This window comes from Magnolia sinica, chromosome 2, assembly GCF_029962835.1.
Source record: "Magnolia sinica isolate HGM2019 chromosome 2, MsV1, whole genome shotgun sequence".
Taxonomy (NCBI): domain Eukaryota; kingdom Viridiplantae; phylum Streptophyta; class Magnoliopsida; order Magnoliales; family Magnoliaceae; genus Magnolia; species Magnolia sinica.
This window is the reverse complement of record NC_080574.1, coordinates 137937509-138009597: the sequence shown is the minus strand read 5'-3', so window position 1 is coordinate 138009597 and position 72089 is coordinate 137937509. Positions and strand designations below refer to the sequence as shown.

Here is a 72089-nt window from a genome sequence, read left to right as displayed (position 1 = left end):
TGAATGAGTTCTGTGAATCTCAGCGTTCTGATCTGAATTCTCTTTGATTTTGATGCCCGGCACTTATTCCGGTGTTTTCTGGATGAATTTTCCTTGTCTTTTAAGCTTTTTGGACCGATTTTTCTGCAGCTTGTGGTGTGAACCTGGCGCATTTAGGCAGCATGTTATCTTGAATCTGTTTCATTTCGAATGGTGGCATTTGATCCGGCGTTTTCTTGATGATTTTTTCCTCATTTTGGTTTTTTTTTTTTTTTTTTTTTTTTTTGAGATTTTCGATACTGTATCTCCACGGTTCCAGTTTGGATCTGGTGATTTTTGGTGTGATTTCTTTTGATTTCTGTATATTTCAACACGCAGCATTTTATTTTAGGTGCTTTATGCGTGAAAATTTTATCTTGATGCTTGAAGTTTTGGTATTGAATCTAGGCCTTGTCATCTTTTAAATAAAATTGTGATCTGATCCAGTGCAATTTTGTCAGTTTTTATTTATTTATTGTGGCTTCAGGTATCGAATTTTGGTCTATTTCGAGTTTTGTCTGCTTCATTCGGTGTTTTCAGAACAAGATCTTGTTTATTTCGTCATTTTCTGCTTATTTTTCTCAACATTTCTTTTTCCACAAGTTTGAATCTGTTTCCTCCATCATTTAGATGAAATTTTCGGTCTGATACAGTACAATTTTGGCAGATCTATGTTTCAAAACATATTATTATTATTGTTGTTGTTATTATTAGTTAAGAAACTTTTGCAAGCTTTGGTTTGACTGGTTACATTCAGGTTGCTGTAAATATAAAGAGGAAAATGTAATATCTTTTAATCTGTGGCAGGGCGATCCAGAGTCTCAGGATCCGGTGGTGTATGATAATGGCATCACCTACATGTTCATACAACACAATAATGTGTACTTGATGATTGCATCACGGCAGAACTGCAACGCTGCAAGCCTTCTTCTCTTTCTGCATCGAGTTGTTGATGTGAGTTTTCTTTGTTGCTTGAGGTCTTTGCTCTCAATGTAGCTTCCAGATGAAAGATTCTTCAAATTGAGAGAAATATGGAAAGAAAAATATTTAAATGGGTTTTCTTTGGTCTGATGGATAATTCTATTGGTAGGTCTTTAAGCATTATTTTGAAGAGCTAGAGGAGGAATCTCTAAGAGACAATTTTGTTGTTGTGGTAAGGGGAATTATTGAACTTTGTTTTCACCTGCTCTTAATTTATGCAGATATTAATAACATCTCTAAGTGGTGTTACTAAAATCACTTGATTTTTTATCTAATTTATGAGGATGGCAATGCCAAAGCAGAAACACCATTTACAGAATGAAAATGTTGGTGATATTTTTGTTCGTTGTAGTTTTTGGATGAGGCCATTCTTATGCCACGTGGTTTTGGCAGTATGAGTTACTTGATGAAATGATGGACTTTGGTTACCCTCAATATACCGAAGCAAAGATTCTTAGCGAGTTTATCAAGACGGATGCGTACAGGATGGAAGTTACCCAGCGACCACCTATGGCTGTAACTAATGCAGTGTCGTGGCGCAGTGAAGGGATACGGTACAAGAAAAATGAAGTAGGTTATATCTAATCTGTTTTCTAATTTGGATTTTTCCACTACATGATATCTTTTGGGATGTTCTTTCTTGTTTTCTTAGGTGTTCTTGGACGTGGTAGAAAGTGTAAATATGCTTGTCAACAGCAATGGGCAAATTATTCGGTCAGATGTTGTTGGGGCATTAAAGATGAGAACCTATTTGAGGTGCATTGTTCTTTCTATGTGCAGTTTTTTGCTCAAACTCATTCAGATCTTTTCACTATTTTGCCGGATTTTTTTTTTGAGGCGATTCTTTTTATGGATTGTTAAAAATATTATTTCCAGACATTATTATGACAAAGAATTTATAGGGAATGTTTTCACAACTTGGAAGAAAACATAAATAAATGTGGATATGCAAATAAACACAGCATATAATTATTTCATTTGTTTGCTTATCCATTGGATTGTATCTTACATACAAAAATGCTCCTCCCCGTCCCATATCTCATGCATAATTTCAACTTTGGTTCTGAATATTAGTAACAGGGGGTGTATCGGCACTGCATATTGGTATCAGACCGTATCAGCCCATATCGGTCAATTATTTTTATAAGTGAAAGAGTTAAGAAAAATACCATGAAGAAAGAGATAAATGATATATTCAAGAATCTATCTTCTTCATTTTTCTTTTTTCTTTTGTCTTTTGGACATGCATATAATGGTGTATCGGACCATTCTTTGATAAGAATGTTTTCTGTTGGTTTGACCTGTTGATTGTTGAAATTTAGCCAAGTGGGCCTTAGTTGAACACAAATCAAAACATAAAAAAGAAAGTGAAGGTGGCTTGGCACAACTTGGTCAATCTCCCCTTAGGGGGTGCAAAATACACATGGTCCAACTGTCAAGAAGATGCCATTCTCTCATTGCCCAATAGATTTGTGGCATCTGTGATCAGGCTTGAGAAATTACGATGGTAAGTTAGCATGGCCCGTTGAGGCCCACTTTCGATCATCGCTCAATCGTGCTGGAGGTGGCTGAAGAGAATTGGAGCCCAAAGCCTTTTAGGTTCAGGTTAGCTTGTATGGAAATTGATGGTTTTGAGCAGCTTGTAGTTGATTGGTGGGCCTCCTATGTAGTAGAGGGATTTGTCGGGTTTAGAATAACTTGAAAACTCAAGTTTATGAAAGATTAGATTAAAGCTTGGAAGAAGGATGTGCTCGGTGCTCGGGAGGTAGAATTTGATAAAATGTCGAAGGAGATTCATGATTTGGACTTGTTAGAGGAGGCCAACTCTTTATCGGCGAAAGAAAGAGATAAGAGAGCAGCCTTATTTGTGAGTTATGCTAATCACTCAAAAGAAGAGGAAATCAGGTGGCCTCAGAGATCATGTGTAATGTGGCTTAAAGAAGGATAAAAATACTCTCTTTTTTTTTTCACAAAGTACCTAGTGCTCAGGCCTATGGAAATAGGATTAGCATCTTGCTTGTGGATGGGTTGAGGACTTCAAATAAGGGGCAGATATGTGCTTCTATCGTTTAACTCTACAAGAAGTTAACTCGTGATTAGTGGAAGAGCGAGGACGCAACTTCTCTCGAAGAGTGGATATTAGAGGAAGAAGTTAAAGCCATCCTAGATTCAATGTGTGGAGACGAGGCCCTAGAACTTGATGGTTTTTCAATGTTTTTGTTGCACAAATTTTGTCAATCGATCAAAAGAGATCTAATGGGATTTATTTTAGAGTTCTTCTAGCGAAGTTGTCTACCAAATGATCTCGTGGCATCATTTATAGCTCTAATTCTTAAAATCTAGGGGGCGGAACAATTAAAAGACTCCAGGCCCATTTGTCTAATCGGAGGCCCTTATAAAATTCTTACCAAAGTCGAGCCTCAAGATTTTGAAGGGTTCTCTTGAAGATTTTTCTCAAGAATCAGGTAGCCTTTTTTGCAAGTAAGATTTTGGATAGTGTCCGTACCGCTCACGAATGCATCGATTCCAGAAATAGGGAGTAAAAAAGTGAGATAGTTTGCAAGCTTGACTTTGAAAAGGCTTACAATAATGTGGATTGGGAATTCTTAAGAGTATAGGCTTGAAAGATTGGGGTGTGGTCGAAAGTGGAAGAGTTGGATTTGGTCATGCATGCAATCCACCTCCTTTTCTATCTTGGTAAATGGGTTGCCAGAAGGTTTCTTCAAGGCGTCCAGGGATCGTAGATAGGGGGATCCTCTAGCTCCTTATCTCTTTGTTGTAATTGGGGAGGGAATTGGTAAGATGCTTCATAAAGGGGAGGAGAATGGTTTAATTAGTGGTTTCAAGGTGTCCAATGATGGGATTTAATTAGTGGTTTTAGTATGCAGATGATAATCTTCTGTTTTATTATGCGGATGTGGTTTCAATGGATCACTTTTGGAAAATCATTATATGCTTTGAAGTAGTTTCAAGGTTAAGGATTTTTTTATATATATAAAAGCAACGAACTGAAATTCATTAAACAGAAAACAGGAGAAAAACAGGAAAACAAAGAAAAACAGAAAACAGGAAAGAGGGACAGATCTGCTGAGATAGCAGAAAGCCCCTAACAACCTAGAAAACTAAGATCATAATTTTTTACATCCTTTACATTGTATGCCCACTCGAACAACATTCTTTTAGCCCTGGACCCCACTGCCCTAACTAAAGAAGAAATATCGTTGAAGCATCTTTCGTTCATTTCTTCCCAAACAGACCACCGGATTGCTAGAATTGCCATTCGCCAGATGATGGATCTATTTTTTCCTAGGTTGAGACCATGCCAGGACAAAAGAAGATTGGAAGCCGTATCTAGAATGCACCAACTGATCGAGAACCACTGACAAAAATCTGTCCAGATTTGAGAAATAAAAGAGCAATGAACCAAAAGGTGATTCACTGACTCGGCCTCTTGCATGCAACAAAGACAAACGTTAACGATCTGCATTCCCCTCTTTCGTAGATTTTCTATGGTAAGGATTCTATTTCGGCCCACCAGCAACCAAAACAGATGAATTTGGGGGAAGCTGGGTATTTCCATATGAATGGGGAAACTGCGAAGGATGAGGGCAATGCTGGGTAGATCTAGGAATAGAGGGATTTGATAGAGAAGGAGCCTGATTTGTCTATCTTCCAAACGAGACTGTCGGACAGGTTTTGTTGGGGCATGGTCTTGGATATGCAGTCTTGTAGGTCCATAAATTCCGTGATTTCGCTATCATAGAGGTTCCTTGTACATCTGATGTCCCAGACAATTTGGGCAAGCGTGACTAAGTAGCAGCTGTTGATGAAGATTAAGGATTAATGTGGGGAAAAATGAAATGTTGGGAGTTCATGCGATTGATGAGGATTTATCGCGGATGTTCCCCTCGACATATCTAGGACCGCCCCTATGGATTGGGTAGCCAACAAAACACCTTTAGGAAAAGGTAATTGAAAGAATCGAGGGAAAGTTATTGAGTTGGAAGTGTCAATATCTATCCTTGGAATGTCGGTTGACTCTCATTAAAGTGGCTTTCTTTAATATGGCCGTGTATTTTGTCTCTTGTCAAATGCCCTAAATTGATGTTGGATGGATGACAAAAGCTGAGAAGATTTTTTATTTTTTATTTTTTTTGGAAAGGGCCCAAGGATGAAAGGAAGTTTCATCTCCTCAGATGGGAAGAGGTGTGTAAACCGATTGCTGCAAGTGGAGCTGGCTTAAGAAACTTGGGATCCATGAACTTAGCTCCTTGGGAAATAGCATTGGAGATTTAAAACCGAATCGAGAAGATTATGGAGGGAGCTAATTGCAAGCAAGTATGGAATGCAAGTGTGAGGTTGGTATATGAAGAGCTCTCTCTACTAAGCCTCTACTCTTTGGAAAGTGATAGTGTGGATAGGACATGTTCCGTAGAGGTCTTTTTTCACTTGGGAATGGGCATTGTATCCGTTTCTGGGTGGATGTTTGGTGTAAAGATTGGAAGCTTTAGGATCTTTTTCCAAGTGTGGCTCACCTCATTTCAAATTTAGTTCATAACTGTAGTATGCTATTATTCTTTTTCCAGTGGTTCCATTGTGTAGAATCCTCCTTGCTGGAGAAATGATGCGGATGAGGAGATTGTAAAGTTCGTTGGATTACTGGATTGCTAGAAGAGTATAGCTCCTTATCTCAAGAAGAGGACTCAATGATTTGGATTGCGCTTCTCTCGGGCAGTTTTTGTTCGGTCAAATTTCAATTGATTGGCGAGTCACTTTATAACCCTTGTCCTCATCATTTCATCGTTGGTTTTACAATGGCCCCCCCGAAGTTGCAATCTTCATTTGGCTAGTGGGAAGAAAGAGTTTTTAATGCAGGGGCACACTCGAGGTGGGCGGTCCCCGTGTGAGGTGGGTGGCCCGTGTGAGGCGAAACTCATGTGATGTAGGGCCCACAAGGGGGGTTCGGCCGAGGACCTAACCCATGGGATGTGGGGCCTGGACTATGAGATAAAGGGATTGATTTGCCGCACTCTAGCAGTTTGAGCTTTTAGAGAAAGTGGTTAGTTGTCATGTATCAAAGTGGTATCAAAGTGGGAGGTCTCGTTTTCGAGACTCCTCATCGGGGGTGATTAATGCAGGGGTACACTCGGGGGTGGTCGGACTGTGTGAGGCGAAACCCATGTAATGCGGGGCCCACGCCGGGGACCTAACCCATGGGATGTGGGGTCTGGGCTATGAAATAAAGGGATTAATTCACCATGCTCTAGTAGTTTGAGCTTTTAGAGAAAGTGGTTAGTAATCCTGCATCAACTTTTATTATTGACAATCTTCAATGGAGATCCTTAGCCTCCTTCCTAATACTTGTCTAACGTGTATGGAGAACACGGAGATGATTGATCACCTCTTCATTCATTGCCCCTTTGCTATTAAAGTATAGGAGCACTTGTATTTTTCATACTGATTGGGTGATGCCAAAATCTCGAAGTCCTATGGGCTTGGCATGGGGGTCTGGTAAGGAAATCTAGTATAGCTTTGTTTTGGTCTATCTGAGGGGATCGGAATGGCTGCTCTTGAAACGAGAGCTCTTCGGTGCAAGAGATATTAGAAAAGTCAAGGGTCCTGTTTTGGGTTTGGCTCCTGATGTTAATGCAGCAAAGGCTGCTAATCTTTTAAGGGAAGTTCTTAATCTCCTTTCCCTTCTTATTAAACCATACAAATAGTTAGGTGGTGAAAGAAGGATTTGAGGGAAATATCATTTTTTGCTTTCCAGATTCGTGCATGTGCTTTTTGCCTAGGCATAAACTGGAAAGAAGGGGCTAATCATTCATTTTTTGTTCCAGTGGTATGCCTGAGTGTAAACTTGGTCTAAATGACAGAGTACTTTTGGAGGCTCAAGGACGATCAACAAAGGGAAAAGCCATTGATCTAGATGATATCAAGTTTCATCAGTACGTGGCTAAAGCTTTTCCAGTCGTCATCTTCTGGTTGCTCATGAAGTTTATATTTACCAATGATGGGACCTGCTATTACTTTCTTCTGAATCAGTATCTGTTATACTATTAGTACTTGGCATTCTGACAGCTACTTCTGGTCTAGGTGTGTGCGATTGGCCCGTTTTGAAAATGATAGGACAATATCCTTCATACCACCCGATGGGTCTTTTGATCTGATGACATACAGACTCAGTACCCAGGTTTGCCTCTTCCTTTATTCATTGTCTATCGGTTAATGCTTCTATCTGTTAATCTGTTGCCAGAACTTCAGTCACTATCAGAAACTCATTGCATGTGCATTTTTCAGGTAAAGCCTCTTGTCTGGGTAGAAGCTCAAGTTGAAAGGCATTCGAGAAGTCGGATAGAGCTCATGGTAAAAGCAAGGAGTCAATTCAAGGAGCGCAGGTGCTTTTTTTTTTTTCAACAGTTCTTTGTTTTGTAGTTGGTCAGTGACTTTCTAAGCTGAGTTCGTGCTTCTTACTGTGATACGGGAGAGTTGATTGTGAGTGTTCACTCATTAGTTGCTCTCTCAATGCAGCACCGCAACAAATGTTGAAATTCAGGTGCCTGTACCTTCAGATGCTACTAACCCCAATATTCGGACTTCAATGGGCTCTGCTTCATATGCACCTGAAAATGATGCATTGCTTTGGAAAATAAAATCTTTTCCTGGTGGAAAGGTGTGAGCTTCAGTACAAAATCCTTCTCTCTTTCCGGTTCGCATTGTGTAGTATAGCTATAAATTGTGCAGATTGATCGTGGTCTTGACATATTTTTCAAATTGATATAGGAGTATATGCTGAGGGCGGAATTTAGTCTACCAAGTATAACTGCTGAGGAAGGGATGCCTGAGAAGAAGGCTCCAATCAGAGTGAAGTTTGAAATTCCGTATTTTACCGTCTCTGGAATACAGGTATGCTGTCACTAACACAAGTGTTTGTCTCTGAAAGGAATTTATAGATGTTCTTGTGTGAGACGTGGTCTCCATCTGTGCAAGGTATGTGCATGGATTTTCAGTTCTGACAAGTGGGTCAGACATTCTTCCTGTCCATTGGTCTGTTTGTGTACCACCTCAGATAGACTATGCCTCAAAAATATCCTTGGTAGTACAATGTTAACCTTCTGATTTTGCAGCCTAAAGATAGAAGGTTAATAAGGTAAGAACCAGGGTGTCCCAAAACGGTTACGTATCGGCCGTAACGGCCGATACGTAACGGTAACGGTGGTACCCGTTACGCGATACGGGGCTGTATCGGCCGAGTCGTTTTTTTGTACACGTAACGGCCGTTACGGGCACGTTACGGGCGTAACGGCCGTTACTGACCCGTAACGGCTGTTACGGGCCTTCGAAAAAATAAAATAAAATAAAAAAATAAAAAAACCCTAACATTTTCCTTTCTTTTCCTCTTCTTCTTCTTCTTCTTCTTCTTCTTCCTCTTCTCGGCCTGCTACGACGCTGCGACTGCAGCTGCGGCTGCGGCTGCGGCTGCGGTCCTGCTGCGACTGCGGCTGCGGCTGCGGCCTCCTCCTCCTCCTCCTTCTTCTTCTTCTCTCTCTCTCTCTCTCCCTCTCTGTTCTTTCCCTCTTTCCCTCTTTTTTCTTCTCTTCTTTCCCTCTTTTTTCTTTTCGGTTTCCCTCTCTCCTTCCCTCTGTTTTTTTTTTTTTTTTTGGGCAGCGAAGCTGCTGTCGTTACGTGTCACGCTGAGACGAGCGCTGACACTCCTCGAGCTCCGAGTTGTACGAACGGCTCAAAGGAGATCAAAGTTTTATAGGCTCCACCGTGATGTATTTATTATATCCACACCGTTCATCTATTTTTAAATATTATTTTATAGCATTACTTAAAAAATGAATCGTATCCAAAGATCGTCCGGACCACACCAAAAATAGCAGCGGAGGTGATGATTTTCACCGTTAAACAATTTGTAGGCCCACCGTAACATTTATTTTCCATCCAATCTGCTCATAAGGTCAAAAAGACCCGAGTGAAGAGGAAAAACAAATTTTATATTGATCTAAAAGTCATGTGAGCCCAAAAAAGTTTTCAATGGTAGACGTTCAATCCCCCATTGCTTTTTGCAGTGTGGTCCACTTGATAATTAGATCTGTATTATTTTTCGTGTCAGGTCTTAAGACAATCTCGTCAAATGAATGGACGGTTTAGATATAACACATTCATCATGCATGGGGCCCAAAAAAATTTGACATGTGTGCTACACTTCACCATCCAAGTCTCACCTAATTTGAGGCCATAAAAAATTGTACCAAAGACATATTAACTTAAAATTTACTAATTAAATTATAAACTGCAATTGCTAACTCACAATGCCAAAATCAAATTATTTGAATAGTTTTTAATTGTTATTCGGTGTACTCTTATTTTTTAAAATAGGGCCTTTTGGTTTTTTTCATGATTCACTATCCAATAAATGTCCACTAATACACAAGTGGGATAATGACAATAAATTGCATGAATTTGAGGCTAATTTGGGGCATTGATTGGTCCTCCAAGTCAGACCGAAATTGGCAACGCCATCTACCTAAATTTAATTTCATTTTTTTAAAGAACTACTAGGAGAAAGATATTAAATTGGTAAGTATATAAATTAGATATTTAGAAAATTAAATATATACATTTTGTAGTCAAAATTCAGGTTACTTGGTTTAAAAATTAATCAGACAGTCCGATACAGCTTCTCACCAAAGAGTGGACCGTTACACCACCATAAACATGTTCCAATTTATAAATGAATGCATATTTGGAATGCTTAGAATATTCCGGATTTAATACATATTTTTTTATATTTTTTTGGCAAAAAAAAAATTTTACGCCGTTACGGGCCGTTACGCCCCCGTATCGCCGTTACGACCCCGTATCCGTATCGGTTTTGGAGATCACCGTTACGCCAACCGATACCGATACGGGACACCTTGGTAAGAACAATGCTCCACGTTCAACTGAAAAAGGTCTTAATATCGGTCACTAATTTGGTATTTCTTCTCGGGGCATTCCCCATCCCTTAACAATGGTCCACGTTCAACTGAAAAAGGTCTTAATATTGATCACTAATCTGGTATTTCTTCTCGGGTCATTCCCCATCCCTTATCAATGGTCCACGTTCAACTGAAAAAGGTCTTAATATTGATCACTAATCTGGTATTTCTTCTCGGGGTATTCCCCATCCATGGTGGGATTCAACGGAGCAATGTTCTGGATTACCGAACCATAGGCCCCACTGCCCCACTTATCAGAATTTGAAGCCCATGTATGCTGTGGGAAGATGTAAGATGTGAGTGTATCATATGGTTCCTCCAATGTAAATACAATCGTAAATGCCTGGGTTGCACGCTCTGGGATCATCGACTGTAATTAGTAAATCTTTGTTGAGGATGAATCCAATGCTAAACACCATTAGATAAGTTATGAAGCAGTAAGTGGCCGTCCACTATGAATACAAATATTAGATCCAGACTGTTCATCCTATGCCCCACTGTGGACAAGCCAAATGCAAAAACCACATTGTTTAGATGATCCTTACCATGATTGGAGGATTTTTGCCCATTGAATCTCAACCTTTGCGTGGAATTTTCTCAAGCTCGCCATTTGTAACCTTCAAGATTTCTCCAACCTGTGGCTAGGATTACCCAACAAGTGTAACTTTCAATGTATGCTGCACTAATAGCAAAGGCCAAGAGACGAGGTCCAACTAACCACTTGCTCTAAAAGCTCAAACTAATATAGCATGACAAATCAATCCCCTTGTCTCATAGCCCAGGCTCCACTTCCCATGGGTTAGATCATTGGCCAAACCTCTCTCGTGGGCCCCACATCACATGGGTCTCACCTCCCATGCGCCACCTCCCTCCAACGGGCCGCCCACCCTGAGTGTGCGCCCTCATCCCACAAGACACCCCACTCAAGACCGGTGTGAGAATGCCCCTACATTAATCACCCCCGGTGAGGAGTCTCGTAGCCTAGGTCAGGCCCTCGGCTGGAACACCCACCCCCGGTGGGCCCCACTTCACATGAGTCTCACCTCACACGGGCCATCCACCCCCGAGTGTGCTCTTACATCCCACAGGCCACCCCACTCGAGCCCATTGTCAAAATGTCCCTGCATTATCCAGAGACCCAAATACTGTGTGTATGTGTATTGAATCCTTGACAACCTACGTAATGTAAATGATGCTGATCCTCTCTCTTCATTGTATTTAAACATGTTAGAGGAGTTCATTCACTTACCAATGTTCTGCATTTCATATTATTGCATTTTGCATGTTGTATTTTATTGTGTTTCTGTTTTATACTGATAAATTAGAGTTCAGTTATGCTATTGGTTTCCTGGATATCAATTAAGGAATATAAGAGGCACGCCATCGAAGATTTCTTTTCGAGAACATAGCGTGTTGTTAAAGCATCTTTCTTCGTATACGTGTGGGTTTTGAAGATTCGGGTGTTCAATGGTAAATGGTGGATTTTTTGCAATCATGTCCAACATTTATTGCTGCTGTACACCCTCAGAGCATTTGGCATTCCCATGGAAAGCCTATTCTAATTGCAGACTGATTGCCTAATCAGGGAATCTATGATGTGGTGTCTTCTGCTTGGGTGTCCTTTTTCGGCCTCCTTTTCAAATTCTCCCAATCAACCAAAACAGAAAGAGACCAAAACAGAAAAAAGATTCTGCTGCTCCAGACATGTCTGCATTCGTATTTCGATTGGAACTCGAGTTCTTAGAGTTATGAGATTCCCTAAAGAACTTGAGTTTGTTCAAAAGAGCTTTGGATCTTTCGTCCATGTAAGAGACTTGCATGGAGTTTGGGCTGTAGTCTGTAGATGATGCATGGCGTGCATCTACATAGGTCTTTCCTCAAGCTAACTGCCTTGCATTTCTCTAGCATTTTACGATGAGCTCCCAGAACTTGTCATCCGAATACCATAGCTCTAGGTTTATGGAACTCCAGAATGTGCCAGACGAATGGTGAACTCTTCTTCCATTTCTCTAGCATTTTACGATGAGATCCCAGAACTTGTCATCTGAATACCATAGCTCTAGGTTTATGGAACTCCAGAATGTGCCAGACTAATAGTGAACTCTTCTTCCATTAAATGAAGTTCTGTGAGAGTATATCTTTCCTAGAACTCAAAGTTCCATGCATCTGAACAGAACTACTTGAAAAACAAATTCTGTTGGGACTCGGGAGTGACAAAGGAGAAGTTTGATGAAACTTCCGCCAAATCACTTTGACAAATCTATCTTAAGACTTAAGCTTCTGATAAGTAGCTGGGTTTTAGAGAATGATAAACATCATTTGTTAACAATCATCATGTTTACATTTGTAGGTGAGATATCTGAAAATCATTGAGAAGAGTGGATATCAGGCTCTTCCTTGGGTAAGGTACATTACAATGGCCGGTGAATATGAACTGAGGCTCATCTGATTCACACTTCCATCTCTCCCTTCTCGTCACCTGTCTACCTATGCACGTTGCCCCAAAGTTTCAAAACAACGCCGATTATCATCCTTGTCATTGGTATGTTCAGCCAAAAGCTCTCCTGAGGTACATTTGCTTAATTCTTCTTTTTGTTTTGCTTGTCTTTGTTAATGTGATAGTGGTTTGTAAGGGTTTTTGCATATACCCAGAAAGATTATTTACCCCTCTTTTGTCGAGAATTAAAAATCATTTTTTGAAAATATCAAATGGCAGTTTTGGATATTAGATCCAGTAGTAAACTGCTGATTGTAATGGAACAATAAAATATGGTGCGTTGTTGCATTCTGCCTTTTTTTTTTTGGATTTCACCTGTTGAAGCTTGAGATTCTGGTATTTGATTGTTTTATTATTAATTTTTTAAATCTTTTGAATAAATAGGGTAAGCTTCTATATGTATCATTCTTTTTCTGAGAACCCAAGAAAAATGACAACACAATAGATTTATATGTATTGCATCATGTAGGACACTGGTTGTCAAAGCTCACCGATCTGCCATTTTTGTGCTGCTTTCGTGTGCCTTCATTGACCACTGGGTGTTTTGAGTCTGTCACGATCTAATGGACAGGATGTTTAGGATGAAGTTATGCTAATAGGTGGTCTGTTCGTCTCATTTTGGATCATGGGTTGGGCTCAGGCCTTGATCATGGATTGGACTGACCTGAGACCCGCTGCGGCCCCTAAAAAGAAATATTTTGTCGGAGGCTTAAGGTCTGTTTTTGGGTCAGGCTTGGCAATGAATTTGGTGAGTTGAGTTGGTGGATCAGGCTGACCCAACCCCAATCCCTTGCCATTGCCATCCCTATAAAGAAATATTTACCTTCCATGCAGTTTTTCTTGACACTGGTGGATGTGTCGACTTAGCAAGTGTGTGAGATATCAGAGCCGTGAATGGCATGAATAGGGGCTATACATGGGCTAGCTTGTCCTGTCGATTTAGGGCTTTGACTGTTATTGGGGGCTTGATTTACATTATCAGACCTCCCCAAGGCTAGCTGGAGACCAAGAAACTGGGCCTCAAAGCCTCCGGACTTGTTCCTTCAAAACTTCAACTAAGTACAATTTATGGATCGATCATCTTTTCATTCTCTCCTTCTCATGTGCCTAGATAATTTGGCTTTTATTTTAGGGCCTGTTTGTTTCTCCAATTATCCAGTAATGTAAACACAAAGTGTCCTCGTTATGATTTTACCTCAACCTAACCAAACATGGGAATTGTTGATCAAATGCAAATGTATTCAGGAGATTGGTAAAGGAATTTGTAATCAATGTACTTTTTTATGGCATTGGTGTAAAAATCTTGAATCCAAATAGGGACATCAATATTTTTTGTTACGATTTGACATTAATGTGAAAATGTCATCATCGTTATGATTTTACTGCGTACAAACCAAACATGGAATCAGCAGTTAAATGAAAACGTTGCTAGCAGACTGAAGGTAAAGTAATTGGTAATTATCGCACATTTCTTTTACATTCATGGTAATTGGTGAAACAGACAAAAGTATCCTTCGTCTCTTTAAGACACCCAGAGCACTTAGCTTCTGATTCAGGTTGTGTTCAAACCGCAGCATCCACAATTCCAACTGACAGTATTATGTAAAGCATGGGGCGGCACACCCTCCACGCACATGGAATGGGTAAACCATGTATACCATGCAAAAGGTACAACCTCCCTACTACAATACATTTGTCATTCCATTTCGCACATGTAGGGCCTATGTCTAAGTGATCCACAAGACATTGACATATGTTTGCATGCACAAAAAAGAAGAGAAAGGGACAAAATCCACGTGAAGGTATTTACTGGCTAGAGGAAGTTTCTCGTGTTTCAATGTAATGCAGTCCGTTTACCATCCTATCCTCAGGCCACAAAGTGAAGGGCTGGGATCCGTCCAATCTAGAAGATTTGTGGTGCATTAGCTATTTGATAGTGGCGATCCCTGGCGTTCAAGTTTTTATTGACAGAATTCCAGCAATTATTATTGATTTGCATTTTCGGTATTTTTGTCTGCAATTAAAGCAATTTTCCCTACCTTTAAAAATCTACAATTTTCTGGTGAGTGCTTACAAATTTCCGTTAATTTTCTTTTTCCCCGAGTTGGATTACATTGCGATTTTGGCATGATTCGGTAAGATATGGTAACCAATCAACCGCACAAACTCCATGAATGTATACCCATACGGTTCACATCATGACACCGTTCGCCATGGAACATATTTAAGTTGCACTGACTGCATCAGATAGAAGACATGACTTGATACAAATTGGACTGGTCGCTAGGGGAGAAATGGGATGGGGTTGGTCCTGTGCCTAAAGAAGGCTGGGCTGGCTCTTAATGAAATTAATGATCAATGGTTTGCAATAGTCCACATTCCAATTATTTATTTATTTTGAGAATCCATCTACGATGAATCCCATTCCCATTCAATAAAATGAAAGAAAAGTTTACATTGTTGAAATATGACCCCGATTCAACAGGTGTCACTTGTGTAGTGAGTGGGAATCTCTCGCAAGTGTCTTTAAACCGTCCATGCTTGGTCCTTGGGTCAAGTTTAGTGGCCCAAGCCGCCCAAGCGCATGGCTACCCTTGCCAGTGACACCGGTTTTCACTTTTGCCATATCATATATTTTCTACCTAAACTGAAAACAAATGGAAAAAAGAAAAGGTGTTGCAGAATGCAATTGATTGCTGATGATCGGTGCAGCTATTACATACCATTGGAAGTCCGTGGGGATAGGGGGGTGGTCAGCTAGTGGGACATCCAGTCATGGTTATGCCCAGGTTGGGCCACCCCTTGGAAGTTGACCACCTTTTGTTGCTACTGCGAGACATAATTCCTACAGCAAACCTACTAGTAAAGACACGGATCTAATTAGGAGCAGCAGCACAAGCAAGAGGAAAAGCTTGAACAGTCAGGATCTCGCCCACCCCACAGACAGTAAACCAAGCCTTTGGGAAGCTCCCAGAAACCAAGCAACGTCTCTTGAAGGAACATCTCAATCACCTAAAAAACAGTCTTGTCTAAAACGTGTTCTAAAACAGGACGTGTAAGCAGGTGAACTAGGCTGTGGTACCACCACCATTGGTCTATATCAACAGAAAAATAAGAGATTACGTCAAAATTCTGTCAGATCAAATACTCAGATCTGGGGGACGCAACCAATACCAAGCCCATGGTTTTGAAGATTCAGAACTTAAATAGACTCAGTAGCACCTGATCCAGTTCAATACCACGAGTGAACCCCAGAGACTCCTAGATCTGGTTGGTCAGGCCGATTCAGTCCCAGCTCAGGCAAGTCCCTGCTCCACACAGAACAAAACAAGTTGGCCTGTCTTTCAGCCACGGCTACACCAGGCGACCACTTCTCTTTTTCTTTCTTTTAGTTTGTAATCAACACTATAAAAGGGTCTTTATTATGTTTTGGGAGAGTTGGAGGTGAACATGCACCCTCAATTCAGTTTATCAATCCAAGTGGCTTTACCTTAAGCAATTTGTAACGCACCAAATAAAAGGGCCATCCTTCTTTTTTGTATTTTTTTGTATTTTTTGCTTTCACATTACATTCGGCATTGCAGTTTATCCAGCACACAATGGCAAAAAACACGGACATCAATCCAATCCAGACTATCCAAATCGGAGAATCAAGTTGGGGATGGAGAATAACCCAAATGACTTGATGAGGAGATAATCCTAACTGGTCAATTCGCGAATCTCAAACATATGGTCATAAAATGGATGGCAAACAAATTCAACAAGAAAAATCATAGTCTAATCAGTTTTTTTCTTCCAGCTTATGGTGCATCAATAATGGGGTCTATGACTTGGATGGCCTGGATTGATTGGCATGCATACAATGGACGTGTTGCGGCATACCAGCCATGAAAAGCAAGCAAACCCAACAGACATATACCTCAAAAAACGGTAGTTCAAAAACCTGAAAACTAATGCAGCTGGGGTAGGGTGGACTCTGAGACTCAAGACTCAAATTTTGATAATTAAGTTGAGAAGTGTTTAAACTAATGGGTTTTTACCATAAAATTCCTGAAGGAAAATTGGATTTAACCAAACAATGCCTCCAGTAACTGATATTCCTGGGCCGTGCTTTTACGAGGAGCAATTACATCACTGCCCTCCTTTGCTTTTTCTTTATAACAAAGTAGAAAATCGAAAGTTGTGGGACCCGCATGGTATGTGTCTCACATCCAACCCGTCCAATAGATGCACACTAACATTATTATTAGATGAACCAAAAAATATGGCGGATCCAATTGTAAGGTGGGCCAATCCATTAAAAAAAATGTACACCATTCAAAATATCCCATTTCAAGTGTAGCTCATCTGATGATCTGATTGACCTGATGTTTTGTTCATGTTATCACCATGGTGTGGTGCATAAGTTTAATGGGATTGGATGTTATACACATTTAATGGGTTGGATGTTATACCATGTGGGCCCCACAAGTTTGAGTTTCACTACTGTTTTTTTAACGTAAACTTTAGTTTCACTACTTTTTCAAGATAAAAAAAAAAATTAATGATGGCATTTTTGTAGTTTCATCCCTCAAAAAGCACCTCCATGTAATTTCTAGCTGTGAAGGCATTATTTGGTAAAATGTAGATTCCTTGGGAATTTTGCCATAAAATTCCCTAAACCAATAATAGAGATTTGAAATTAATATAGGTAAAGAAATGGCCAAACTAATAAAAAGCGCAACACGTGAAGTTAGTAACCGTGTTTGCACTCATACTTGGAGGTCATGTTTTCAAATTTTGTTCCCAGCATTGACATTTTTTTTTGTTGATTTTTTTTTTTTTTTTTTAATAAAAAAAACATCAATCAGCTAGTGACTCGGGTGGAGTCGAGTCAAGTTGACTCGATGAATCCTGCCAAGTTGGGCTCATCAGTGAGTTTCGTATCAACTCAGCTCAAAATCTCGTCAAGTCAAGTTGACTTGGCAGAGTTTCGAGTTGAGTCCTTGAGTTTCAGAACTATGCTACAAATTCTTTTGGAAACTAACCTCTTGATTTCGTGGACAGAGACAAATAGATGATGCCGGGTTGAAGGAACTCGAAACGTAGATCATGACACCATCAACTGCACAATGGATGTGAGGACCTGCAGTTTAACACTAGAGAGAAGAAAGTTCCAAGTCCACCAAATTCCCCAATATGGTACTCAGGAGATGGAAAAATTGGCCAAAGAAGTGGAGTGAAACCCAGCAAATAAGCATGTGACCATTCAAATTTTTGAGTGAGAATTACATCTACAGAAGAAAAATTACACCGGAAAACGAAAGCAGGCCGGTCACCAGTTCATTTAATCATGAAGAGCCAAAAGCTATTCAAGAGAAAATCATTATCCTACTACATGAAGGGGGGAGATCAGTTTTTTCTCTTTTTCTCAATTTTCTTCCAAATGAATATTTTCTATTTAGACGGGATATAGAAACCATCCTCAAAAAGCTAGATACAAAATCTGCAGGTCAGAGATATCGTGAATAAACGCAGATATTACATTGAAGGAATTCTGTTCCCTCTTGAAGAACAGAAACTGCAATGATTAGGTACCGGACCTCTTTCGGGAAAACGGGCAGCCATTCTTGTGTTGGAGCTTCATCACCCATCAGAATTTGATCCCTTACTATTAGATATCCTGCACATGTGAAGTTAGGAGAAGAAATGACTGTGCTGTTTCAATGTAACCGACATTATCTGATTTAAAAATTAAAAATTAAAAAAATCTATGCAGAACATGCAATACCTGCCATTTCAAGTTTTCATCATATAGTAGGGACCAATTCCAACCAGAGTGAGAGTTTGGCTTGCAGTTTTTTTTTTTTTTTTGGAGAGTCACGAAAATTATATTAAAAGAAGAGAAAATTAAATAGAAGAGCGAGGTCGTTGAGGAAGCGAACCGCCTAAGCTCCAAGGAAAAAAAGGTTACAGCCCTTTAGGATATCTACATTTTGATGTAGGACGACCTAATACAACCTTAAATGAGCATGGTATATGAAAGGGGTAGATTTATGCAATGTATAAAATAAAATAAAAAATATCATCCTTATACATCATAAAACAAGAACGAAATAAGGTTAATATAGTATTGATTATGGCCATCCATCACAAACATGAAGTATTGAATCTTAAAATCTGAGTTTAGTTGGATTCGGCGAAAGATAGAACTTTCATCTTGCAATAGGTCTGTCTAACGATCCAAATGGATTTTCTAATCCAGAAAAATAGGAATTTCCTGGATTGGGAAATCTGGAAAATTCAGAAAAGAATTGGTGGTTCTTCAGATTTAGATTTGGGTGATGAGTTTTATGTGGGGGATGAAAATATTTTGAGATCTAATGATTTAGATAAAAAAGAAACAAGATTTGGCTTCTAAATCTTAAGGTTTTAGGAGAAAAAGAAGAGAACGAGGTTAAAAAAAAGATTACCTTGAGAAAAGAGAGAAGGAGAAAGAAGTAGAGATAAAACTCTTGTGCTTTTCTAACAAATCTGGATCTAGTCGCTGCAACTCTGCTTCCGTCAATTATGTATAGTCGGATGATGGTCTGTTCTTCCACTTCACTAACTACCTCTGAAATCCACCATCTCGAGTGGAAACAATTTGCTTATCCACAATTCCTTCAATTTCTTCTCTTATCTCAGGTATAGTAGGCATAGGTGGTGTAGGTTGGGAAGAAAATTCAGAAATTGGCCAATGGTTTGGAACAAAATTAGGGTCTATGGGATGGCTTGAACAAGGCATTAGATCCTCCACATTGAATGTTGAACTAATCCCCATGCAAGGTGGAAGATCTATCACATACGTATTAGACCAAATCTTTTTCAGACTCTTAAATGGTCCAGCACTGCGTGCTTGTAAATTCTTAACGGTACCTTGTGGGAACCGTTCTGGCCTCATCCTAACCATTACATAATCACCCTCATTAAATTCTTGAATTCTACGATGTAAGTCAGCTGAAATTTTGTATTGTTCATTACTAGCATTTATCCGCCTCCTAATCTCTGCATGCAACTCATGAATGTGATGGGAAAATGCATCGGCTGACTCTGAGGTCCTCTGGGTGACTGACATAGGTAACAAATCTATGGGTAGTCTAGGTTTATAACCACTAACAATCTCGAATGGACTCATACCCGTAGACCTATTAATTGAACTGTTATATGCAAACTCAGCGACTGGCAGGACTAAATCCCAAGTTTTAATGTGTTCACCCACCAAACATCGTAGTAGATTTTCGATACTTCAATTCACAACCTCAGTTTGGCCATCAGTTTGAGGATGGTAGGCAGACGAGAACTGGAGTCTCGTATCCATCATATGTCATAATGTCTTCCAAAAATAACTAGTAAACCGAACATCCCTGTCAGACACTATGGTCTTAGGCAAACCATGTAATCGAATTATCCCCTCAAAGAAAATCTTGGCGATGTTAGACGCATCTGAGGTTTTAGAACAAGGGAGAAAGTGAGCCATTTTTGAGAAACGGTCCACGTCCACAAAAATGGAATCGTGCTTTTTAATTGTCTTGGGAAGTCCAAGCATGAAATCCATACTGATGTCTTGCCACAGTACGTGTGGCACTGGCAATGGCGTGTACAATCCAATATTCTGCTTCTTCTGTTTTGCCAGTTGACATGTTCGACATTGCCCTAAAATTTTGGCTACGTCTCGCTTGAGACTTGGCCAATAAAATTGATCCTCCACTAGGGCAATGGTCTTATCTCGACCAAAATGGCCAACAATACCTCCAACATGAAGCTCCCAAACAAGGAAATCCCGAAGGAAAGTGCGGGGAATACAAAGTCGGTTTCCTTTGAAAAGGAAACCATCTTTTAGCACGAACTCACCCGAACTATACTGGGCACCTAAGAGTGACATGTATGTTCCCCCAAAATCTGGACACATGGGATACTCGTCTTTCAATTGCTCAAACCCGACAACTTCTACACTTAAGGAGTTGAGCAATGTCACTCTCCTACTAAGGGCATCGGTTGGTTTGTTCTCGATCCCGGCTTTATGTTTCAGGACAAATGAATATTTCTAAAGAAACGCAACCCACTTGGCATGCCTTGGGTTAAGCTTCTTTTGGGAATTCAAATACCTCAAAGCCTCGTGATCAGAAAACAAGATAAATTCTTGCGGTAGAAGATAATGACGCCAATGACGTAGCGATTGCACTACCGCATAAAATTCTTTGTCATAGATGGAATACTTTTGTTTTGCCTCATTCAGTTTCTCACTGAAATAGTTAACTGGATGACCCTCTTGGCTTAGTACTCCTCCTATATCTACGCCTGAAGCATCACACGCTACTTTAAAGATTTTAGAAAAATCTGGAAGACGCATGACGGGAGCCTCTATCATCTTACCCTTAATATCTTTGAATGCCTTAGCTGCGACCTTAGACCATATGAACTCTCCCTTTTTAATGGGATCAGTAATGGGAGCCATAATAGTGTTAAACCCTCGAATGAACCGACGATAAAATGTGGCTAAGTCATGAAAGCCTCTCACTTCATGTATGTTCCGCGGTTCAGGCCAGTCAACTATGGCCTTGACTCTTTCTGGATCTGCTCGCATCCCACAGACGAGACTATGAACCCTAAGAAGACAACTCTATCAGACAAGAACGAACATTTCTTAAGGTTCGCACATAACCTCCGCCCTCAGGACACTACGGACCTGCCTCAAGTGGTTGAGATGCAGCTCTTTAGTGGTACTATATATGAGTGTCATCAAAATAAACCACTAAGAACTTCCCCATAAAGGGTCTCAAAACCTGGGTCATCACACGCATAAAAGTAATGGGTGCATTAGTCAAGCCAAAGGGCATGACCAACCACTCGTACAACCCATCCTTCGTCTTGAAGGCTGTCTTCCACTCATCTCCTGGGCGTATGCGTATCTGGTGATACCCGCTCTTGAGGTCGATCTTAGAAAAAATGGTGGATCTGGCCATCATGTCTAACATATCATCAAGCCTCAGTATCGGAAACCGATACTTGATCGTGATCTTATTAATGGCCCTACTATCCACACACATCCGCCACCACGTACCATCTTTCTTTGGCGTTAATAACGCTGGTACGGCATGCGGACTCATGCTCTCACGAATGAAACCTTTTTGCAGGAGCTCATTTACCTGTCTATGCAACTCTGCATGCTCTGCAGGATTCATCCTGTAATGAGGAAGGTTCGGTAAAGTAGACCCTGGGACGAAATCAATGGCATGCTGGATGTCCCGCATTGGTGGAAGCGCATCTGGTAAATCCTCAGGGAATACATCACTGTACTCCTCAATAACCGAAGTCACCTCAAGGGGCAACTCTACATGAACCTCGAGTGTAACTTCCCTAGCCATTAGGGCGTACACTGTCGAATCATCCTCTGTCTCTTTCTCAAACTCTTTTGCATTTATGATATGTAGAGACTTCAGAATAGATTTCCTCACATCCTTCCTTGACTCACTCGTTTTCACATCCCTAGCCTTGTCCATGTGGCTCTTGGGTGGCAACGGATTAATCTTGATTTTCTTGCCCTTATGCATGAATGTATACACGTTCGAGCGACCAAAAATCGTGACATCTCTATCGTATAACCACGGCCTCCCTAGAATGATGTGACCTACATCCATATGTAAAACATCACACCACAACATGTCTTTATATGAACCGATTTGGATGGGGACTAAACACTACTGGGACACAGGCATAGAAGACGTGTCAACCCAATAAACCTTGTACGGTTGAGGGTGAGGAATGGGCTTCAAACCCAAACGAGTGACTATGCTAGCTGAGACCACGTTGGTGCAACTACCACTATCCACGATGACTATGCAATTTTTGTCACCGCTCTTGATAAACGTGTAGAAAATTATGCTTCTGCACCAATCATCACTCTTTGGCCTACGCTAAAGCACATCTAACTATAGTTAGTGGTGCAGTTTCTGGTTCTTCTTCATAATCACTAGCACCTATCTTTGGATGATATTCCTCAACTTCATAATCACCCATGTCATCCGCATTTTCATTTGACTCGTCTATGATTAAGGCTTTCCCGCAAGTATTTGCCGTGCACTGGTATGCGAAATGACCAATACCTCCGCACTCGTAGCATCTCAAATGACTACCACTGCCAGGATTGGCACCAAGGACACCTTTTCCCTTATCATCCTTAGGCTTAGGCGGTGCACTAGCCTGTGCCCTAGGCTGACTTCCAACGTTAGGTTTGGTTCCCTGAAAACCAGATCTAACAGTAGAGTCTCGGGACTCAAAGCGCCTCATGACAGGAGACTTTAGGTAAAGCTCTAACTCCTGTACAACTTGGTAAGCCTGATCCAAGTCACTCACTACATGGGTCATAAGCTCACGCCGCAGATCCATGCGAAGACCCACTTTGAAACGCGCCAGCGTCACTAAGGGATCCTCCTGAATATCACACCGCATCATATACTCCTCAAATTTTGCGATGTAATCTGCAACCAACATAGATCCTTGGCGTAATGCTTGCCATTGATCTAGGAGCTTTTGACGGTAAGAGAGGGGAAAATATTTTTCCTTTAATAACTCCATCTCTACCCAATGTGCGACTAGGACATCTCCTGATCTCTCGATCCTACACTCCGTATTTGTCCAAAACAATTTACCTTGACCCACAAGTTTCATTTTCGCAAACCGCACCTGTCGGTTCTCAGACATATCATACCATTCGAAATAATGGTCAATATCCGCTAACCAATCAAGGAATGCTTTTGGGTCAAGACGCCCATCAAAACTAGGAGCATCTACTTTAACACTCTTTAAGACCCTCTCATCGACATCATAACGGTCTTGATACTCGACAGCGAGCTGCGGATTTCGCGCCCCTCCACGTCCTACCCCTCGGCCACGTGCTCCACGACCTCTACCACAATTTCCTACCCGTTCCTAAACTACTCCCCCCACATGAGACTGTTCATCCCCTCCAATGTCGGAGATTTCTCTTAGGGACGCTTCTATCTGATCCATACGGGTATTCGTGTTCCTAGATTGTGCCTCAATGGCGGCCAAACGTTGGTTGATCATGTTCATCATCTCAGTCAACTGTTCTATATTGAAAATCGGGTGTAGACCAAATCCTCTACCAGTCCGAGTGGGCATACACAATAAGACTCAACTTAGGTTTCCTAAAACACGACTCTAGGAGATTGTTGTGACACAAGACTATAGACACCGATGATCCTAACCTTTAGAATGATGCAAATGTGAAAAAATTCAGATCTAGACTCCTTTTTTTTTCTTCTTCTTTTTTTTTTTGCAAATCTAAAAATTTCTTATCTAGACTCTATATGCGATGCATGAAACCCTAAAAAAAATAAAAATAAAAATCTAGACTCTTGTTAACTCGATCTAGGATGACCCAATGCAAGAACCTACGCTTTGATACCAAAATTTGATGTAGGACGACCTACTACAACCTTAAATGAGCTTAGTATATGAAAGGGGTAAATTTATGCAATGTAAAAAAAAACAAAAAACAATTAAAATATCAGCCTTATACATCATAAAACAAGAACGAAATAAGGTTAATATAGTATTGATTATAGCCATCCATCACAAACATGAAGTATTGAATCTTAAAATCTGAGTTTAGTTGGATCCGGCGAAAGATAGAACTTTTGTCTTGCAATAGGTCTGTCTAACGATCCAAGTGGATTTTCTAATCCAGAAAAATAGGAATTTTCTGAATTGGGAAATCTGGAAAATTCAGAAAAAAATTGGTGGTTCTTCAGATTTAGATTTGGGTGATGGGTTTTATGTGGGGGATGAAAATCTTTTGAGATCTAATAATTTAGATAAAAAAGAAACAAGAATTGGCTTCTAGATCTAAAGGTTTTAGGAGAAAAAGAAGAGAATGAGGTTAAAGAAAAGATTACCTTAAGAAAAGAGAAAAGGAGAAAGAAGTAGGGGATGAGAAATCGTTTACCTGGGCCTCACGCCCTCTTCCAATCACTGGAAGTCGAAGACGAAATCGTCAGAAGCAAAAAGCTCTTTTTTCTTTTTCATAAAACATCACATAACCTGCTATGGGTTTAGCGCAACCCTTATAAATTCGTAATTACATGAAATTACCAAAATACCCATACTAAAAAAAAAGTTTCAAAAAAAAAGAAATTCGCACAATTGTGCACAAACTATCTCAAAACTTAATTAACTCAAATGTTCATAAACTAAATGTAAATTTACGATGCCCGATGGGCACCCGATGATAGTGTCGTGAAGGTGATGTAATGAAGGTGGGCCGTGACGATCCAACGGTCCGATCACACCATCCTCACGATCCAATGGTCCAAATGTCTCCTCTAAGCAACTTACACATGTCATGAACACGTGTAAGGTCTTCAACCTCTAGAGACCCGACCCGTATCCGTCATCTAACCACATTGACACGGGTAATGCACGCCTCCTGCGTTGATATACTTTGAATGGCCTGGTGTCCGCATAACATTTGTAGCCCACTCTACAATTAACTGTTTAACACTACGCACTGAGGACTTCGCCAAATTAGACTCGTTCCTGAAACATCTTCCATTTCTTCCCAAACAGGCCAACAAACAGCCGGAAGGGCTATTCTCCAAATTGGAGTTCTTTGCTTTACAAGACTGGCGCCATGCCACGACTTGAACAACCGAGCTATTGTGTCCGCAGAGCACCATTTAATACCGAATGGGCTTAAGATTTCTGGCCATATCTGATTAATATATGGGCAATAAACAAACAGGTGATCAGTCGTCTCTTCATCCGCCATGCAACATAAGCAAACATTAGGAAGGATCATCCCCCTCTTCCTCAAATTATCGACCATAAGCACCTTATTCTTTCCAACCACCCACCCAAAAAAAGCTATCTTAGGAGGAACCAAGTATTTCCAGATATGGGTAGTCATGATTTGATCATCGAAGAGAGGATTGCTATCCAGAGATTTGTAGAATGACTTAACCGAGAATAACCTGGTTTTGTCCGCCTTCCGTAAACGCTTGTCTTCAGTCGAAAGATTCGGCTTACTTTTAGAGACTCGATCAAGGAGGACCACATATTCTGCAATCTCCCAATCCTATAAATTTCTTCTTCATACCAGATTCCAATCCAACTTCCTACCAATAAAGGAAAGACTCTTAGCTACTGACATAATTTGGAAAGAGGCTATGCAGAAGATGTTTGGAAAGTCCTCTTTTAGAGGAGCTTCTCCCAGCCATGTATCTTCCCAGAATCTAACATTTTCTCCGTTGCCAATGTCGAAATCGATACCTTTGAGGACCTCCTTTTTCATGGCTAGAATACCCCTCCAGAGGGCCGAGGCCCTATAAGAAGAAGAGTCCTTGGTCCACCAACCTCCGGTTGAACTTCCATACTTGCTTTTGATTAACCTGTTCCATAGGCTCCCCTTTTCAGCTCCTAATCTCCACAGCCACTTTCCTAAAAGAGTCCTGTTCATAGTCTTGAGAACTTTGATCCCAGCTCCTCCTTGAATGTGCTTGCACACTTCCTTCCATTCTACCAGGTGGAATTTCTTCATTTCCTCTTTCCTGTGCCAAAGAAAATCGCGTCTGGATTTTTCCAAGACAGCCAGAATCAAGGCATGACATGTGAAAAGGGACATGACGTATAACGGGAGATTCGATAGAGCCGACTTTATTAGGGTGATGCGTCCCCCAAACGATAGATATCTGTATTTCCATCTAGCAAGGTATTTGTCGAATCCATCTATGACCTTGTCCCAGAGAGATTTTGGAGGCTTTCCAATGCACAACGAAAGACCCACGAATGAAGTCGGGAAGCTACCTGTGGAGCAATTAAAGAACTCTGCGAAAGAGTTGATTTCCTCCTGATCTATGTTCACCCCATACATCTTAGTTTTCGCCATGTTAACTTTCAAGCCGGATACCGCCTCAAAACATTTGATCGTTGTGCGCATGTTGCTCACTCTGTCCTAACTTGCTTCACTGAATAGCAACGTGTCATCTGCAAACTGGATATGAGAAATCAGATTTTCCATACCCTTAACTCTGATGCCGCTGAGAATACCTTCTTCCTGGTTAGCAGTTATTAGGGTTGAACTGGGTTAGGTTAAAGCTCATCCCATCCTTGCCTGAAGTTATGAAAATGGACCATATCTAGCCTGTGAGCTAAGGACTTGAGCCCATTGCTAGCCTGGCCCGTTAGCTAAGATTCGAGATGTGAAAGCCCAGTAGTGGACCCCATAATCCCTTCAATCAGAGAATTGGGCATCATGACCAGTCTGGACAATTTTGTGGGGGGTTCAAGTCTCCCCATTCATTCTAATCTATAGATTGTAGAATCTACATACATACATTCTATATTCCACTCTCTCTCTCTCTCTCTCTCTCTCTCTCTCTCTCTCTCTCTTCTCAAGGCAATCATTTTCTATATACATTTTAGATTTCTCTCTCTTACATTCTATTTCAAGTGTAGGCCATATGCTACAACTATTGGACTTAAGAGTGAAGAAAGTCTCAAGACGAGAATTATTCAAACTTGTGTTGTGTACCTCCCTCCCTCCCTCGCTCCCATTTATTCTCTAATCTTTACCACCAACTAACAAGAAGAAATCACCATGTCTTCTTCTTCTTCTTTGAAACCCAAAACAAATGACTCGGGTTGAAAGTATGGGCACTATCGTAGTGTTGCTGAGAAGACTCACGTAGTGTATGGCTTATGTGGATTTGTGAGTTCTAACAGGGCATTGCGCGGCAAAAGCAACACCTTATACATACATCGAGATCAAATGCAAGAGCATGTCCCAATATTACTCTAGAAATCCAAAGAGAATCATAAAGTACATGGATAAACAAACAAGAAAGAAATACGATAGTGTCATACTTTGAGAGGAATTTACGGAACAAGAAGCATATGAGAATATAGATGTACTTGATGCAGATAGGTCCAACCCTAGGACAATGAAATTGCCAAGTATAGACGTCATAGACTCTTACAAATAGTTTTTTACAATCTAATCTACAAAGTCTAACCTACTTAATTGTTTTTCTCAGTTAACAGGTGGGTTGCTTAGAGAGTGGACTTGAACAAGAAGGATCCAACTCTAAAGAGGTTGCCCATGGGGATTCTTGGACACACGTGTTCTGCTAGCGGTTGCGAGCATGTTCAAGGTAATGAGTTTAGAAAATGTTATAGTTAGGAAGTTAATAGTTATAAATACCTCCTAGTAAGCTAATGCGCTATGTTTCATGCAGATTCACAGCAAGAAAATGAATTGTCTTGAACAAAAGAAGCTCAACGACTTGGTTTTCATCCAATACAATTAGAAGCTGGAATGATTCCAAGCAAATGTAAGAAAAGCTTGGTTTCTATGACCATATCTGCTTAGATGAGTTGGATGCAGATAATGAGTAGCTCGTAAAGACGAAAAACCCGATCTTTGCTAGCAAGGAGCTAACGTAGGCCCAAGTTGAAGATTTTGCATTCAGATCGACACCCGAAGAAGGTACTTCCACTCGAAGGCAGAGGATAGGTGGGCAAGCAATATCAATCAGCCGGCGAAAGAGATTGATGAGATAAAAGGAGATGATCAGGTTGAAGATCAACCATTGGATGTGTATAGATGATGAAGAAATAGAAGAAGATGAAGTATATGTGGAAAGAGATGACTCTGATGACAACGACAATCAAATGCCACAATGGCAACTAGATCAATGCACATGTTATTAGTCATTTAGACTATTACTATTATTTTGTAACTAGTGTTAGTGTATAAACATTAAGATGTAACTTGTAAATTGTATTTGTACAAAAAATATCTTATAGATTGTTTTGTTAACTATATTGTTGAATGTTGATGTACTTCATTCATTGTTTAATTGATTTCATTTCTCGAAAGTAACGAACGAATTTTATATATGTAAAATTACTAAATTAGCTATCTATTAACTAAGGGAAGTTACCCCCAAGTTTTTTTTTTTTTTTTTTGTAAAAAGAAAAAAATGCAGTCGCATATGCGATTGTACGATCGCATATGCACACAAGCATATGCGATTTGACAACATGGGGTCTGACCATGTCTCAAAATTGCATAACCAGTAGATCACCTTCTCATCCTTTTCAAGCTTATGTGGTTTGGAGGAAGTTTTTGGCTCTATTCGGCTGCATTCTTCGTTATTGATCCAAGGTTGCTGCAATTCAGGTATCAAAATCTCAGTGATCCGATTATTGTATTGCACCGATGCATGTTATGTTGTTTTCGAGATGATGTTCAACTTCATGGAGTGCCAAAGACTATTCTATCTCATAGGGACATGAATTTAAATGCTACTCCTAGATGACTGTGTTGGCAAAAATGGATCTGAAGCTGAAATACACCAGTGCTCAGATCCAACAAAATAGAAGGGTAGATAGAAGTTGTGAACTGGAGTTTGAGAAATCTACTGAGGAAATTGTGTCTCCGTGTGGGACCATATTCTTCCTCAAGTGGATTTTGCCCATAATATAGGTCTGTTAGCCATGGGAAAAGACTATCAATGTTTGAGATTGCCAATGAGATTAAACACCAAGGAAAACTGCAATTTTGATTCCTTTATATGCACCTACTCGGACAAGCGGAGAGACTGGTGGATTTGCTAAGCATATTAATGAGATTCATGACGACGTTCAGAGGAAGATTGTTCCTAATGTGAATAGACTACAAAGAAAAGACTGATATTTATTGCTGATTGCTCATTTCAAGGAAGCTGACATGGTAATGGTTCGATTAAAGCCTGAGAGGTTTCTAGCCAGGGCATACCACAAGATCCCATTGGAGAAAGGCCATGCCATGCTGCATTCTAAAGAAGTTAGGAGAAAATGCTTATTTTCTGAGAGCTTCCACCAAAGGTATGAGTTTAGCCTCATCTTCAACATTGAGGATCTCACCACTTCGACATCAAAAAGGAAAAGTGGGCAAAAGAGCACACTACTCAACTACCTTAAATGCCTAAGCAGAATGATGACGAGATTGAGGATGTTGTTGATGACTAGTTAGTCTCTAAAACATGGTGGATATCAGAAAATCAGAGTCAAAATGGAAAGGGGATTGTCGTCTGATTGCACATGGATCTCAAGGGCTGATTTCCATCAACTTAACCCAAACTTTATGAAGACCAAGCTTTCAGCTCAACAGAATAAAGTTCTTTCAAGCAAAGGGGAGTTGATAGGGGTGACCGACAGGACATGGGACCCAACCTGACAGTAAGTCAGTTTGGGTCCAAAATTTGAACCCATGGAGCTAGTCTGGGTCCAAAAGTTTGACCCGAAATACTAAATGGGTCAAATATGGGATATCTCAGAATTAACCCGATCCAACCCAGGCCCGGACCCAACCCAAACCCAGGAAAAGTAATGAAGTAGTATGAATATGAGGGATGTCTAAACATTGAGTAGTTAATTAATACTACACAGGCTAGTGGAAGATTAGCAACCATTGGATGAGATCCAACAGCTAAACCCATCCTGAGTTGGAAATTCAAATATGCATTTGGGCTCTAGAGGAAATTACATTCGAAACTTCCTTTCAGAGGACAGGACCATGTGCTCGTGATTCTCATTTGATTTAGACCTCGATACAATTAATATATTTGAAAGTGTGAAAGAGTTTCATGATCAGGGAAGGCTTTCAAAAGAAATTGGGGCTTCCTTCATTGCCTTAATTTCAAAAGTACAAGGAGCTGAAAACGTGAAAGACTATCGAGCCCATCATTATTGGTAGTGTCTACAAAATTCTCATGAAGATTCTTGCAACAAGGTTCAAAGAAGTGCTAGCAGGTGTAATATTCAAGTTCCAAGGGGCCTTTGTCCTCCTAGATAGCGCTTGATAGCACATGAATGCATTGACTCTAGTTCAAGGAGGGTTTAGGTGGGAAGGTTTGCAAGCTAGATATTGAAAAAGCTTATGACCACATTAGTTGGAATTTTTTGGACTACATGCTTGGGAGAATTGGTTGTGTGCTAAAGTGGAGGGGGGGGGAAAGGAATGTACTAGCCCCACTTGGTTCTCAGTCTTGGTTAATGTATCTCCTAAAAGGTTCTTCCAAAGCTCGCAGGGGATCATGCAAGGGGAGCCATGAGGCTAGTGTATTTATAGTTTTCTGTTTTTTTTCTCTGTTTCTTGTTTTCCTTCTTTTTAGTGGGGTCTCCCTAGAGTGACATCAGATCACCATCCTATTATTCTTGAAGTAACAAAAGAAAATTGGAGCCCAAAACCTTTTAGGTTTGAAGCGGCGTGGCTGGAAAAAGAAGGGTTTGAGCAGACTGTAGCAGACTGGTGGGCAAACTTAGAAGTAGAGGGCTTTGCAGGATTTAGAATTTGCAGAAAGCTCAAGCTGTTGAAAGAAAAACTTAAAGAGTGGAAGAGAGATGTTCTCGGTGAAAAGGAAAAGGAATTAGATGGCATGGCCAACCAAATCCATGTTATTGATTTGTTACAAGAGGGAAGGATAACTCCCAAACACAGTTAGAAGAGGGAGGATTTGATGCTAGCTTTAGTAAACAAGGCTGAGGAGGAGGAAATTAAGTGGCTTTAGAGATCGGGGGTGGTTTGTCTTAAAGCAGGAGATAAATATCGCTATTTTCATAGTATTGCCAGTGCTTGAGCCCTGGTGAATAGGATTTCCTCTCTTGTGGTGGATGGTGTTCGCACTTTGGAAAACGATAAGATCTGCAAAGCTATTGTTTCTTTTTACAGGTCTCTTCTTTCAGAAGGGCAATAGATCAGGCCTGGGTTGGACAATTTAGTCTTCTCCAGAACATCTGAAAATATAGCGTATGATCTTGAGAAGCCATTCACTGAAGAAGAGGTGAAATCAGTTATAGGCTCAATGCGTGGCGACAAAGCTCCCAGCCCCAACAGATTCCTTGTTTTATTCTTTCAGAGGTTTTAGAACATTGTCAGGGGAGATGTTAAGGACTTCCTTGTGGAATTCTAGGATAGGAGTCACTTGTCCATGGAAACAGGAGCTTCTTTCATCACGCTTATCCCAAAAATGGAAAGCGGGGGGGGGGGGGGGGGAGGGACAGTTTGAAAGATTTCAGGCCGATTAGTTTGATTGGGAGCACTTACAAGATCCTGGCAAAGACTTTTGCATCCAGGTTCAAAGCTGCTTTGTCTACTGTTATTTCTGAAAATCAAGGGGCTTTTGTGGCAGGTAGACAAATCCTTGGTAGCTCATGAACGCATTGACTCGAGATACAAGGAGAAGAAAACAGGTCTAGTTTGCAAACTGGATATCGAAAAAGCTTATGACCAAGTGAATTGGGATTTTCTAGACCACATGTTGGATCGGCTGGATTTTGGTAGGATATGGAGAGGGTGGATGAAAGCTTGCGTAGCTTCCTCTTCTTTCTCCATTTTAGTCAATGGAGCGCCAAAAGGATTCTTCAGGGCTTCTAGAAGGTTGAGGCGATGAGACCCTCTCTCACCCTACCTTTTTGTGCAGTGGTGGAGGCTCGACAAGGGTGTTGCGAATGACTTGTTTTCAGGATTCGATATCCCAGGGGTCGACAGACAGATTTCTCATCTTTAGCATGCGGATGATACTCTCTTATTTTGCGAAGCCAAGGAGTCGGTGGATAATCTTCGGAAATTTCTGGTGTGCTTTGAAGCGGTATCGGGGCTGAAAATTAATGTGGCTGAGTCGGAAATGCTTAGGGCCTAACCTTAATCGTTTCGCAAACACCTTTAGCTACAAGAGTGGTGCTTTCCCTACTACTTATTTGGGGCTGCCCTTATGCATTGGGAAACCATCTAAACATCTTTGGGATAGAGTGATTGAAGGAATTGAAAGGAAACTGGCATTCTGGAAACTCTGATGTATGTCTATGGGAGGGCATTTGACCCTCATAAAGACGACTTTCTCCAATATGCCCATTTACTTCTTGTCCTTGTTCAAGTGCCCCAAGTCAGTGCTCGACAAGCTGAGAAGAAATTTTATGTGGGAAGGAGATAGTGAAAAATGAAAGTTTCATTTTCTAAGGTGTGAGGAGGTTTGTAAGCCAGTCCCTCAGGGTGGTGCTAACCTTAAACCTTTGGGGGATATGAATATGGCCATTCTTGGGAAATGAATTTGGTGTTTTGGGTTGGAGGAAGGCAGGCTTTGGAGACAAGTGATAACAGAAAAGTATGGCACGTAGAAGGGTGGGTGGTTCATGAGACATCATTCGCTCTATAGGGCGTCAACTATGTGGAAAGCGATTGCTAACACCGAGCACTTGGTCAGACGGAGGATCTCCTTCAAGTTGTTAGAGGTAATCGGATCCGATTCTAGATGGATCCTTGGTGTAGCGAGCAGTAGCTTCAAGTTTTGTTCCCCAAGATCGCTTGTCTTGCTCCCATCAGATCAATCATGGTGGCGGAGTGCTTTTCCGTAATAAAGGATGCAGTGGTGTGGGCTCCTCGGGTTTGAAGGAACTTATTGGATGGTGAGTTAGATGAGTTTACCGATCTTTTGGATCCTTCTCAGTAGTTATAGGCTAGTGACCTCCGATGAAGATTCCTTATTTTGGTTGTTCCATCGGTCAAGGAAGTTTACAGTGAAATCTCCGTTTATTTTTATTTTGAAGCCCCCCTCTCAGATGGGCCCACCTTATTCTTTTCGTTTCTGGTTCTACGACACCACCTAGGTGGTGGTCTTTGTCTGGCTTCTTGGTAGGGGCAGAGTCGTCATGGTAGATAACTTGTTGAGAAGATCATTAATCATTCCGAACATATGTCTCATGTGTATGGAGGATGGGAAGTCCATAGACCACCTTTTCATCCATTGTCCCTTTGCTTGCGCTATTTGGAATCATTTCCTCAACAAGATGCATATCGCTTGGGTTATGCCTAAGTCTATATGTGCAAGTTGATTTGGGCGTGGCATGGAGGGGGAGTTGGGAAATCCGGGAAGGCTAGATGGCGTTTGCTTATAGCCTTGTGTTGGGTGATTTGGGGAGGCATGGAATGGGCGTTGTTTTAGAACGTAAATGAGTGCATAGGGGAGATTCTGTACAAAATTAAGATGTCAGTGTTGAGTTGGGCAGTTTTTGTTAAGGCCGCCATTGGTGGCTCCTTCTCTTGATTTTGTTCGTTTAGCTCTGTATTCTTTGTCCGCTTTTGCGGCTTTTCAATAAAATGTTTTTGCCTCCCAAAAAAAAAATCATCTCTGGAGTCCCTCAAACTTTAACCCAAGGTTAGGCAATACGGCTAGGTACATCTCCTTTAGAAAACTATTTTAAAAATAAAAAAAAATAAAAATAAAAATAAAAAACACCTTTGGTGCAAGGGCTCCACCATCTTCTTCAAGAGGTTTTAAGGTGACCCTATTTAGAAGATCCAATAATTCCACATTTCTAAGTTCTGGTACCACAACTCAAGAGAATCTCAAGAAAATAATGAATTGGAAAACAATTCCCTGCAAACCAGGCTAGTTAACACCGGACTTGCTCGTGTCAACCATACCATGTAGTTCACTACGTGATACAGTCAAGAAAACCAGGCTCATCTTGGTTTCAATGTGATCCGTCTTGGTTATCCTAGTTTCAATGTGACTTAGTTTGGTTTCTTGGGTCTACTTGAGATTTGTCTTTGTTTTTTGGACGCAATAAGAAGAGAGAGGCAACTGACAATTATTGCCAAGCTCCCAGTGTCTCCATGGGTTAGTCCACCCCACTCCCGCCCCTCCTGCCCTTAGTAGAGATGCTCATGGTTCTATCATCCTATCTTTTTTCTGCACCATGAGGAAGATGAAACTCAAATAGAGCGAAGATTCCAGCAATCAAAGTCAGAATCAAGCTGACCACACATAGGAAAACAAAATTTATTTATTGACCCACGTAAGCAACCATACCGGTTGCCTGCCCGAATCCTGAGCCGACTCATAATTTACAGACTATTGGTGAAGCTCACAGGTTGGAACAAGATACACCATGTTTTGGTGCATAACAATGCCATACGCAAAAATGAAGAGAGAATTTTCTGAGACTAAAAATACACTTTATTCAATCAATAATCTAATCGGTCCTTAGTTTTTTACAAGAATATAAACGAAAGCACCAACATAGGGCCCTAATGGCCAGTTTTTTACAAGAATATAAAGGAAAGCATCAACATAGGGCCCTAATGGCCTTTATTTTCGCTAATTGATAGTTCCTCTGTATTTTCCTACTTATCCTAATGCTAAATCCAATTTTATATACCCAGTATAACTAATAAATGTGGGGATTTGACACCTCGGACTGTCCTAACCAAACAAGTAAAGAGATAGAAGTAAATCCAGTATAATCAATTACAAATAACATGTGGGGACCACTTAACTAGAGGCAATTCTCTATCCACCAGTTCTATACACTTAGAAACTCCAATCAGTCTTCAATTTCTCACAAATCAACTCTATTTATATAACCCTACTTTCAAGGGATTCTTGATATTCATACTTCAATCAATTCACACATCCCCTGATGCACTATTCAGCCATCACAAAGTATCCTTCCACCATCGGCTCTTTGTAGAAAAAGATAACCTGCAAACTTACTCTGCAAATGGAGCCCATCTGGGAACTCCCGGTTAAGTATAATCTCAAAGCTCTTGCTAGTCTTCAATATCCCACTTAAAAGAGAATACTAGGAATTTATGAGCAGCTTATAATTCAACAAACAAGCAGGCAATTAACTATTCCAACAAGTCATTAACCAACCACAACAACTGCAAAATAATTGTTGTTGTTCAAAATCAGGACCACCGCGGCCACAAACAGGTATTTTTTGTGATAGGTCATATGTGAAATGAGAAGGATGTAAAAGTCAGATTTCTGCACTCGTTATTTTAAGTATACCACAATAATTTAGTGTTGAATAAAAGAAAATGGCTTACGTCACTGTGAAAGGCAAACATTCAGGCCATCCTCGGCAATGGGAAAATCAGATTCATATGGCCGTTTGTTGGATGATGTAGTGGGAGAACCAGATGGGCAGACTTCGACAGCTTCCCTTGGCAGACATTCAAGGCCACCATTTGAACTTTCAGCATTCTCAGGTTCTCTACTTCTGGCAGTGTCAGCTGCCGGAGAGATACCACTGCATTTCAATTTCCCTGTACTCGGTGAAGAAGACTCGGCCATAATTCCAGCATCTAGGGGACCCTTGGGGGTAGGACTCTGAGAAATTTCTACGCCGCCATGGTCGGTGCTAGAGTTACTAGAGGTCGTTGACCACATAAATTGTAAATTATGGCCTTGCCAGCATTTGCCATTTTGAAATGCCCTCTCAGCCGAACGACGTGTTGTAAAAGTTATCCGAGCAGAACAATTATGAGAAGGTTTTGAACCTGTTGGACTGCTAGCATGATCCTCAGGATGTTCTAGCTCGACTGTGGAGAGATCACCAAATGATGAAAAATGTTCCTTCAAAGCAGCAACCTGGAAAGAGCATCAACACATCAGTGCCAAATAGGATTACTCCGAAACTCTTTGTCATCAGCCAAAAAGGTAAGGAAAACAAGGCATGTCCAGGCATGCCATCACTAACAAGCCATAAATTTGCAGTGATTAATGTTTACTGGCAGAAAATGGAACATTAGCTCCATCTAATTGCAAATATGTAAGTCTTATAGAAATCGCCAAGTTATTAACATTGCAAAGAGGGTACATACATGCCACAGCAAGAAAATTGCATACCACGTGTTTTAATTTAAGTGATACAAGGAAATGAACTGGTGCATGTTAAACTTAAGCTCTTATTTCTTTCCCCAATAATAATAGACATTAAGTGCATGAAAGAAAAATACATTCATGTATTCATGCACACATATGCAGGTACATAATTAAATATACCGGGAAAGAGAATAGCTTACATTCGCAATATTGGCTGGCAAAGGCAGAAGAATTCTAAATGATGTGGGACGGTTGTCCAATTTGAACCTATTCACCATAAAGGGAGTCCCTATTGATAATGCTGAGCGACTTGGCTGTTTCAAGCTCCTAGGTGACTGCAACAGAGTTGTTGAATTTGTTTTGGCAGAGGGAGAAACAATGTTCTCCACAGGATTTCTCTTATCCTGTGTTTTCTCAGCTTCTGGTCGGGCCCCTGTGGTAATGGGATTTGTTGGCCTAGGTGTTGCAGCTTTGGCAACATCATTTACCATCTCCACTTTATGTCTTTTAACAGCTTGCTCACAGGTCGCTTCACTCTTTACCGTGATAGCCTGCACACAGGCAAACATATTAGTTTCCATGTAGCCATTCAGAAAAAGAAGAAGAAGAAGAAGACGAAAAAAAAAAAAAAAAGGAAAAGGGAAACAGAAGAAGAAGAAAGAAACATAATAGGTTCCACATAGGAACATATTAAACCTTGAAGAATGCTCATCTTCGTCATCTGTTTTCTATTACTTTCTATTTTCATGTTGGCAAGAAGAGAATTTCTAGAGAACAGTATCTGGTCCTTTTTTTTTCCCATTGTGACAGTTGGTCTTTCAAAACCCCGACTGAACCAGACAGTTGGATGGACTGAAACCAGCCATGACAACGGATCAGATCATTAGAAACACGTTTTGGGCAAGAACCCCGCCAAACCATCCAGTCAAGCAGTCCAACCATCCATGTCAAACATTTTGTCCACTCCAACTTGACCACTCTACTGGGGTCGACCGTTTCTTTTAAATGGATAAAACATCAATTACATTGATAGAGGTTCCAACCTAGAAACAGCAGGTGGAACCAATATGCTACACGTTTTTCATCTGGTAATATAATACCTTTCATTTAATTTAATTTATTTATGTACACTTTACACGGATGTCATGGGTCAAACCAATTGGACTGCGGTAGAACCAGTTTGGATTGAACCATCAACAAAAAAGAGTCAGGTCTGGTCTGGGTTTAAAACATTGGTAATGGTTGCTTGCTCTTTTCCCCTTTGTATTTCATGAGGGCCAGGCTTCAGTAGAACCTACATACAGCAATGTTTTTAGCTTGCCTAGTGCCTTTAGACAAGAGGATGATCAAACCATCAATGTGGACCATCCATAAGGTTCGTCTTGCTTTTCCTAAGCAGCCATGAAAGTTCACACTAACTAAAACAAACTTTTCATCCAATCAATGCCATACAAAAAATAAACACTTTGAATCAAAGAAGGTTAATGATCAATGTGATACTCCCCATTCAATAAAGTTCGCTTTCAATAACTCCAAGGAACTATTTTGATCAAGTAGCCATAAACATCCCATCAGTCACTTGGAAAACTGACAATTACAAAAAAGAGAGGCCAATGTTTGGAAAGTTAGCACCCACAAACCGATATGAGTTTTTCATTTCGGCCCATGAAAATGGGATTAACCTCTGCACGGTCCAGATTGACAATTGTGGACACACTAAGAGGGCCAGTCCACCCTGGGCATGAGTTTTTCCCATATGAATTATCAGCTGTTCTTTTTTGGTGGTGTTACGTAGTCTTTTGAACTTAAGGTATCTATAAACTATAACGTAACAAGCCTTTCAGAAAGAATGAAAAAACAAAAAACAAAAAACAAAACAAAACAAAAGCTATAACATAAAAAACAGATAAGCTTGTATGTCAATGCAATCATAACACATTACCTGTTTCTCGAGCTTATCCAACTGCCGCCGGAAGTCATTGCGCTTCTGGTCCAGCATTTCCTGCTTTAGCCTTAGTTCCTCCTTCAAAAGCTCCAAAGACTCCAACTTTTTCTGCAAAGGAGGTGCGGCTTTGGGACCGTTTGCTCCTACTGTTCTGGGAGGAACAGCAACAGCCACGGGAACATCAGGACCAGGCATGGAGACTGGCTTTGGAGCTGCAGATGGTATATTTTCTTTTCCTCTATCACTGGTAGGCTGAGATGGAACAGTGGCAGCCACAGCACTGCGAGCAGGTGCAGATACAACATTCCCACTGCTTTCTCCCTCGTCAGGAATGCTATCCCGATTAGCCCACCACAGCTTAATGAAACGGTTACCCATGACAGCATCAGGTGCCTTCAGAGCAGCTTCTGCATCTTCCCGTTTAGAGAACTGGACAAAAGCTCTTTCACTGTTCAGTGGAATATAAATGTCAATAACCTCTCCAAATTTTTGAAAATGTGAAAGAAGGGCCTCCCTCTTGTTATTTTTCAAGGGAATGCCATTGACAAACAGAGTACGTAAAGCCTTCTGAGGTTGCCTCCCAGCATTACGCCCAGAATCTGCACGTGATCTTTGGGTGGGGGCTAACTCGGTCATAATAGTCCGTTTGCCTTGATGGGCAGTGCCGCGAGTACCGTTTAATGTCTCCTCTTGATCTTCCTTCTTTTCATTTCCAAGGTGAGTCATGGCACTTATTGAACTGTCAGTTTTACCTGTCATTTCTAATCTATTTCCAGAATTCCCAATCCGCCCCCAAACTGATGAAGTTGCACCCTGTGAACCAACAGCAGCTGTGAGGCTTCTACCTGTGTGTTCACTGTCATTGCCTTCAGCAAACTTGAAATTGTGCCGATCAGAATCATCATCCCAAAGGGGTTCAGTGTCATGAATCTTGGGTGAAGGAAGCCTCAGGAGCCTCTCCGATGTCTCAGGACAGTCATTATTCCATAAAGGCTGATCAGGATCATATAAGTCTGCTTCACCAGCAGCACCAGAACCAGACAACACTCCATTCAAGCCCAGTCCATCATCAGCCATCCCAGGCTTACTACTTTTACCATGTAAACTTTTGTTGTTTGTCAACAGGCTTGAAGGAGCAGTAACCGGAGGTAAAGGTCCTGGCCCACCTTGCATTCCCAGAAGATGTGCACTTGGAATTGAAACAGGAAGATTGAACTGTGAAAGGCTCTGCAATTCATAAAATCAAATATTAGTTATGGTAGTTAAATAATTGTTATTAGAAAGTCATGCCCATTAACTTCATTTTGAGAAAAACTACAACTGAAAATGAATGCACTGATGTGTCAGAAGCTTGCAACCAGATCCAGAGAGCAACTTGTGTTGGAAGTTTCCAAGATTTCGTAACACCATGACATGTAACTACCCCTTTTTATCCATGATAATAAATTTTTTTATTAAAAAGCACCAGCAGGGCAAAGGGCTACAAAGCAAGCAAAAAGCTACAAAATCCTTTTGACTCAAATGGACCAAGAATCCAACCAAAGAAAAAAAAAATCGAAAGCAAATCGATTTGCCAGGTTCATCAAAAACCCTGCTCCAATCACTAAGAAGAGCGAAACTGGAAATCATTTTATGGCAGTGACAAAAAGGCTTTAATTGACCAATAACTACACTTCGAGCACCAAATGAGAGAAGTTCCATGCTTTTTCATCTAAAATTCTATTGTTCCTATCCTTATTCATTGCATGATGAACATTGTCCAAAGCATTTTGCCTCTCATTAAAAGGACCACAGCCACACCAATCCACAAGATTGTAAGCAGAAACAGGAAGAAACCTACCAAGAAGACTAAAGAAAGCCCGCCACATAACAAGACATGTAACCGGCCCATAAAAAACACAACAAGGCATCACATTCTGAAAATAAGAGAACAAACATTGACAGAGATTCAGCCAGCAGTAGCATGACTCAGTAAATCCAATGACATGTTCTGATGCACCTTAACACATGAAATCTGTCAACTCATGAATTTTATATGTAAGTTATTTACATGCACACATGCACATGATAATGGAGAATAGTTAGCCTCAGACCATACCATAAATAGACCAAATCTTGCCAATGGTATTAACTAATACAGTGGTAAGGGTTTTCAGTTGATGAAAACACATTCATGGTGTCATGAAAACAAGGAAAGAAAATATACCTGGACATCTTCAACGACAATTCTATTTACACCATGCTCCATAGGGCACATATCCCCTCTCAAACAAAACCCACGCTCCTCGAAGTCTCTACAGCGCTGACGAGGAATGCCAATATTAATAGAAGGATTAATTGGTGGCCGAAGTGTTCCTTGCAAACCAAGTGGATGAAGCGTATCCAGACCACCATTGGGCAACCCATGAATCAATCCAAATGCACCCCAAGATGCACTTTGTGCACTTGCAGCATTTGGCAGCCCCCTTCCAGGGAACAGACTGGGAGGTGCTGATCCCAGTGGAGCCATTTGTGAGGAAAAATCTAGGGTTTCAACTGAGCTAAATCTTGAATCATGTTGGTTCCAGGGGCCAGCATTCCTTCCCCTTCCTCTGCCTATGGGAAGACGACCCAGCGATGTGGACAGATCAAAACGAGGACCGGGATCTCCGCGAAATGGCTGGGATAGTCTTGTCCTCTGTCCTAAATCTGGAGCACGGGGAAGCGGTGCCAAGCCAGGACGTCGTTTTTCAAACTTTGCATTCTCCAAAGGGGCAAAGTTATATTCTTTTCGGTATTCACTAGGCTGGGGATCACTTCCGAGGAAAAGTAGTCCATTTTCAAAAGGCTTGTCTCGCTTTCTGTTTGGCCTCCTAAAAATTTGTTCTTGAGCATCTTTGTCAGAAGACAGAGACCGTGTCTCCCTTCTACGGTGTTTATGGTTGCGATCATCATCATCATCATCAGTAACCTCTTTCTCTTCAGAATCACTGAGAGAAGATGAAGAAAGCTTCTCTGGCTTTGGAGACAAACTATTCTGCACTGAAGGATCCACGGTTGTAAGAGTGGCAGATGGCTCAACTTGCCTGATACTATCCAGACTTTCGGCAGATGTTACAATGGAACCATCTTCTAGGGCCTGGAACAATTTTGTGATAAAGGACTTTGTATCTGCAAACATAAGCAAGCGTAGAATCTGAGCAGCCACAAAGAACACAAAAGAAATGAATGATGGTTAAACCATTCCACATCCGGCAACATCCCACCAATGGCTGACACAAATATTAATACCTTTCTTTATAATAAAGGAAGAAAGAAAAGAGGGAGAAAATTAAAGCATTTAGTGACATGGAAGACCACTAACTTATGTCATCGCTAGGTAAGTAATCCAAATAGCCTAATTCTCCAATATAAATGAAAAAGGCATACATCAATCAGGCATCAAACAAAAGAGCCCCTTACTCTTTTCCTTTTGATTTTTTTATTTTTTATTTTATTTTATTTTTTTACATCGGAAAGCAGGGCTTGGACCTGAGACCCCAATGTTGAAACACGCCCAGTCTACCATCAAGTCCCTTGTTCACTCACAGAATAACAACAGAAACAATGATATTAAAAAAGGAACATGATCTACAAACAGCCAATGCCTTGCCTCGTAGTTTCTCTCTTGGGGAACTCAAAAAGGTTTGAACCAGAGGAAAAAGGTGCAACAAGAACTTTGTTAACAGACAAGCTAAGCCTGGACTTTAGGTTGGATTGCATAAATGAAGTCATGCACAGGGGACGAGAGCCATCCATAAACAATAATAGACAATAATTGTACATATATTGGATGCAAACTTTCTTCAAGCCAAAAAGAAAATTAAACAGTACATAAACCCCCCAAGAAAGCCACTCAAAACAAGTAGCATACAAACTCTATGCCAAAGTAATAGCATGAAAAAGAAGTAACAAGGTCTTAAAGTTCCTCTTCAACTTAGTTAAGATTAGTAAAACTCACAAGAAATTAGAAGGCCAGGATGAGCAGCAAGTCTGTAATAAATTTAAGGAGCCTACTGTTTAACCACCCTAACTGATACAGACGCTTATCCTTTCTGCCTTCGGTTATACAAAGGTATAAATTTGTATGTTCTCCTAGGTTTGTACTATTGCCTAACCAAAGGTAAAAAGGATGGGTGTAGTTATCAGCCATTTTTCAGTATCGACAATATCGGCTGATATATCCCACAATATATTGTGTATCACAACTGTGAAATACGAAATGCACTGGTCATGTCTAAAATTTTTTGAATCGCATAATATATCACAACATATCGCATGGTATCACAGATATCGCGGCCAATCCTTTACAAAAAATAATTTGTATCAATGATATCTGTCGATATTGATAGATATCACATGAATGCGTGGAAAGTCCAATCTAAGGGCAGAAAAAAAAAAAAAAATTTAAAAAAACCATCCTTGCGAATCCCTTCTAAGAAAAACATCAATTTCGAGCCAGAATCAAGATCCAAGCCGATTTGGAGCCATTTTTTATCCGGTGTACATTCTCGATTTTCGATCTTTTTTTTAAAACCATAAATTAGATAGGATGAGTCCAACATTATGTTAGAGAGTATCTTCATGGGTATCATTCTACTATGACCTGGTCATAGTATTCTGTAACGGTAACGGTGACCGTAACAACCACCACCATTACCTTGACGATACAGGTCGTAGTGGTGGTTACAGACCCTATAACGGTTGTTACGGTCTCTCTTTTTCATTTCTAAATAAATAAATAAAAACCTATATATACCATGTAACGTTTTTTTTTTTTTTAAAAAAAGGTCTAAAAAACATGTATCTGCCCTGTAACAGACCATTACGAGGTTGTTATGGCCTTTACAGGAGACATAACGAGCCATTAATGGTGGTTACATGTCAATTTTTTTTCCATAACAGCTTTTATGGCCATTACGTCCTTGTAACGTGTAATGGTTGTGATAGCAGATGGGCAATGAGGATAAAGAAAATAAAGAGAAAGAACATAAATTTAAAAGGGTTTAAGGAGATGTAGTGAGGATTAGAAAGAAGAAGTAGAGGAGATGAGGGTATGAGATTAAAATAGGGAAGGGATAGATTTCACCCCAGAATCCGCACTGGAGGTGATCTTGGAAACAACACCAAGACTAGAAGAGGAGAGGAATCGCCACATCACCAGTAAAGTTTCTTTCTTAAAAAACCAAGTTATAATTTGTTTCTCTCCCCAAGAAAAACCCTTAAATAAAGACCCACATAGCTGACTTACTTAAAATAAATATTACAAAAATACCCCGTGTAAAATAACTATTACAAAAATACCCCTGTAATAAGATTTCTTGACAAAACGGCACATGTGCGCTATTGGCCACAAGGGCGGCCACCTGCACCACCTATTTTGGCTTGCAAGAGAGGCCAGCTGACCTGTGGGGTCTAGAGAAGACTTGTGGACCCCACCCCAGCCTCACGTCTCCTTTTGTAGACTTTAAGGCCCCCATCATCTCTCCCTGGCTTGGAAAAACTCGACTCAGACGAGTTGGCAGCTTGGTATCTCTCGTATAAATCCGGATCGAGATGTTGAAATCTGAATATGTTATCCATGTGCAATCAGAAACCAGTTTACCCTTCCATTTGATAAGGAACTTGTGATATCCACCATCCTTAGTAGATAATAATTGATTGTCATACACATCTTCAATCTCTTCGCTCATAGTAGGCACAGGAGGCAACCTGATGGCTTGCTCTTCCGCTTCCTCATCTTCGTGTTGGCCACGATAAATAGTCAAGTCTTCAACATTGCATGTCGGGCTGATGTGCAAATCTTTTGGCAACTCCAAAATATATGCATTTGCGTTGATTTTCTTCAAAATTTTGAAAGGACTTGCACTCCTAGAGTGAAGCTTTTGATACTTCCCCTCAAGAAACCTTTCTGATTGGAGACAGACCATTACTTTGTCTCATTCCTTGAATTACACGAAGCGCCAAGGCAAATCAGCTCGTGCTTTATATCTTTCATTGCTGGCTGTGATCTTCCTTCTAACCTCTTCATGGATGTCACACATGTCAGGCAACAGTTTCAACCTCCTCACTCGGTTGCGTATCTAAAGGCAGGGCAATCAAATCGATGGGTTGTCTTGACATCATTCCTAACACTACCTCAAATGGTGACAATCTAGTCGATTGATTAACTGAGCTGTTATAAGCAAATTCAGCCATTGACATAACCTGATCCCACCTCAAGACATAGTCACCAACTAAGCACCGTAGTAGATTTCCCAAGCTCCGGTTAACCACCTCTGTCTGGCCATTTGTTTGAGGATGGTGGGCAGCCGAAAACTTAAGCTTGGTGCTCATAATCTTCTACAGTGTTTTCCAGAAGTAACTCATAAACTCCATGTCCCTATCGGAGATAATTGATTTCGGCACATCACGTAGGCGAACTACCTCTCGAAAGAACAAGGCGGCCATCTTCAGGGCATCCGAGATCTTAGAGCAAGGAATAAAATGAGTCATCTTAGAAAAGCGGTCTACTATGACGAAGATCGAGTCGTTACCTCATACAATCTTCGGCAAACCCAAAATGAAATCCATATTGATGTCTTGCCATGGTTCTTGGGGTACAGGTAGCGATGTGTATAAACCTGTATTTTGTTTCTGCCCTTTGGCAAGCTAGCAAGCTCGACATTGTTGTACCCATTTCGCCACGTCTCGCTTCAACAAAGGCCAATAAAACCTATCTTCTACGAGAGCAATTGTTCTGTCACACCCGAAATGGCCACCGAGGTCACCCGAGTGTAATTCTCGCATCACATGCGCCCGTATAGAAGTGCCCGGTGTGCATAGACAAGTTCCAAAAAAGAGATGCCCATCATGCACACTGAACTTTAGATGACTTGCTTGTTGTCCAGTATGAAAATCTGCATAAATCCGCCCATCGCCACTGCAATCACGCTTCACCTGGTCGAAGTTGATCACTTCTACGGATATCATTGTCAACAAGTGGGCTCGTCACTCAAAACATCAGTTGCCTTGTTGTCAACTCCCGACTTGTGTTTTAGCACAAAGGTGAATTCTTGGAGATAAGCACTCCATTTGGCATGCCTGTGGCTTAACTTCTTCTGGGAATTGATATATTTAAGGGCTTCGTGGTCAGAGTAGATAACAAACTCTTTGTCGATGAGGTAATGCTGCCAATGCCTCAGCGCCTGCACCACTGCATAAAATTTCACATCATATGTTGAATACTTTTGCTTAGCCTCATTCAGCCTTTCACGAAAGTAAGCCATCGGATGCTGCCAACGTGAGAAGCGTCACAAGCAACTTTGAAGACCTTGTCAAAATTCGGCAGATGAAGAACTTAAGTTGAGGTCATCTTAGCTTTTATATCTTCAAAAGCCTTAGTAGTTGCCTTGGTTCACGCGAATTGTCCCTTCTTCAAACACAGAGTAATCGGTGCCATAATGGTGTTGAAATCTCTGATACCATTTTTTTCCTATAGAAGGTAGCCAACCCATGGAAACTTCGCACTTGGTGCACATTATTAGAGATAGGCCAGTCCAACATGGCTTCTACTTTATCTGGGTCAGCTTCTATGCCACAGGAAGAGACCTCAAAGCCAAGAAATATCACACTTGCACTCATAAAACTGCACTTCTTTAAGATAATGTAGAGTTTTTCTTTTCGAAGAACTCTCATAACTTGTCGAAGGTGATCAATATGTTCGGAGGCCTCTTTGTTATATACAAGTATATCATCAAAATGGACAACAACAAAGCAGCCAATAAAGGAATGTAGCACCTAAGTCATGACTCGCATGAAGGTGATAGGAGCATTGGTCAATCCAAAAGGCATAATCAACCATTCGTAGAGCTCATTCTTTGTTTTGAATGTTGTTTTCCACTCATCCCCAAGTCTGATCGATATCTGGTGTAGCCATTTCTCAAGTCGATCTTCGAAAAGACATTGGAACCAGCCAACATGTCGAGCATATCATAAAGTCGGGTATTGGGAAGCGGTACTTGACGGTTATTGTATTTATGGCATGGTTGTCCACACACATTCACTAACTTATGTCCTTCTTTGGCATCAACAAGGCCGAGACAACGCACGGGCTAAGGCTTTCTTTGATAAAGCCTTTCTGCAACAATTCATTAACTTGCTTCTTTAACTCAACATACTCGGTCAGATTCATCCTATAGGCTAGAAGGTTAGGAAGCACGGACCCTAAGACGAGGTCGATAGCATCTCAAATGTCCCTCACATGTGATAATTCATTCGGCAGTTCATCAGGCACCAAATCTGAAAATTCAAACATCAACCTTTCGACTTGCGGATTCATCACTTGTCCCTCTGTTGAGATTTTGTCCTTGACCTCCCGTGTCACTAGATCATACATAACACCTCCCTCTTAGCTCTCCTCCTCAAATTGCCTCATAGATAGGACATTGGCTAACTTCCGTGACTCGGTTCTCTTCTTCATTAGTTCACTTGGCCCCATAGGTGTGAGGCGAATCTTCTTGCCATAGAAGGTAAATGTGTTGGCCTCTCCGTAACTAAACACCTTTTGGTCATAAAGCCATGGCCTTCCTAGAAGTATATGAGAGATGTTCATGGGAACTATGTCGCAACAAATGGAATCCTCATAACGCCTATCTTGAAGTTCACCAAGCACCTCTTGGATACTGGAATAGTTGTGTCATTGACCCATGCAATCATGTAGGGTCGTGGGTGTGCCTCCACTGGTAATTGCATCTTCCCAACCAACCCTTGCAATACCAAATTCGAACAGCTACCCCCATCAATAATCAACTTGCACTACCCCATCACCACACCGAACTCGGGTTTGGAAAAGAGCATTCCATCGCCGATCTTTAGTCTCGTCTTTCTTATGAGCTGCAAGAATTCTTCGAACAACGGCCAATATCCCATTTTCCGGACCACATTCATAGGTGTCTTCTTGCAGTTCATCAGCCTCACATGGATCTCTTACCCCTCCAGATTCATTATCCTCTTCTTCCGCACAAATAGTTGTAACTTTCCAAGGGCAACATGATGCATAATGTCCTTTCCACCACAACTATAGCAGTCCACGTCTTTATATACCTACGTGAATCATTCCCTACAGGGGCCTTGCCTTGATTCTCCGTCAAAGGAGGTGGCCTTGAATTAGCAAGCTAATTGGTGGCTACATTATCAGGAACTCTTGTTGTCTGGCTAACTTCAGCACCTCGTCGATTCATCAACTCACCAGTGACTATGCCAAATCTTCTCCCAACAACTTGTCTAAGTTGGTGCTCAATTTTCATAGCTAATTGGAATGCATCATCTATCCTATAAAGCCTCACAGTAATCATCTCTCTTTGAATTTCAACTCTTAAGCCCGACTTGAAACGAGAGAGGGTATGATGCTCCTCTATAACTTGATAATGGACCATGAGCTCTCATTGAAGCGCTCCCATGTATTCTTCCACCGTCATATTTCCTTGCGCAATTTGACCGGTTGTTCATAAAGCACATACTCATAATTAAGAGGAAGATACTTCTCCTTTAGCTTCGACTTCATTTCCTCTCAATGAGCAATAGGTGGTTAGCCAAGTCGATACACGCAGTCTTCCACACTTCTCCACCAAACACGCACATGCCCGTTAAGCTTCATCTTTACAAATCTCACTCAACGATCATCACTCATGTCATACCATTAGAAGTGATCCTCCAACACTATCGGCCAATCAAGAAATTGAGTCGGCTCCAACTTGCCAATGAAGTCAAGCACGTCTATTATCACCTTCTTCGTAATATTGCCGGCGGAGGAATAGACCGCTCCTGAGAAGCCCTACCAGCGGTTACATTAGCAAGTTGAACTAGATGCTCTCGAGGAAGATCATCGACCTCACCTTCTTCCACCACCACATGCTATCTGGAAGTTTCACCATCTCTCATGGCATGCAAATGGTTTGCGGGTACATGATTTCCGCCGTTCCTTTACTCCAATCGTTCCACTCGCTGCTCCAAGGCATCCATGCGATGCATCAAGTAGTTGAGTTGATCTGCCATGTGTGCAAGCATGTCATCCCGCTGCTCATCCATAAATCTCCCATGGTAGGATCTGCATGTGCGAGTCGACATCAATAAGCCTAGGCTCTGATACCAAATTGATAGCGGATGGGCAACAAGGATAAAGAAAATAAAGAGAAAAGAAATTTATAAGGGTTTAAGGAGAAGATGTGAGGATTTAAAAGAAGAAGAAGAGTAGAGGAGATGAGAGTAGGAGATTAAAATTGATTAGGGGTAGATTTCCCCCTGGAATCCGCACTGGAGGTGATCTTGGAATCAGCACCAAGACCGGAAGAGGAGAGGAATTGACACCTCACTAGGGAAGTTTCTTTCTTTCTTAGAAAGCCAAGTTACAATATGTTTCTTTCTCCCCAAGAAAAACCCTTAAATAAAGACCTCTCTGGCTAACTTACTTAAAATACATATTACAAAATAACCCCTTGCAAAATAACTATTACGAAAATACCCATGCAAAATAACTAGGATAACCGTGTTGAAGCTAACGGAGATGACGACGACGTGAGAAAAAGCGAACGAAGATGACAACGACGAGAAGAATCCATGACCCCCATACCGAAACAGATAGACCGCAAACGGATCGGGACCATGCAACAGAGGTAGAGATTCAAAGGAATCGGGGTCTTTAATAGCGTCCGACTAAGAGGCAGTAGAGTCTAAAGACCAGGGAGCCAATGGATGGAAGCAAATCTCACCCTGCAAACATCCCCTGCACTCTTTTACGTCCGAGAAGAGGGACTCCTACCCCACCCTTTACGTCAAAGGGTATCTGGAGGGGTGGCTACCCATTAACATCGCGAGGGTTTTTGGACGCGCAAGAGCGGTCATGGATGTCGTGATGCCGAGAGATCGCTCCAGCGGCTCTTTCAGAGGCTTCGCCGTAGTTAGAATGGCCTCCAAACCGGAAATAGCAAGGGCAGTAGTAATGCTTCACGGGGAAAGATTTGGAGGCATTTCCATGCTTGTGCAGAGGGCTAGGTTCGGCCCGAAACGTATCACTCAACAGAAGAGGGACCCCAAACCCATATCATCCAAAGATACTCGCTCCAAAACCTCCCATCCCCTAACCGAGAGAATGGAAGGCCTCTCTTTCAGCGATGCCCTCCTTCAGCTAAAACCTTCCAAACCCAACCATTCTGAACAACACAAAGGGAACAATCCTATAACTAACATCAAACCCGCCCTTAACAGTGAAGACCCCAAAGATTCAGAGAAGGAAGACACGATCTGCATCAGTCAGGCTACCCTCATCCGTGCCAGAGAAGAATTAATGGACACAATCGTCATCATCAGCAAAGGCGGGGCTACCATCTCTCAGGTGAAAGATTGGATAGCAGAAACCACCGGCTTTCTTCCCGGTAACTACAATATCAAACCAGTAGGCTATAACGAGTTGTGGGTCAAGGTCTACCCCAAACTCAACCCGGAAATGCTGCTAATGGCGGGACACTTGCACTCAGGAGGTCCGGTAGCAAAAGTGATGAAATGGGAAGACTTTTCCATTTTCGGAATGGAAAACATCTGGATTCAAATTGGGGGAATCCCCATGGAACTCTAGTCAGACGAGTTCTTTATCTCGGCAGCAACTCGCCTCGAGTCCTTCCTTGAGCTGGACCCCAAGACGAAATTGGGAGAGGAGTTGGCAGTTATCAGAATAAGGGTGAGAAGGAAGAAAGGTTCTCCCCTCCCACCCCATGTCCAGGTTATTGTCGATGACCGGATCATTGAGTTGTCGGTGATAAAAGAAGCTCCAGATGAAGCATACCCTCGATGGGGAGATCTTTGGCGTACCAAGGAGGGTCCTTCCCCGGCTCCGATGGACGAACCGGCGACATTAATCAAAGCACGTACACAGCATCCATGCTCCAGCGGAACACCTCCAAAAACCGCTGACCTCTCTGGCTCCATCGGGGATGGCAATCCCATCACAGCCCTCCATAGGCCACGTGGCGTCATCGCACTTACTCGCTCGTCTCCCCCTGCCTATGTTGTTCCTCGACAGACGCATTCTCCGATGTGGTGGAAGGAGACGGCTCCATGTGTCTCGCATGCAGCGGACGTGCGCTCTACGCTAGGCCATCTGATCGAGTACCCTGGGGAGCTCGACACCCGCAGGGCTGAGGGTTGTCCATGTCAGCAACAGACTGCATTCGTCTTAAATTAACCGCATACTGAAGGGCCTACCTCATGCAGCGATCGACACGTGTCCACCCGCGTTAGCACCTCAAGCCCATCCCCAGGCCACGTGCCCTCTCATCCTTCAAGCCCGGCACACGCGCCCGTTCCCTCTCCCGAAATCGGGTATTGCTATTCGAGTCCGAGTCTGGACCCGGATCAAAGTCAGCCGAATATCCCAGACGCGCCAGTCTATCCAACCCAAAATCAACCTCCTGCCATCACCTCTTGCCCCCCATCACCCTCCCCCTTCGACATCATCCACGGCAGTACCGAATCCCCCATAGGGAACTGGAAGAGCCCGAACCTCCTGCTCCCCCCTCCTAGTAGCGGGCAAGAATCATTGCTGCGATTCCGAAGAAGAGCTTTTCGAGAGAGAAGCGTCCAACTCCAAATACTCGGACTTTCAGTCCCGTCACTCTTCTCCCTCCTCTCCCCTCAACTTCGTCCCTCCTTCGAGAGACTCCTTAGATTTGGGCCCCATCATGCTCTTTCAGGAGAATCCTCCGGGCGATGTGTTAGAAGCAGAGTCGTTACAGATGTGCGCCGAAATCCCTATCCAACAACATCATACCACCGCGGCAACTCCGTCGGGCGAGAACAGAACAAACCTTTTAGAAAAGATTCATAACAAGTGCTAGATCAGAGAAGCAGTCGGGCATGTGGGCAGATCCCTCGGGCTATCTTTTGGGGATAGGGTGGAGGATTATGTTGCCCTATTCCAGTGTATTGAAAACAGAGGAAGACCTCTCTCTGAGACCATAACTCCTTCGAAACACACCCCCAAATCCAACAGCAGCCGCGAGCTCCAGCGCCTGGAACCAAATCCAGGTCTCAAATCAGCTTCCAAAGCTAACCATCGGAGGCAGGGTAACCGGGAAAGTTCTGTTCCCAAATGAGGATTATTTCTTGGAATGTCAGGGGGGTAGGCTCCAAGCAGAAAAGAAGTCTTACAAAAGCCACTGTGAGTAGAAAAAATCCAGACATCGTCTGTTTCCAGGAGACTAAGGTCCCCCTCTTCAAAGACAGTCTACTGGCCACCCTGTGGAAAGTGAATGAATCTAAGTGGGTCTCCCTCGATGCTGCTGGTAGCTCAGGAGGCATTCTCATAACGTGGAATTCTTCTATGTGGGATCTCTGATCCTCTTCGTCAGGCGTCTTCTCGGTGTCGGTTATTCTAAAAGATAAGTCTTCCAACTTTCAATGCCTTATTTGCTCCGTTTACGGTCCAACTGTAGATTCTGACAGGTCTGAATTATGGGACGGACTAACCCGCGTTAGACAATCCTTCTCAAGGCCTTATTGCATGGTGGGCGACTTCAACGTTACTCGGTTTGCGGAAGAGCACTCCCGGAACAGAAGGGGCTCCCCAGCCATGAACTCCTCTGAATGGATCCAATCCCAAGAGCTCATCGATCTCCCACTTGCTGGGGCGAAATTCACGTGGTCCAATGGTCCCAGAAGCCCCATCCAATCCAGGCTGGATAGGTTTCTCGTTTCACTTGAATGGATCGAGGCCTTCCCCTCTCTTCTTCAAATCGCTCTTCCAAGAACTACCTCAGATCACTGTCCATTGCTGCTCTTGATGGAAGAAGACACTGGGGTCCGAAACCATTCAAGTTCAACTCTTCGTGGCTCAAAATAGACGGCTTCAAGTCGAAGATTGCAGATTTGTGGTCGAACTTTGAGGTCGAAGGCTTCGTAGGGCATAAGCTAAGTTATAAGCTTAGACTCCTCAAGTTAAAACTGAAGGAATGGCATCAGGAGGAATTTCGGAAGAGAGAGTCTGAATCAGACTCCTTGCTATCGGAACTTCAACACATTGACTCAGAGTCCGAATGACAACCATCGTCGACTGATCTTCTGGCCAGACGCATCCAAATCATCCAAGCCTTATCGGCCAGGGCCTTGGAAGACGAGGCTACTTGGAAGATCAAATCCAGAGCTAGATGGGTCATAGAAGGTGACAAAAACACCAAATATTTCCACAGTATTGCCAGCATGTACCAACGATCCAAGGCTATCTTCAGCATCACTGACAATGGAGTCTGCATTGAAGACAAACAGGCAATAGCAGACCTTGCCATCAACCACTTCAAAGTCCTCCTCTCTTCTGATAACTGGATCAGACCGCGGCTCGATCTTGTTCACTTTAACAGGCTGGAATCCGCTAAAGCTGAGTCTCTCGAATCCCAATTCACAGAGGAGGAGGTCAAGGCAGCTGTTGAATCCCTGGGAAGTGACAAATCGCCTGGACCAGATGGATTCCCAATCAGTTTCTTTCAAGTGTGTTGGGAGATTGCCCGTCTTGATGTCCTCCAATTCATCCACGAATTCCACAACAAAGGCAGACTCTCCAAAGGTCTCGAAGCTTCCTTCATTGTCCTCATCCCTAAGGTGGCTAGTGCAAGTTCATTCTCTAACTTCAGACCAATCAGTTTGATTGGGAGCCCGTACAGAATCCTCGCCAAAGTCCTGACTTCCCACTTATCGAAAGTCATAAGGAAGCTAATCTCGCCTAATCAGAATGCCTTCATCAGAGGAAGACAGATCATGGACTGCGCCATTATTGCCAACGAAGTCCTTCACTCCTGTCAGAAGCCAGGCACCAAAGGTATTTTCTGCAAATTGGACATCACCAAGGCATATGATCATGTCGACTAGGGATTCCTCCATTATATGTTGACCCGAATGGAGTTCGGGATGAAGTGGAGAAGGTGGATCGAAGCCTGCATAGGTTCGGCTCACTTCTCAATCCTGTTCAATGGCTCCCCTAAGGGTTTCTTCAAGAGTTCAAGAGGGCTACGTCAAGGGGACCCCCTATCCCCCCTCCTCTTCCTCATCATAGGCGAGGCCTTGTCCAAAATGATGTCGAAAGGACAGGACGAAGGAATTCTAAGAGGAATTCATATGCTAGGGTTGCCCTCTCCCATCACTTGCATACAGTTCGCCGATGATACTCTCATTTTCTCCAACGCAGCTGAGACTAAGGTGTCCCGTATCGGTATCGATTGGCATAACGATGCCCTCCGAAACCAATACGGATACTGGGGCGTAACGGCCCGTAACGGCGCAAATTTATTTTTTTTTGCCAAAAAAATATGAAAAAATATGGATTAAATCCGGAATATTCTAAGCATTCCAAATATGCATTCATTTATAAATTGGAACGTGTTTATGGTGGTGTAACGGTCCACTCTTTGGTGAGAAGTTGTATCGGACCGTCTGATGAATTTATGAACCAAATAACCTGAATTTGACTACAAAATTCATATATTTAATTTTCTAAATATCTAATTTATATACTTAACAACTTGATATCATTTCTCCCAATAGTTCTTTAAAAAAATGAAATTAAATTCAGGTAGATGACGTTGCCAATTTGGGGCTAACTTGGAGGACCAATCTATGCACCAAATCAGCCTCAAATTCATGCAATTTATTGTCATTATCCCACTTATGAATTGGTGGACATTTATTGGATAGTGAATCATAAAAAAAATCAAAAGGCCCTATTTTAAAAAATAAAAGTCCACAAATTAACAATTAAAACTATTCAAACAATTTGATTTTGGCATTTTGAGTTAGCGATTGCAGTCCATAATTTAATTGCTAAATTTTAAGTTAATATATGTCTCGTGTACAATTTTTTAAGGCTCGAATTAGGCGGGACTTGGATTGTGAAGTGTGTCAAAGTTTTTTGGGCCCCACCCAGATGAATGTGTTATATCCACACCGTCCATCCATTTTGCCAAATAATTTTGGGGCATGAGCCCAAAAATGAGGCACATCCAAAGCTCAGGTGGACTGCACCATAAGAAACAACAATAATTAAACGTTCACCATTAAAAATTTATTGGGGGCTACGAAAGTTTTAGATCAAGCTGACATGTGTGTTTTCTCTTCATCCACGTCAGTGTGACCTAATTAATAGGTTAGATTGAAAATAAACATTACAGGGGACCTCAAGAAATATTTAATGGTGAGCATTCTATAACCACTGTTTCCTATGGTGTGGTCCACCTGAGATTTGGATATTATTAATTTTTCAAATGCTGACCTAAAATGACGTGGCAAAATGGATGGACGACATGGATAAAATATATACATCATGGTGGGGCCCACTCGGGTCTGATCAGATCAGATTGGATGGAAAATAAACGTTACCGTGGGCCCTACGAATTGTTTAACAGTGAAAATATTATCTCCGCTGCTATTTTTGGTGTGGTCCAGATGATCTTTGGATATAATTCATTTTTTGGGTAGTACCCTGAAATGATCTCTGAAAATAGATGAACAGTGTAGATGTAATAAATACATCACTGTGAAGCCCATATAACTTTGATCTCATTGAACCGTTCGTACAACTCGGAGTTCGAGGAGTGTCAGCGCTCATCTTAGCATGACACGTACCTACAGCTAGCTGGTGCGGAGAGAGGGAAACCGAAAAGAAAAAAGAGGGAAAGAAGAGAGAAGAAAAAAGAGGGAAAGAGGGGGAGAGAGAGAGAGAGAGAGAGAGAGAGAGAGAGAAGAAGAAGAGGAAGAAGGCCGTAGCCGTAGCTGCCTGAGAAGAAGAAGAAGAAGAAGAAAGAGAAGAAGAAGAAGAAAAGAAAGGAAAAGAGTACGTTTTTTTTTGTTTTTTTTTCAAGGCCCATAACAGCCGTTACGGGTCAGTAACGGCCGTTACGGTTGCAAAATCAGCCCATAACCCGTTAGACCCCCGTATCGCGTAACGGACCCCACCGTTACCGTTACGTATCGGCCAATACGTAACCGATTTGGGACACCTTGGCTAAGACATACATCGAGAACCTATGCACGGCCAGTCGGCCCTTCATTGTTTCGAGGCTATTTCTGGGCTGAGAATAAACATAGCGAAGTCGAAGCTATTTGGGATCAATGTGCAGGGACCTCCACAGGTTTGTTGATTCCCTTGGTTATTCTGTCGACTCGTTTCCCACATCCTTTGTGGGCCTCCCCCTATCCGTTGGCCCTCCCCCTAAAGCATTGTGGGACAGCATTATCTACAAATTCCATAACCACCTGGCAAGATGGAAGTGTCGTTACTTAACCATGGGAGGCTGACTAACCCTCATCAACGCAGCTCTCTCCAATCTTCCGTTATACTTTGTCCCTGTTCAGATGCCTTAGTTTAGTGATGAAGGTCATCGACAACCTTAGGAGAGATTTTCTGTGGTACGGCAAGGAAAATCAAAGGAAGATTCACCTTCTCGAGTGGAAGGAAGTCTGGAAGATATTCCGAGACGGAGGTGCTAATGTTAAGAATCTGAAAATTATGAACCAAACCCTGCTCGGTAGTGGATCGGGAGGCTAGGCGCTGAGGGCGATGCCTTTTGGACCTCAATCATTAAAGGCAAATACGGTTCCTCCCCAGGTGGATGGTGGTCCAAGGACTCCTCGGCTTACAGGGCCTCCTATCTATGGAAAGGGATTCTGCGATCGAAGCAATTACTCATTCAAAACATAAGCTTCGAACTAGGAAACGGATCAGCCATTCATTTTGGGAAGATTTATGGGTGGGCAAAGACCCGTTGAAAAATCGCTTCCCTAACATCAACCGACTTGCTCCAGACAAAAATATTCTCATCTCTGATTGTTTCTCAGCTACTGCTGGCCAAACCGTCTGGGACGTGAGATGTTCCAAGAACCTCCACGATTGGGAGCTTGTTGAATATACAGAGCTTCTAGATTACATCTCCAAGACCATGCCGGACCAATCTTCGCTTGACAGACTTATCTGGAGACACAACAAAACCGGATCCTTCACGATCAGATCCCTCTACTAATTCATTGCTCCTATATCGAATCCATCAGTCCCTGCTTCCCCATTCATCTGGAGGTACGCAGCGCCCCCCAAGTTTATCTGCTTCGGTTAGTTGGTGGGGCGGAACAGAATCTTAACCATTGAGAATCTCAGAAAGAGGGGGATGCAGATAGTGAATATATGCTTGTGTTGTATGCAAGATGCAGAGACGGTAAACCACCTTCTGGTTCAATGCCCTTTTTTCTCTCAAATATGGGTCGACTTCAGCCAATGGTTCAGGGTTAGTTGGTGCATCCCAGACTCAGCCCTCAACCTGCTATCGTCTTGGCAAGGATTCAAGATAGGAAAAATCAAAACTATTATTTGGAGAATGGCGATTTTAGCTATCTGGTGGTGTGTTTGGCAAGAGAGAAATGAAAGACGTTTCAACGACAAGTCTTCATCTGCTAACGCAGTCGGCTCCAGGGCTAAAAGGCTCCTAATCGAATGGGCAGTCAATTCTAAAGGTTTGAGAGATAGCGATTTTTGTTTTCTAGGCTTTTAGCCCCTGTCTGCTTCCTCATTAGATATGCTTTTCTTTCTGTTGTTTGTATTTTCTCTTTCCTTTTCAATATACATTCTCGTTGCTTTAAAAAATAATAATAATAATAAGACTTCTTGACAAAAAGGCACATGTACGTTGTTGGCCGGAAGAGGGCCCACCTGCACCACCTATTTTGGCTTGCAAGAGAGGTCAACTGACTTGTGGACCCCACCCCAACCTCACGTCTCCTTTTATAAACTTTAAGGCCCCCATCAAGTTGTCATCGTTACCTTTACATTATGGCCTTTACAACCTCCTAATGGCCTTTACAAATTACAACACACCACGGTGATAGTATTCTCGGTTTGTGGAGCAACAGTTCTATGCCCAACCTCGCAAGAAATAGAGAAGATGATTTTGAGTCACCGTGCAGCTCTATGTGGGTCTAGGCCATAGCCACATGCATTATTCACTGGTATATTTCTAGTTTTCTACTTTTTATTACTTGTATTTTCATACATGTCTTCTTACAATTATAAATTATATGAATTGACTTTGAATATAACTGCAGTAGTTCAATTAGACAATACATAGATTAGGAAACCATACAAAGGAAACCCATTATGTGCACTTATTTATTTTTATTTTTTTGTGATGTTTTGATTTCTCAATAGGCATTGATGTCTTTTTTAACAATTCCTAAAGTTTCATTGAAAAATTTGACCAACTTCCCAATGTTTCCCAACAAAAATGATACATTACATGATACAACCGACATATCCCATGCGATAACTAATATGCATCCGTATCCCAAGGATGTAATACATTATGCAATAATGATATGGAAACAATTGGTTATTAGTCAGAGTGAGCCCGTCAAAATTCTACTTAAGGCATAATTCACTGTAAAAAGTTTAAGAAACCACATCAACATTCAACAGTCCATCCTCAAGGATAGCAAACATGCATTGGTTAAACGTTGATTACAGGAACCATAGATGCATGGTTTCATTACTTGAATCAGACGAAACCAGTTCATCATAGGAACAGCATATTGACGAGGTCAAAATGGCATTTTTTTTTTTTTAGGGATGAAGAGGAGAAAAACACAACATGACGATGATGATGACAAGTGAAAAACAGGACATGCATCATCTATGATGAAACATACCATGACCCAAAAAATCAACCAAGTTCTCGGTGCAGAGTTTTTGCAATTCCTTAGTAGGTTTGTCCTTCTTTAACAATGTCGCCACGTATTCAGCAAGAATCACAGGATCAGCCTCTGTCCTGCAGCATGCATACAACTCAAATCAGCAACTATTCCTTGAGAAATATATGGCATGGCTTTGAAATATGTAATATTAGCAAATAAACCACATCCTACAGACAGAATGATGTTATCCCTGGTAAAATAGCTAGAGCATTGCTACGCACGCGCACGTGTGCAATAAAGGTCATTTACATGCTATATGTGTGCCAGCATGGCACAATAATTCTGTGATCCAATTCATCCATCAGAAAGGAACCACTATATTGATGAGCTCGCCAAGAATCAGGTTGATTCACTTTCAGGTGGGCCACACTTTACAAAAAAAAAAAATGTATAGCTCTGCGAAGTTTTCTAACCCATCCACCTGTTTCCCTTAGTGGGTCCACATGCTCAGGGGACTGGATTTATTTTTGGGAAATCATGTAGAAGGTCCGACCAACTTATGGATGGATTGGAACTCGCACTTGTGCCGTGCTAGCGCATGTGCAGCATGTACATGAGCTATATTGCACATGTATGTCTACTAAGCAAAACTCAAAATATCAAATTTGCAAAAGGAGGATAACAAAAATAAATGTCAAGTTTACAGAACGACAAACAATAACAGCATGTCCTCATCTTTGTCTATATTGCCAGTGGTAAGAATTTTTTTATCAGAAGAGAAAAAAAACAAACAAAAAGATCTAACACCGATGTAGATAACATAAAAACCAGAAAGATGGGCTGCCATATTAAGACCATAAAAACAGCAACATCACCCTCTACCACGAGAGCTTAGGGGCCTGTTTGGCTGGGCAGATTGGAAGGGATTGGAAGGGATTGGAAGATAGATCCCAGGATTGGCCAGGCGTGCCAAACAGACACGGGATCCTGATCACAGGATATGGCAATCCCATGGATCTTAAGACAATCCACTGACATCACTATCATTACCTTTAAATCCCATCCAATCCACCCTAGTCCCTTCAAAATTGCTTGGGACGTGTTTGGTTAGAGGGATTGAAAGGAATTGGAAGGTTTAATCCCGGAATTGGCCGGCGTACCAAACAGACTGGATATAGCAATCCCGGGATATATCAATCCCATAGATCTTGCACCAATCCACTGACGCAGCTATCATCACCTTGAAATCCATGCAATCCACTCTAATACCATCCAATCCGCCCAGCCAAACAGGCCCTAGGAGTAAAAGGATTTCCAATCTCCAAACAACAAAAGGTACATCTATGGGGAATATATGAAACATTATTCATAAGAATTTTATCAAACTCAAAATGGATTCCACTGCAGAAACGCTCTGATGTGGTTGCTGGATCAGTCGCTTGAGATACTTGGACTCCACCATGACCCAATTGAAAAAAAGAAGGATCAATGTCCATTGGCATCGCACTAAAACAAGATTTTAAACTTCTACATCAAGATATGGCATAGAAGTGTTGACAGAAATATAGCAGAAGTTCACCACACCTGAGGCAATGCAGTCACCAATGCTCTTCTTTTCTTAGACGACAACAACAGTGCCAAGCACAGTGGAACCAAATTTTCAAGGAATGCGCTCATTTTGGTACATCTACTTCAGCTTCAACAGCCTCAATGGTTATATAGCCACCAAGAAGTCCTCTATACTTGACCCGACCTCAACCCAACACAAGTAAATGAGATTATTCCCAGACCGACCTAACTTGACCTGAATTTGCTCAACCCAAACCCAACCTGAATTCAAATTGGGCTGGCATCTCCCAACCCAAGGACCTTGACAACCCGACCTGACCAAGGTGTTCCATTGCGATATTGGTGGACGTAACGGCGCCCACCATTACCGATACGGATGCGGCCCGTATCGGCCAAAACGGGGTAACGGTGTAACCACAAAAAAAAAAGGTCAAAAAATTATGGAAAAATATCCATTAAATCCGGAATATTCTAAATATTCCAAATATGCATTCATTTATAATTTGGAACATGTTTATGGTGGTGTAACAGTCCACTCTTTAGTGAGAAGTTGTATTGAACTGCCTGATGAATTTATGAACCTGACAACCTAGTATTGGCTATAGACCTTTTATATTTAATTATCTAACTATATAATATCAATATGAATTAATAAGAATGAATCTAATACCAAAATATCTCATATTTGTAGGTATTGGTGTATTACATACCTTGTGACTTGTGAACATTTTATTTCAACATACAATCTAGGGACTTTTATGTACAATTATGTAATTCATATATCTAACAAATTAATATAATTTTTCCCAATAAATCTTAAGAAAAATTTTGAAATTATATTCAAGTAAATAGTGTTGTCGATTTAGAGCTGATTTGGTGGACCATTTGATGCTCCAAATCAACGTTATATTCATGCAACCTATTGGCACTTATCTCACTAATGGGTTGGTGGATATTTATTGAACAATGGAGAATGAAAAATATCAAATGATCCTATTTCATAAAAACAAGTATTTGAAAATTAACAGTGAAAATCATTTAAATAAATTAATTTTGGAATTGTGACATGGCAACAATAGTGCCATAATTTAATTTATTAATTTTGGGTTAATATATGCCTCATGGACAATTTTTACGGCCATGTACATAGGGCCCACCACGATGTATGTATTGTATATCAATGACATACATCCGTTTTATCAAATCATTTTTAGGCATGGTCCAAAAATGAGGTAGATCCATATCTAAGGTGGACCACTAGTGGGTGAAGCCTTAAAATTGCACCTTGATGTATTTGTATATCCGTGCCGTCAATCTATTTTGCCAGCTCATTTTAAAGCATGATCCAAAAAATACAGGCAGATTTAAACCTTAGGTGGACCATAGTGAATGACGCCCTGAACATAGGACCCACCTTGATGCATTTGTTGTATATCCATGTTGTCCATCGTTTTTGCCAACTCATTTTAGGGCATGGTCCAAAAAATGAGGCAAATCCACATCTTTGGTAGACCACATAGTAGGGATTGAATTCCCACAATTAAAACTTCTATTATTGTTTTTTATTTTTTTAATTATTATTTTTAAGTTGCGACTTGTGTTTTCTTTGATCCAGGTCCATGCAACCTTATCAGCAATTTCAATGGTAAATAAACATTACAGTGGGCCATAATAAGTTTTTAACAGTGGGCATTCAATCCTATTGTGCGGGCCACTTGAGATCTAGATCTGCATCATTTTAGGGACCATGCCTTGAAATGATCAGGAAAAATTGATGGGTGGCATGGATATATAATACAACACATAAATCAAGGTGGGCCACATGCACTAAAACAATGCAAGTGCACAGTGGGCCTTCAATTCTACCGTGCGGTACACTTGAGATCTGGATCTGCTTCATTTTAGGGATCATACCTTGAAATGATCAGGAAAAACTGGTGGGTGGCATGGATATATAATACAATACATAAATCAAGGTGGGCCGCATGCACTAAAAAGTGCAAGTGCACTAAGCGGCATGTGCCGCAAACCACTTAAAAAAATAAGGCCGTTCATTTTTTCGAGACCGAGAGAGAAGGAGAGGGAAATGAGAGGGTAAAAGAAAAAATGAGAGGGAAAGAAAGGGAAAAGGAGAGAGAAGGAGAAAGCAAGAGGGAAAGAAATGGAAAGGAGAGAGAATGAACAAATGAGAGGGGGAGCCGCACCAAAGGGGAAAGAAGAAGAAGCAGGAGGAGTAGCTGCAGTGACACCCCGGGGAGCTGCAGTGGCGCTGTGGGGAGTTGCAGAAGAAGAAGAAGAAGAAGTTGCAGCGGCGTTCAGGTTAGTTTTTTTTTTCATTTTTTCTTTCTTTTTTTTTTTTCTATTTTCTTTAGGGTTACTACCCGTAACAACTGTTACGGGCCCATAACGGCCGTTATGCCTTGTAACGGCCGTTACAGCCCCCGTAAGGGCCGTTTTGGTTCTGTTTTCTAGACCTCCCCGATTCAGCCCCCATATCGCGTAACCGATTTGGGACACCCTGAACCTGACCCAACCCGAATTGGGTTGGGTCAATTGGCAAGTGATCCGAACCCAAGTTGCAGCCCTATCAATTGGAGTCAGGAAGCAAACAAATTCAAGGGTGTTCATTTCACAGAGTCAGTCAGAACTTAGAAAGAATATATTATCAACAAATGTAGCAGGCAGGCAATGAAGATTGTTAGGTGGTCCCCACCACCAGCGGCTTCATGGAAGCTGAACGTCAATGGTAGTTGGATGGGAAACACAGGAAGGTCTGGGTGGGTGTAGCATGTGCTCTTCATGAAGGTGGAAGCAAATAAGACCAGGCTGAAGCTTGTCAAAGATATAAAAATAAGAAGTCCTTTCAGGATCACCGTCGAGGGTGAAGATAGAAGTGTTATAATGTCGGTTTCTGGGTGAATGGGTCCAAGCTGACTCCTTGAAAGCAGCAATTTATTGAAAATGAGATCAAAGGGTGACTGTCTTCGATCTCTTTCATTATCGCCACTAGAGAAGCCAATCCCGTGGCGAATTGGAGGGGGGCTGTAGAGCTTCCACTGGCAGTCTTCAAAATCTACCTACTGTTTTGTGTCTGATTTCGAGCTACAATCTAACACGTAGATTTCATTTTTGCAATTAGTTTCCATCTATAGAATTGTTGCATTGCCTCTCTTCAGGGGAAAAAAAAACACCCATTTTCATCAGATAGCAGCTGTTAAACAGCAGAAAACCGTATTTCAATTTTGGCCATTATATTCGAGTAATGGCAATACCAAAATCTCGAATAAAACTTGGATGGCGAGGAAAAACTACATTAAATCTTTTCATCTATCAAAACCCTAACCAGGAAATCCCATTCGCATACTACAAACCTCAACATTCTAACTAGGGTTTTTTTTTCCGCGTCCTAGCATCGGATAAACGGACGATAATCGAATTTTGCGATCTTTACGCCCCTGGTAACCGATCAAACGGCTGAGAATCTACGGTTTCGAAGATCAAAATTCGCTGGAAAAAGAAAGGATTGGAGGATCAGAGAGTACTTACAGGGGTTCGAGATTCTTGACGAGATATCCGGTGAGAGACGATTCCTCAAATTTCATATCTCCAAAGCATTACCCTTCCATCTGTTCGCCGGAGGAGGAGATGAACCCTGGAATGATATTTATAGGGTCGGAAGGAAGTGGCAGGATGGTAATTATGGGGTGATCAAGGAGGTTTTGTTTGGAAGGTTAGGGTTTTTCGGCGCGAGGAGAAGGTGATTTTTCTTCCTTCTCACAGGAGATGGGAGTTGAGAGAGAGGGAGAGAGAGAGGAAAATGAAAATTAAAAAATAAGGAAGTAAATTGACATATTTTCTATGGTAATTGCTGCGGCGATTCGCGCGAGGAAATACTGAAGGGCTATTCGCGCGAGGGGATGTTCGTACAACACCACCCGCTGTAAGGACTGGGAAGCGCGTGCATCACCCAGCTATGTGGGGCACACCATGATGTTTGTGTAAAATCCACTCCGTCCATCAGTTTCACCACTTATTTTTAACCGCACGTAATAGAATCACCTGGATACAAGACTTAAGTGGGACCCCGCACGTGAACAATGTAAATCACACCTAAAACCTCTAAATTCACACGGTCTGGCCCACCTGAGTTTTGGTTCATGTTGATTTTTGGGAACTTTCTCCATCCTGGTGGGGATCATCTGATGAACGACTTCGATGAGACGGTGGGCCACAAGAAGGTTTCTATTGTGAGTCTCCATATCCCACTATTACCCGTGTTGTGGTTCATCTTAGTTTTGGAATGTCCTGATTAACGGTCTCAGATACTGGATAACAGAGGGAAAACCATGGTCGACCACAGAGCCGGGTGTTGCACGCCTAGCTAGTTCCTGGCTCCTGAACGGGCATTGTAGACTATTCCGGTCCGCATGTTGGAAGGTGATCGGAGGAATACGATGCAGTGCAAATACGAGATGCTATGGCACACATCAGGAGCAATAAACGTTGAATATATGATTAGGCAAAGATTCACCTGGTTCACTTATTGGGTGGGCCACACATGTGAAATTGAACATGGATAACTAATTTTTTACTACTAACTTTCCTTATAAGCTTGTGGTCCACCTGATGAGCAGCTCTATCTGATTTTTGTCCCAAAGCATATCCATGGTTGAATCCATCTGATGAACGGCTTCGATTTCACACCGCGCCCCGTGTTTGGACGTTTGCAATGATTGTGAATACCACTTTAATATCTCCTCACGTGACTGCCCCAAAACTTCTCGGTGTTTTTGGGTAATGAGGCACGTGTGAGAGAGCCTCAGCCACTCTATAGGTGGGCCCCGCAGTGAATATCATATGGCCAACAGTAGGGTTATACATCCAATCGAACCGAGTCAGCTCGGCCACTAGCTGACCTCAGCTCAGCACGGTCCCCGGGCTTTACTGGCTAGCTTGGCTCAGTTCGGTCAGCAGCTTGGGCCATTTCTAAGTGAGTTCACGCGCACAGCATTATTACAAATGCTTAGATTATACCTTTAAAATTACATTATTTGTGAAACAGAGGCAACAATCTTACAAGTATTGTATGGAACATCTTTTAAGCAACATAAAAACGAATTTTAAAATAAAGAAGAGTATTTGCTTCATGTACATACCTGTTGGAATCAGGGGCCACTAGTACTCTATTGACAAAGTGCAGTTTCCTTGATTTCCTTTTGAGAGGATTCGCCGTAGCTACAACAGAAGCATGCTTCAAATCTTGCTTTAGAAGACAAATTTGATGTGGGAGAAGGTGATAGAAGTGAAGGATCTGAGATCTCATATTTGGATCAATATTTTCTTATCTAGATATCGTTCGGCTAAATGATCTCTGATGCATATGAGAAGAAAGATTTGGGGATTGAGTCATTTCATCAAATACTTGGTGAGCAACATCAATAGCAAAGTAACCGAGTCACCGAACTAGTTCAATTCGAGCTGGATTCGATCCAAGTCGAGTCGAGTCGAACTAGGGCCACCTCGAACTCGGCTTGAACTCTTTTTCGAGCTCAAAAAATCAGCTCGACTCAACCCAAACTCAACTCCGAAGTGAGACTAATCAAGTTTTTTTCGAGTCGAGTCGAGCGAGATAAGCCAGCTAACTTGGTTCATGTACACCCCTAGCCCACACGACAAGCCTTTTCACAAGGAGGACGTAGGTGCATTCTAATTTCTAGATATCAATCATCGGTCATGTTCTTCTAATTTTATTTGTTTATTTTTTTAATTCTAATATAGTGTGGCAACCCATGGGCATTTTGAGGCGCAGATTAAGAACTACCCCCGCCTATACTAAGCTCTGAGATAGGCAGATCCAAAGGCTACTGAGGGGCCACCATGATTTATGAATTTTATCCGCACCATCCATCCATATTTCCATATCATTTTAAGATTACTGAAGCAAAAATAAGATAGATCAAGCCTTAAGTGGACCACACCACAGGAAGCAGCGGTGCTAATGACGCCCACCATTGAAACCTTCTTACTGTACTCTGTGTTAATTATTTTCCATCCAATCTGTTGATATGGTCATATAAAGTTGGAGGAAGCAAAAGAAAACAAATATCGTCTTGATCCAAAACTTCGGTGGTCCCTTGTGAAATTTTCAACGGTAGGAATTTAATTCCCACCGTGTGGTCGATTTGAGTATTGTACATGCTCTATTTTCTGTTTCATAACATGAAATGATATGTAAAAATGGATGAACGGTGTGGATAAAACTCATACATAACAGTGGCCCCTCAGTGGCCCTCAGAGCCTCCGCCTGTCCCGAGCTCCGAACAGGCGGGGTTAGTATCTAATCAGCGCCCGGCGTTTCCACGCTGGACACGCCTGACAAGTGGCCTGGATCCGCCACGCTGGATCGAGTTCCGTAAACAGCGTCTTTCTACAATTGAAATGCCACGGCCACTCTTGTGTGAAATGAAGGGGCTTTCTTCATGGCATGTGTGTTTGTGCATCACATGTGTGAGTATCTGGCCATTCATCAGGAACTGCAACGAAGATAATCCATTCACTCATTTTATTCGTTGAATGCATGGACCGTTGATATTTTTCTCTTTTTTCTATACATATTTCATCTGATGAGCGGACCGAATGGATTTTAGGTATAGCGTAAACGTCGTGGACCCAAGCTAATGAATGTCTCCGATCTTTCTCGCACGTACCGACGTTGGCACGTGGGGAGAGTAGAATGGGATGGCTGCTATTGCGTGTAGCCATACTATTGCTGGTGTGCAATTGACAAAAATGACCCTATAATTATTAATTGCGCTCGCACCAGAATCCGGATATTTAACCATCCACCATAGTTCTTTGTGCATTCCATGCAACTCGTCGTACACTACCATCTTTTATGCCAACTCGTCATTTTCATAGGACATCAGTACCATGAAAATGGTAGATCCCACTACAAATATCAACATTTTCCAAAGTCAGAAAATCCATTCTCGAGGTGGGCCACACCTGTGTGTTAGAGTCTTAAAATCAGTTATTTGTTGTTTCTATCAGTGTGGTCCACCTAATTAGCGGAACTGACTGTTTTTTCGACTAGATGATCGAAATCGTGGGGCCTAAACTTTCCATGGTACTGATTTCATTCTAAAGTATCATGTCATTGAGATATGATAAAGATGGTACGGTACCACAAGTTCTGGCACCCCGCTGCTTCTCAAAATTGTACGTGAGAAATGTTTACATACACGAGGGCGGGGCAACTTACAACAGTTTATTTCCCGCCAACATGCCACTTTTTATAAGATCTGAGCTGTTCAAATGGTGGGACACGTCATACTGATCACGTATAGAGAAAATCAGGACGGTCCATTCATCAGAAAGGGGTACGCTGTTGAATTCAATATGCAGCCGTTGGTCTGACTCAATGTTCTAATAAGTGGATTGCTCTGTTTCTCATTCCAGATGATATTCGTGGCCCACCATTCTCACAGATCGGATGTTCCACCGAATTGAACATTGGCAGAAGATCCACGGTTAATATTCCCACACATCATTGCCATAATAAAATGTTGACAGAATTGATCCGACGATCTTAACCGTCCGATGTCATCTGTTGAGCCCGGACCATTGGCTGTCGTCCTTCTAACAGCCGGTTGAATGGGGACCAAGCGAATGGCTAGAGTCATCTCATTAGTTTGATATTCTGGATATTGTACATACTCATTGGGACCCACAATTTTCTACTTCAGATGCAGAAGAAGTGGATTGGGTGGTGAGGCCAACACAAGCAAAATGTGGTGTTGTGCTGCAGGGCACACCGGGATGTACCTGTTTTATCCACTCCGTTCATCCATTTTGCAAGCTCATTTTAAGTTATGGGCCTAAAAATGAAGCTGATCAAAAGCTCAAGTGGACTACACCATAGAAAAACAATGGTGATTGAACACCCACTGATAAAAACTTATTAGGCCACAAAAGTTTTGGATAAGTTATATTTTCCTCTCATTCAACTGGTGTGACTTTATCAACATGAGATGGATGGCTAATAAATATTATAGCAAGCCATAGGAAAGTTAAAAGGGGTTCTTGTCCCCCTATTTCCATGTGGTGTGGTTCCCTTGAGCATGTGGTCTACCTCATTTTTTTGGTTCATTCCCTCGCGTTAGGTAGAAACAGACTCAGCGATGTCCGCAAAAAATATACATGGAAATAGGACCACAGCACCGAACACCACTAGGTAGTTAGGTAGTGTTGGGCCACCAGCCAACTGGCTTTTAAAAGGGAAAGAGAGTGGATTCAAGATGGTGTAGCCCTTACTGTGGAGACCACCTTGTTGTGTGTATTATGTATGCATGTTGTCCATCTGTTTTCAGTATCATTTTTGTTGTAAAATATTAATTTTCAATTATATATATATAAGTTGTTTTTGCAAAAACTCACTTTTTAGGTGTTTTGGGAATAGTCCCACATTGGAAAAGAGGAAGAAGAATGTTCGCTTTATATGAGAAAGGTAGAGTACCTTTACTTTAACTTGCTTAGACCGAGGTACCTCGGGCTTACGTATTTTAATGCGAAGCACGCGCACGGTCTCGATATCAGTCTCAGGCTCGGTGCAAGGGCATGGGCATGTGAAGCAATGTGGCTGTAGATGCACACTTTGCACTTTATACGTTCACAATGCAACAGAGACCTAAGGTAGGTGACTAGGAGTCTAGAGGTCTGAATGAGACTATGTGACTAATATAGAGACTGAAAATGTAGCTATTGGAGTTAGGTGTAATTCATCATGCATATTAAGGTTGACCATGCAGAAACTGTTGCATGTAGCTAACCCAATGATTAGCCAATGAATCCAAACGGTCAGAAACTGTTGCATGCAGTGACTATTACATGACATGCACAATAGTTAGAAACTACCAATAACAGCTAATTTCTCCCAATAGCTATAAACGGTCATATGATTTAAAGGGCCTGGATCAGAATTATTAGTCATCCTAGCCTATATAAACAGTGCCTACATGGGTTTACAATTCATCACAAACACACTCCAAGCATACGAATCAAGTAATAAATACAAATAGTACTGTACTCCAACAAGCAAGTCAACGAAGTTTATTCGAACCATTACTTGAAGAACAGACCAATGTTGTGGTATAAAACGGTTCATCTGAACCATTGCTTGAAGATCAGACTAGTGTTGTAGTCTAACGCTCATTTTCTCTCTTTCTCTTTTTGGGATTTTTCCCTTAATTATTTCTGCCATAAATTTGTATACAAGAGTTCCACATGGTAGATTCTCGTATTTGCTAAACGCAGATCCACGCCAAGCTCGTCGTATCCTAAGAGCTATTTGCCTGAAACCTTTCCGTATACTCTATTTATTTTAGTAGGGGTAAATAACGTTCTAAGAACAATATTCTCATCTGTGCTTTAGCCTGTCATGATCCTTGATTATTTTTAATTTATCAATTTACGGAAAATAATTTTCTATATTATTTATTCAACAATTTTAAGATATTATTTCAAAATTTAAATAGATTCATTTATCAAGTAGACCCTGCAATAGCAACCAGTGGTGATTGATTATTAATGGACTACAAAAGTGTTGGATCACGCTCATGCTTGTTTTCCTCTTCATCCACGCGGTACTTCCTTTTTTAATCTCATTTTAAGAGTTGAGCCCAAAATTGAAGCACATCCAAAGCTCAAGTGAACTACCCCATGGGAAGCAACAAGAATAATGACTTCCCCCCTTGAAACCTTCTTATGTCTATGGTGATGTTTATTTGTCATCCAATTATTTATACAATTACACAAACATAAATAAAAGAAAAACACAAATATTAGTTTGATCCAAAACTTTTGCCACCCTTAATTTTTTATTGAATGCAAATATTCAATTCACATTGTTTCTTATGGCGTGGTTCAATTAAGCTTTGGGTGTGCTTTATTTTTAGACTAACGTTAATTTTATTCGATAAATTGGATGAACAGAATGGATAAAATATCTAAAGTAACGTAGAATAAGCTTAAGCACATTTGGTTATCTTATGAGTGCCGAGCGTGGGGCCCAGCTGGATTTATGTATGGTACTCAGCCTGTCTGGCAGATTCTCGCTATACTGTGAAAGTTATAAAAAAATCAGGCAAATCCAATCGTCATTTGGCTCACCATGTATGAATTCAGAGGTTTTTGTATGATTATACATTATTTTATAGGGTTTGGCCCACCTGATTATTACATGGGCCTGATTTTATGGCATTGCATCGTTAATAACGGGGCTAACATAAGCGATGGTATACCCCACTTCAGAAAATTATAAACAACCATAAAAAAGACTTCCAAATCACGTGGCGGTCCACGTGATGGATGGATCAGCTCAATTTTTGGGTGTCCAACCTCTACCACCCGAGCAAGAGCAAGGACCCAGCAAGAACTTACGGTCGAATCAGCCTCCAAGAGGCTAGGCACGCATGTGTAAGATCCTGTACGTTCATCAGACCAAGAGTTGCACCATGAATAATACAGAATATGGGTCATTCTTACTGATCATTTTTTATGCATGGGTGGGCCATCTGATGAGAGGATTGGCCTAATTTTCGGTATTGCAGTGCCGGTTGGGGTCGTCGCCTCGTCGGGAAACGGATTGGCTACTCCCCCTGACACCATCCAATGGCTGGTGATAGGTGCTCTGTGGGCCCTACCATGATGTATGTGTTTCATCCATGCCGTCCATCTATTTTTCCAGATCAATTTATGGTATAATACGAAAAATGAGTTATATCAAAATATCAAGTGGACCACATCACAAGAAAAAGTGCTGAATGAGCGTCGACCATTAAAATATTTTTGGGGGCCATAAAAGTTTTTGATCAAGCTGATCTTTGTTTTTTCCCTTCATCTGGGCTTGTATGGTCTAATAAACAGATTGGATGTCAAATAAACAGTACAGTATGCCTCAGGAGGGTTTTAATGGTAAGTATCCAATCAATATTGTTTTCCTGTGTTGTGGTCCACGTGAAATTTATAACCATCCCAATTTTGGGATTAAGCCCTAAAATGATCTGTAAAATGGATGAACAGAATGGATGAAACACATACATCATGATGGGGCCCACAGATCACCGACCATCAGCCACAGGGCTGGTGGCAGGGGAAGTAGCCAATCCGTTTCCCGTCGAGTATGGCTCTCGCATTACGCGATACGCTGGCACGTGCATTGGGGGTGCTTTGGGAAGCGGATTACGTACTGAGTAACTCAGTACTGAGTAAACTCTGTGGGGTCCACTGTTATTTATTTATTTTATCCACTCCGGTCATCAATTTTAACAGATAATTTTAGGCTTGAGTCCAAAAGGTAAGAATATCCAAATCTCAAGTGGACCACACCACAGGAAAAGGTGTGATTGAACCTATACCATTGAAAAACTTTTGGAGCCCACGGAAGTTTTGGATTAAGCTTATGTTTAGGGGTTTCTCTTCATCCATGTCTTTGTGATATTATGAACAGGTTGGATGACAAATAAACATTACTGTGGGCCGTAGGAAGGTTTCAACAGTGGAAATCATTATTCCACACTCTTTCCCGTGGCATTGTCCACTTAAGCTTTGGATTTACTTCAAGTTTAGGATCAACCCTTAAAATTAGCAGGAAAAATGAATGAACGGTGTTCACAAACCATATACATTTATGGTGGGCCTGAGTCTACTCCATAGGATAAAAGCGTACTGAGTTACTGAGTACGCAATCCAATTTCGGGCCTTCGCGCGGTCCAACGCAGGGAGGAGCGCGGATTGCCTTCAGACTATCAGGCGACCGGACTCCGTCGGGTCCACCGTTATGTATGTGTTTTATCGATGCCGTCGGTCTATTTTTCTATATAATTTTAGGGCACGAGACAAAATGAGCTAGATCCAAATCTCAATCTTAAGTTGACCACACCACAGAAAACAATGAGGATTGAATGCCTACCGTTGAAAACTTCCCAGGTGCCACCTAAGTTTTGAATCACGCAGATATTTGTATTTTCCCACGTGATGTACCATACCACGGTCGAAAACTCCAGAGGTACAGTACCACCGTAGCCTAAAGACGGTAACAGCGAGATGTGGGGTCCACATGATGTATCCACACCATTCAACCCATTCGTCAGATGCGTCAACTCAGACGAACCGTACAGCAAAGGAAATAAGCTAAGAGAGGGAATGCCCGCCCTTGAATTTCACAGTGGCACACCTGAGTCGTGAAACAGCCTGATTTTTATCTTCACCCTTCATCTTGCACGGATGAAGGGCCTGAATAGACTGGATTCTAAATAAAAATACGCTACGACCCCCAATCTGAGCAACAGGGCTTCCTCTCAGCATGTTCCATGTGCTATGGCCCACCAGAGTTTCTGTAACGGGCCGATGTTTGGGGATAGGGGTTTTTTAGGCCACGCATCTGATGGACGGGTTGGATTCCATGAATACACCACTGGGCCCACATCTGCCGGACCGCACCCAATGAAAATTTTCTTGGCCCGCTCCAGTGGGACTGTTACATCTGGCTGCTACCACCGCAGGCCACTAGGACGATGTGGGGCCACATATGGACGGGGTGGATTGATAAAAAACATCCACGTGGACCCCACCTAGCATGCTTGCGCAGGAACTTCCTGCGCAAGAATGCTGGGTGGGGCCCACCGAGATAT

At 41.6% G+C, this 72089-nt stretch overlaps 2 protein-coding genes across 2 annotated transcripts in view; one reads left to right on the top strand and one right to left on the bottom strand.

Annotated features, from left to right (window-relative positions):
• Positions 1–12771, top strand: part of LOC131237892 (AP-1 complex subunit mu-2) — a 13133-nt gene extending 362 nt beyond the window's left edge. The window contains exons 2-11 of the mRNA XM_058235939.1: positions 826–972; positions 1109–1171; positions 1393–1569; positions 1652–1755; positions 6840–6947; positions 7096–7192; positions 7300–7397; positions 7531–7672; positions 7783–7905; positions 12337–12771. Coding sequence (XP_058091922.1) covers positions 826–972; positions 1109–1171; positions 1393–1569; positions 1652–1755; positions 6840–6947; positions 7096–7192; positions 7300–7397; positions 7531–7672; positions 7783–7905; positions 12337–12435 — 1158 coding nt within the window. The 3' untranslated portion in view covers positions 12436–12771. The remainder of the gene's footprint in view (positions 1–825; positions 973–1108; positions 1172–1392; positions 1570–1651; positions 1756–6839; positions 6948–7095; positions 7193–7299; positions 7398–7530; positions 7673–7782; positions 7906–12336) is intronic.
• Positions 12772–17697: 4926 nt separating this feature from the next.
• On the bottom strand, positions 17698–63226 carry LOC131237891 (zinc finger CCCH domain-containing protein 27). The gene is made up of 7 exons (XM_058235938.1): positions 62947–63226; positions 57847–57965; positions 40328–41271; positions 38119–39348; positions 36377–36727; positions 35399–35942; positions 17698–18145 (listed from the first exon to the last, which is right to left on the bottom strand). The coding sequence occupies exons 1-6, from the start codon at positions 63000–63002 to the stop codon at positions 35400–35402; spliced, it is 3243 nt and encodes a 1080-aa protein (XP_058091921.1). The 5' UTR covers positions 63003–63226; the 3' UTR covers positions 17698–18145; position 35399.
• Between the last annotated feature and the right edge of the window lie 8863 nt (positions 63227–72089).

Bases quoted from the DNA above. Each gene is read 5' to 3' on its own strand.
- LOC131237891 (XM_058235938.1), bottom strand. From the start codon at position 63,002: ATGAAATTTGAGGAATCGTCTCTCACCGGATATCTCGTCAAGAATCTC. The intron at 41,272-57,846 runs GTATGTTTCATC...TTATGTTTGCAG, and splicing joins GGTTGATTTTTTGGGTCATG to ATACAAAGTCCTTTATCACA. The intron at 39,349-40,327 runs GTATATTTTCTT...TATGAATTGCAG, and splicing joins TTGTCGTTGAAGATGTCCAG to AGCCTTTCACAGTTCAATCT.